Consider the following 72,089-nt stretch of genomic DNA (forward strand, 5'->3'; position numbering starts at 1 on the left):
GTACTATTATGTGTTGTCATATTTGATGTTGTAGCTGTTGCTTAGACTTGTTCACACACTGGGATGTATTGTCAACACTGAAACTGCCTGTCAGTGGAGTTTTTTCAGGACACACCTCACCTGTGAGAGTGAAGGAGTGTGTGTGTGTGTGTGTGTGTGTGTGTGTGTGTGTGTGTGTGTGTGTGTGTGTGTGTGTGTGTGTGTGTGTGTGTGTGTGTGTGTGTGTGTGTGTGTGTGTGTGTGTGTGTGTGTGTGTGTGTGTGTGTGTGTGTGTGTGTGTGTGTGTGTGTGTGTGTGTGTGTGTCCTGCAGGAGTCTCAGTGTGTAAGACAAGTTCAGGCAGAGTAAAGGTGTGTCTCGCGGCAGTCAGGAGGGGGAGGCAGCCTCTCCGCCACTCAAGTGGAAACTCAATGGAACTTTACCTGAAGTTATATCTTCTTCCGTGAGGCTTCTCCAGTCTGTTTCCGTGTGGAGTGCTGAGGTCCGACTGATCCAGGTACAGCTCTGCAGTCCAGCCTCTTTCTGTCTCTCGGGACCAGAAAACGACTCTGCTGGATCCGGAAACCTGAGCTCGTGCACATGTCGCTCATGAAATCTTGAGGAATCTGACTGTTTGCCATGGAGAGAGTCTAAACCCGCAGGTCGAACAGGTAAATACTGGCGTTTTCAACTGTTGTGTTCAGGGTGCAGCGGTGAGCAAAGGTCTACAGGGCTCGGTGCCATGTCATTAATTTAGACTGTCAGCAGTATAACATGAGTATAATTCAGGTCTACTTCCTCATAATCTGTCCAGTGATAACAGTAAAGTAGCCTTTATGTTCATCTGTAGTAGCTATTAAGGAAGCCTTTTTGTGCAAAAACAAAAACAAAACAATGGACACAAACTTCGCGACGACAAAAATGCAAAAGTTAGGCTATGCCAGTAAGTTCAAATACTGAGCTAAAAGTATTCGTTTTATAGTTGATATGATTATACTCCATAAAGGCTGTTGTTTTAACCATTTCTAAGTACAAATTATAAGATAGCCCACTAAATCATATCAGACTTTGATTTACACATAATCTCAAGTAAGAGTAATTGTTTGCTTATTTTACTTACTCTAGATATTACCCTATATTTCATACGTTTTTACCAAAATCTCGTCCCACCAAAAATATGGATAGAAAAATAGGAAAACAAATATTTAAATGTTTACGGTAAAGACAAAATGTATGTATTATACCTTAACATTGTAACTTACATTTTCATGAAAATGTAGTCATAAATCCACCTTTTTTGTGACTAATTACTTTAAGAATTGAGTCAAAACTACACAATTGTGACTATAGGCTTTTTAGGTGAACAAGGTCGCATTCACACTCGTATCGCCTCGTATAGTCCGGTTGAATCGAACCCTGGTGCGTTTACCCGCTTGGTGCGGTTCGTTTGGGTTTATGGGAACGCAGCCGGAGACCTCTGAAGTGAACTAAACAACCTGACTCTGGTCCGCCTAAAAGTGGTGATCTCGGACCGCTTGCAAGTGAACGCAGTCCGCACCAAAACATGAAGCGTAGGATTTACGAGTAACAAGAACGCAGATGTCTTCCAAATCTTTAGCGAAAGAGTCTTTCAAGACATCCGCGGTTTTTTAGTTAAAGAGTGAAGCAGAATGAAGTGTTGAACAGTGTTGTGTAAAGTAAAAAATGCTCCGTCAGCTACATAATATTAAGAACACCTGTCGTAGGTGAAACGCCCTTCCTTACTGCAGAACGTCTCTCATTATATGTAATGTTTTTTAACGGACGTTGTCTGATTATGGCAGTCGGCAGTAAGTCGGACCCACTTCAGGTGAGGGTTGGCCGACTCCGCCAAGGCTGCGCTTCGTCACCAATCCTGTTTGTAACATGGATCGGATTTCGAGGCGTAGTCGTGGGGGAGGGGGTCTGCAGTTCGGTGGACTAAGGATTGCACCACTGCTTTTTGCAGATGATGTGGTTCTGATGGCTTCATCGGTCTGCGACCTTCAGCACTCACTGGATCGGTTCGCAACCGAGTGTGAAGCGGCTGGGATGAGGATCAGCACCTCCAAATCTGAGGCCATGGTTCTCAGCAGGAAACCGATGGACTGTCCACTCCAAGTAGGGAATGAGTCCTTACCCCAAGTGAAGGAGTTCAAGTATCTCGGGGTCTTGTTCTCGAGTGAGGGAACAATGGAGCGTGAGATGGGTCGGAGAATCGGAGCAGCGGGAGCGGTACTGCAGTCGCTTTACCACACCGTTGTGACGAAAAGGGAGCTGAGCCAGAAGGCTCATTCCCATGCATCAAGGTTATTTTCATGTATGTAATTGTTTTTGCTGGACAGTGTAGAGTCTTGTTGTGATGAGAGGGATACAGGTATTTCATTAAAAAAACGTGCTCCCTGGAGAATAGCTACAGAATTGATATCACAATTTAATCGGAGCTGATCACAAGTTGTCATAGATGATCCAGTCATCTCGATGAGCGTTCGGGCTGTGAATAAACAACTTATGTTTTACTTTTAGGCTGTCTGAAGGTATGGACAGCTATCAAAGCTACTATACATCACATTAAGAACGATGAACAAATGAAAGTCGGACACAAATATATAATTTAAATGATTTATTGAAGTTTGCAATGTTTTGAACAGGCATCCACACAGTCACCTACTTTTTAATGTTCGATACCTCCCTGTAAGCGTCACGACATCGGCCTCTCACCCACAACCTCACATACGAGTACTGAATGTGCAGCAAAGTGATCTTAGGAAGGCAGATATAGCAAAAGATGAACGTAAACGACAAACGAGGCGATCAACATGTTTCTTTCCTGGTTGGTCAACAATGGGTCCTCAATGTACACGCCCCGGATTCCTATGACGAAAATAATAGAATGTCGCCAGTTGTCATGACTCAACTTATACTGCAACACCGGGATTTGCGTTTTTACCATGGTTTTTACCCACCTTAATGTCTGACCAATGGTTGAACAGCATTTCCGTGCACATGACTTGTGTTTAAAGTTTATAGTTCGTTCACACCTGCCTTGTATATTCCGGTTGAATCGAACCCTGGTGCGTTTAGCCGCTTGGTGCGGTTCATTTGGGTCGGTGTGAACAAAGTCCCAGACCTCTTAAGTGAACTAAACAACCGGACTCTGGTCCGCTAAAATAGGTAGTCTCGGAGCGCTTGCTTGCGAACTCTGGAGCGGTTCATTGCTGGTGTGAACGCAGTCCGCACCAAAACATAGGAAGTGCAGTATTTACGTGTCACAAGAACGCGGATATCTTCAACGAAGCGGAGGGATCTAGATCGGTCACATGGCCACATTCTCAACAAAGTAATGACATGACTCCCAATATTAATTGAAATGCTTTTGTGGATTTAGAAAATGATTTTATCGATTTGAAAAATAGTCTGTTGTTACTGTTTGAACTAACGTAGCAACGGCAGGAACTGCTTCGATAGCGTTTTTGAGGAGCTTTTTGATTACAGATTTGAAAACATCGTTGCTTGCTTTAAAAGTAGCACAATTCATTATGTCAAACCTTGGAAAGTATCTAGATATCCCTGCCCTAATGCCAAAGTAACTGGCAACTGAATATGTGTCGCCATCTAATGTCTATGTCTGGACCGCTGCGTATACAAGGAGGGTTTCTGCCCGTTACTTCTCCGCTGTTTTCTTGTCGCTCTTGTCTTGTCAGTACCAATAATGACGTTCAAGAACGGCCTCAAGTGTATGATTGCGATTCTATTACACAAACTATCATTGTAATCAACAATATCGTAAAATAATTTCATAATGTGGGCTAATTTGCTCCCAAACCTACGCTTTTTGCTTGAGTTAATCTCCGTCAGAAAGTAGTTCCTATAAAGTAGTTCCCATGGTAACGATAGCCGATCAAACACTCCTGCTACCCCGCTTACAGTTATTGATATAATTATAGTAAATAATATATCATTAACCAATTTATTGAAAACAATTTATTGAAAACAATTCTTGAATTAGGCTATTTAAATATCTGAGTAATCACTGTGTGGGATTAGCGGAGCAAATCAAATCAGGCTGTCCATGGTGCTGAAACATTTTGGGTTCAGAATGAAGGTGGATGTTCATGCTGCCATTAAAAGTGCAATTCTTGAAACAGCTCTCCATGAACTCCATGCCAGACTTTTTTGCAGGTGGTGTTGTGGTGTTCACGGGTAGGACTACGTTATAGGAAGAGCTTTCCTCCAGTGGCCGTTTCATGGCGTGTACCGGACCGGCAAAAAGCGTGTTGCTCCACATCTTTCTGTTGTCTGGAGATGGAGCCCAGTAGCTGCGAAGCGATGACTCGTTTTTATGTCCGCTAATGGACATGATTTCTCTGGCCTCCAACCCTGTCTCCGACAGCCGCTGTATGCATTCATCAATACTGAGGTCCCCGAACAAATCAAGTAGTTTCGGTAGGCTAGTGGCGTGTGTAGGCCACTGGATACTTTGTGATTAGGCACGTTCTATTTAATCGTTGTTTGATCATGGAATCAAACACGCCTATTGACCAATCAGAGAGCTTGCTCAAACCTATGTGTTATAGAATATATAATCATATGCCGGGCCGCTAGTGTCTGTTGATCTCCAGATTAACAGCAGCATGAGAATAACCTGCCGAAAGTGCCGATGCTCCATGGTGGAGGCTCCGCTAGAAATTGCCGGGATTTGCGTTTTCACCCCCTTAATGTCTGACCAATGGTTGAACAGCATTTCCAAGCACATGACTTGTGTTTAAAGTTTATAGTCCGTTTGAGTTTTGCCCGTGTGAACGCAAACCGAACCTTCTGAAAAATGAAACAATGTAACAAACTGTGGTCTAGTGCTCACCAGAGAGCGGACTATTAGGTGTGAATGCACCCTTACCCGTTTGCACGCAAACCGAACCTTCTGAAAAATGAAACAATGTAACAAACTGTCGTCTGGAGCGCACCAGAGAAGCGGACTATTACCTGTACGTGTGAATGCGACCTTAAGTCATGCTATAAGACATCTTCATGAACTTTAACATTACATCAAGCATGTAGTAAGTAAATGCAAAACATTCTAACCGACAAAGCCAATGGTGATATTAAAATATTTGTCGGTCTCTCATGCATTACAGTAATTTATTATTATTTATTTTAAACTGTATTTTTATTCATTTTACATTTGTGTGAGAATGTCAATTCAGAATTTAAAGGAAAATTGAATCCAAGGTGAGCTGCCATTTAGTGAACAGACACACCCTGCTTTATTAACTCACGTTGCTTCACTGCAGCTCTTCTAAAACTCATATCTGGCCAATCCTTTTCTTGCACAGCCACCATGCGCAGGTTCAGCTCCGAGGGGAACCTCCTGGATTTGGACTTCCTCCCCTGGAGGAGGGTGGCCCTGAATAACCAGGATGTTCAGAGGAACCGGGACTCTGGCACCTACACCCCTCACACAGAGGAGGACGATCTGAGCGGGGGCTCCACCCTCCTGACCCCCACCATCCTGGAGCCTAAAGGGGGTAACGATGAGGGGGGGGCGAATGAGCTGACCAAGCAGCACAGCGTCAGCGTGGAGACCCTGACTGAGCTGGGGAAGCAGGACAAGAACCACCTGAGTGTGGGCCTCATGGGGGAGGGCTGCAGGGCCTACAGCGACGGCCAGCTGGCCCCCCAAGCCAAGGGCAGCACGGAGAGCATGGAGAGGGACGACATGCCGCCTGGCTCCCCCTCCTCCAGCAACCCCTTCTCCTTCAAAGCCCATCACAGGCACAACCAAAAACACAAGCTAACCTCCGCCAAGCTGCACCTCCGGAGTCTGTTCGGACAGGTGGGGCTTTTTCAGTCTGGAGAGCAACACACATTACAGTTTAGAATCTGGATCTAGAATCAATCTCATTCTAGTTGTCAACGGATCGATCCCCATCACTATTGGGACTCACCATGTGAATGAATTGAAAGAATGGGAAAAAGCCCTTGAGTGCATCTTGAGTTGCATTTTGAATAGTTAAAAGAAAAGTACACTATGATCATTTGCTCACAAGATGATAAACAAACCAAATCATATAGTAGATTAACATATCCTGCTTGTCTTATCCTACATGTTTACAGGCTATTATCTGTCAGTACTGTAGCTCAGTTAGTTAGTTATTTTGTAGAAAAAAGAAATGTGGCAAACACATGTGTGATTCTTACACGTTTTGTTTAGGACACTCTCCACATATTTATGCCTGTTTTAAAATAGTTTAAGCATAAAATGAAACACTGACGTTAAGCTTTAAAGGGTCCCTATTCTGCTTATTTTCAGCTTCATATTAGTATTTTGTGTCTCGACTGTGAAATGCTTTGATGTGAGAGAAACTCTCTAGCCTTTGCAGACCATGCACACACACCTAGATAACACACTACAGGAGAGGGGAAAACCCCAAAGCTTCTGTTAACCACATACCTCATTTCAGGCATCTAACCAAAAACGTTAACAAAGTTTAAAAAAACATTGACTTTGAGACAAGGAAATTGGAATGTCTAAAATGCTAACTCATTCTGGATTTCAGGACTAATTCATGCACCACTCTATTGGGGTTTCAGTGAGTTGAACACAGGGAAGATTTACAGTTAACTTTGTCTTTTCTGTTTCAGAGTCCTCATTCTTCAAACCCAAACCTGTCCAACACAGAGCAGAAAGACAGGTCAGCATACTCTTTATTTTCATTCAACTTCATTTTGAATATTGCTAATTTAGATGGATATCCACATACAATAACACTGCATTAAACTGGCAGAATTTCCTCAGAACACTCAAGATGTTTAAATGCTGTCCTCAGACACATATTGGATGTCTTCAAAATGAAATCCATTTGTTCCTGCGTCAGTATTTATAATAATGTGATCCCCAGTGTGACAGAGCGGAGGTCCCGCCTCCTCTTCATGCGTCAGTGGAGCCAGGTGGGCCACAGTAAGAAGAGGAAGTTCAGTCGAGAGGAGCTGGAGAAATGGGCGGAGTCTCTGAACACCCTGCTGCTCAGCCAAAGTGAGTCCTGCTTTACTCTGAGACTAGAGTTGTATTCAGAACATCACTCATTGATTGATGAAACTAGAGAAATGGGAGGCTGTAATTGTGTGGGAGAGAAGCTCCCTTTGGAGAGGCTTTGGGATTTGAAACCTATATGTCACAATAAAGAAAAGGGAAACTCCCAAAAGCACAATAGGAAGTCTTTAAAATTGTACATTTTCATCTTGATTATTGGAGCCTATGATAGCGATACGGACCAATCACCATCAAGGGAGGATTGAGCTCCATGAAAGACAAGGAAGAGATGTTTCTCTAGCAGATGAGCTGCTGTATTTCCTTGTGCAACCCTGTGCTGCTTAATGATTCTTGAATGTATTGAGAAAGTGGATCAGCACAATAATTACAGAGTATTTTATGTCTAAAGGGCAGCCCAGGGGCCTCATTTATAAACGGTGCGTACGCTCAAAAGATGGCGTACACCAGTTTCTAAGCAATGTTTGCGATTTATAAAAAACAAATGTGATGGGAAAATGTGCGGTCCTCCACGCAAACTCATGTGTACGCACCAAGCACAACAACGGGAGAGACGAGAAACTGCGACACCGTTGGCAGAAGGAAGAATGGAGAGAAATATGTGGAAATAATACCATAAATAAAATGTTACCTCTCATTTATCATATATTATGAATAATTCATTTTCAAACATTGATTAAAGCCAATCTTAAAATGATTTAACAAACGCCTGTTTGAGACTCCTCAGTGCACACAAACATAACTTGGAGAAATAAATAAATACGGATATGTTATTTAAAACCACCTCGAATATGTTGTGTTAATGTTATGAAATGTTTTCTCATAAACTGACGCCGTTTTGCATTTCTATAGGTTGTAGATACGAGCATGGTTTTATATACTATCACGTTTAATTTATGTTTTATGCCGTTTGCTTAGACTTGATAAGTCGCTCATAAAACACAGGAGGTATGGAAACTAAGAACACCATATATTTGGTAGAGTTGGCAGCTGATATAACTCAACACATTAGTTCTATTTCCTTTAAGTGGTGGATAGAGTTGCTGCGGGGGGGGGTTGAGATGCACAGGCTGCAGTGGAGACGCTGCGCGCAGCTGATCGACCGCTGGAACATAAACCACCAAATAAAAAAAAAAACATGAATTGACTCCGCAGGGATCCCCCGATACTTTCTTACAGTTTCTACCTGGGTGTTTCTCAATCTCGAGTATGCTTGCTTGGTAGCACATGTCTTCCGAGCGTCTTGCTTTAGAAGCGAGGCGAGAATCCTTCCTGGCTTTCGGAAAACGAAGAGTGGAACAGGCTAGCAAGTGTGCAGGTCCGTCACATGAGAGGCCCCGCCTTACATTTTCCGCCACAGATTTGGGAAATTGGTCCGTGCGCAAAGCATTGTGGGGATTTGAAGACCGCGGAGTCTACACATGTGCGACATTTCTCCAAAAGAAGTACGCCGGGTTCGCTAGAATTCCAAGTATGCTGGACATTGGAACAGTACTTCGGCGGCACTCGATGACGTAGTATGCTTGAAATAGTGGCTCTGGAGCAGCTTTACTCGAGATTAAGAAACACACACTGCCTGAGGAAGGTTATGTGTATTTTTTTTGTCATTAACTTTTTTGGACCACTTATTTATTTATTTTGGTGACGATCTGACCTCCATGCTGCTATTCTGGTTCAAACTGCATCCACCAAACAATATGATTTATCTCGACCTCCCCAAAATAACCAGAATCTGACACGGTGTGAGATGTGTTTTTTAGCTGTTCTGTCCTCATTTCCTGCGATCTTCTTCATGCAGTCAGTCAGAATGAATATTAATACGGGCCATTTCTTTGACTATTTATAGGCAAATATGGGCGTTACGTGAAGCCCGCAAAAGCTGCGCCGCATTTCGAGTTGATTGTGATTTATAAAGGGAAACAGGCGTAGGACGTGTCGCACGCAAGTCCTACGCCGGTGCGCAGTCTTTTATGAATCGGAAAATATCTTTGCGTATTTATTTGCTTTGTCTTACGTAAGCAACCTTCCCAAGTGAATCCTACGCAAGGCTTTATAAATGAGGCCCCTGGCCTTTGCCAAAGGTCCAGCCAAAGAATAAGCAGGGAGGGTGTTCCTTGGGGAGGGGGAGGGGGTCTGTGGATCCATAGGGTTCCCTTTTTTCTGATGTTAGATGATAGCTCTTCTTCTAAACTTTTTTTGAGCTTCTGACCAGAACACCTACACCCTGTTATTTGGACTGATGGTCAACTTCTGCTTTAAAGACATGTTGGTGCAACTGAAACTCTGTCTCAAGTTCCCCTGCTGTGTCTGAAATCCCAGGCTGCTGCAGGTTGTCGACATCTGAGCTGACGTCACTGGTTACTGTGTGCTGTGCAATAAAGCTTAAAGAACAGCACTTACCTGGACCCTGCTGCCTATTAATAGAACAGTTAGTTAACAGCGGTATAAATCACTCCTGTTATAGTTCCTAAATGTCCCTGCAGCTACAGGATGTTTGAGTTTGGTCTGACGTAAACAGGGATAGTGGTTGCAACATTTGTTATGCCTGCTACACGGGTACATTTCTGAATCACTGCTCTGTGTCCTGATAGTGTTTTTTGTGGTGTGTTCCAGTACTCTATATGTGTCTGATGACACACTCACGTCACCGGGTTGAACAACACCAGGGCGAGTCCTGATTGAACACTCTGATAATACAGATAGCTCCACAGGATATTTTAAATACTTTCCATTTATGTATCTGCTCTGTAGATAACTTTAGCTGAGGGTAGTGCAGGTGTGGTTAGATACCTGAAATAAGATCAAAAGATGAAGAGATTTTAACCTTTTTGTTCTACGTCATACAATACGTCAGTAAATACCTCACTGGTGAAAGTCTGAAGTTTCTTTGTGTCTCTAAAACGGCAGTTGCTAACAGGTGGCAAAAGGAGACATCTGTACGTCATCACACTGAACATTAGCCGCCTTTACCTCAGCATTGGTGATGGGCAGTCTTATGACCGTGTGTAATTTTCTTTTTAGCCTAGTTAGATTTTTACTTCTGGCATTTGCATTTACGCTTCAAATATAAAGAAGCGGTGTTAATATGGGGTGATTAACCTCTTATTTTCTGCAATATACTGATATCCAAAATACCATTGTTTTTTAACGATGGAGCCTTTGCGTTGCTAACTTCTTTTTGCCTACTAAATAACTTCATTCCTGCACCAGTGTATTAACTGAAGGATTAGGCTAATGGATGGTTTGTGAACAATTTCTGTCTGTGTCCTTTATGTTAATGCTTTTCCAGTAAAAAAGCCTAGTATCAATGATGTGCGTACATTTTGTTTGTCTTCTCTTCGGCTTTTTGGGGTTTCTTTCCTGCAGTGGGTCATATAGGGTTTTGTGCATGCATTTAAATGGTCTGCAATATCTCTGTGTTCCCTCAATCACAACAGAGCCAGCCAGCTAGCCAATCAGAGCAGACTGGACTCTGGTTTCAGACAGAGGGTGAAAAGAGGTGCTGCAGCACAGGCAGTATGAGAACAATAAAGAGCTTTTTGAACATTAAAGCATGTCCCAGTAGAGGGAAAACATACTGATATGAACCCGATAATGAGCATAACAGGGCCCCTTTAACGTTAACACCTCCTCTCATCTCTCAGACCATGTCTTTTATTTCAGCATCGATGAACTTATGCTTCAGTAATGTTCTGCTGACTATTTGCCTTTAACTGCACACAGAGCCTGCCTGATGGCTCCTCCCGGCCCTCTGTGTGCCTCCTTATCAGTGCCATGCTAATTTAGAGTGCTGTTCTCTGCAGCTGAAGTGTGTGAGCTGTGGCATACCAAAATGTGGTGTCAGCACTTTGAAACTGTCCTCTGTACAAAGTCATGTTTGAAACCTCAGATTAATAACCAGCCATGAATCAAAGCCTAGGCAGCCTGAGACGAGACAAATAGAAATGAACGGTGCGTGCCAACTTTTTGAAACAAACTTGAGAAACTTCACAGCTGGCAACACTTGTGTGTGTTTGCGTTGTGCTTAGAAGGCCTGCAAGATTGTTGCGTCAGTGTTCTGTGTGTGGGCGTCTGCTTGTAACATGCTTAAAGTGACGTTTGCATGTGTCCCTCCTCCTCCTCCTCTCAGGTGGGGTCTCAGTGTTTGGAGCATTCCTGCGCTCTGAGTTCAGCGAGGAGAACCTGCAGTTTTATCTGGCCTGTGAGCAGTACAAACACTCGTCCAACAACTTCAGCCTGCAGAGGAGGGCCAAGGAGATCTGCAGCACCTACATCCAGCCCGGAGCCCCGCGAGAGGTACACAACTCTCATGTTCAAGCTAGCGTCATGCAGCCAAGGTTTTCAAACCTCTCTGCATCAAACAGGAAATGTAATTCAAGTCCTGTCTCATGTGTGTACCTTTCATGTTTCCCCCTGTGTAGGCGTTTCAGGTTTAACGTCACAGCTTGCATCAATAGCAGCATTCATTAGAGACTGTTTTGCACAAGTAGAGCAAGACTTGCCAGAAAAAACAACCTTTTGGAAACACATTTTTCTACTTTCTTCTTTTTTCTTCTACTAATAGGAAATGACTTAAAGTGAACAACATGTGTGACAAATGTAAAGGTTACACCAAACTGACCTAACGCCCTCAACCTGCGAGCATTTTATGTTATTCCTAACAAGTTGACAATTACCTAAACATTGCAACAGCTCAGGTAGGCTGAGATAAAACTGTTTGTGTACATGATTTCTCGCTGTGAAGACTCTACCTTTCTGTTTTTTTTAGAACCACTTATTTTAGAGGATATTTACTAGTTCTAATGAGTTAAAACATAATCTCACATACATTCAGTTATTCCAATAGTATTCTGAAGAAATTGTAAAGTTCAGCAGTAAAACAATAAAAGTTCCTCATGTCAATTCCTCATGTCAATTTTTTCCCTAATGTAGGTACTGGATTAACTAAATTGATATACTGTAAGAGCAGTGACTTTGAAATGGCTTGCACCAGATCAGTGGTTTAAAAAAAGAGTAAAATATTCGACATCTTTGGCCCATGAAGTGTCCATTTTGTAGACGTTATGTTTTACTATATATACACTGAACAAAAATATATACGCAACACTTTTGTTTTTGCTCCCATTTTTCAAGAGATGAACTCAAAGATCTAAAACATTTTCTATATACACAAAATAACCATTTCTCTCAAATATTGTTCACAAATCTGAAAAAATCTGTGATATTGAGCACTTCTCCTTTGCCGAGATAATCCATCTCACCTCACAGGTGTGGCATATCAAGCTGCTGATTAGACAGCATGATTATTGCACAGGTGTCCCTTAGGCTGGCCACAATAAAAGGCCACTCTGAAACGTGCATTTTTGCTTTATTGGGGGGGTCTGGGGGGGGTCCGAAAACCAGTCAGTATCTGGTGTGAGGGTTAGGGTTAGGGTTAGGGTAATGTTGTGAATCAAGTGGCCCATGGTGGTGGTGGGGTTATGGTATCGGCAGGCATATGTTATGGACGATGAACACAGGCCACTCGATTCACAACATTACCCTAACCCTAACCTTAACCCTAATCCTAACCCTCAAGTAAATGCAATGAAAACATTTGGCCACAGCAAATCATTTATATTAATGTAATTTTTACTTTTGAATACTTCAGTACAAAGGATGTATTGAATAATGTAAGTGGTATATGTGTACAGGTACAGTATAAATCATTAGTCAAAACAGCGCTACATTTGATTGAATTATAAAAGTTATATGTGGTCAAATGAAGAGCCGTTTGGGAGCCGAAAGAGCCGGATCTTCTTGGTGAGCCGAGCCAAATTATCCGGCTCTTTTTAGTCGGAATCCCCATCACTACCCTTTGGTGTTTACTTCCTGTCTTTCTTCTTCTGCTGTTCCCTTTAGTGTTTACTTCCTGTCTGTCTTCTTCTGCTAGTTGCTGTCTTCCAGCTCTCTGTGTCCTTAACCTCTATTCATTCTATTGTTCATTTCTTCTTCTTCTTCTTCTTCTTCTTCTTCTTCTTCTTCTTCTTCTTCTTCTTCTTCTTCTTCTTCTTCTTCTTCTTCTTCGGTGGTGGATGTGTGTTTGAAGAGGGAAGAGGGAATTTCAACTTTAACTCTTTTGTTTCTGTTTCAATCGTTTCTTTAACTGTATGATCTTTCGTTGGGATTTTTTTACCCTTTGCAAGTACGGTTAATTTGTTAATTTAGTGTTTGTCCGTGCCTCGTGGCGGGGATGGCGTCCTCCGGGGCGCCGCCGGTGTCTCTGAGACACGGAGTGCGGCTGGTGGCTCAGGCCGCAAGCACAGTGGAGCAGGTGCTGCTGGCTGTGGGGGATCAGGTCGGTCATGTAAATATCTCCTATGCTTCCCGCATGAACAAAGCGGTCGTGGTCTTTTTGAAAGACCAGAAATATGTGACGGAACTTATCGAGAGCGGATTAATGCTAAACGAGGAATACATTAAAGTTTCACCGCTGGCGACACCGTCCACGCGGATCAATGTGTCTGGCGTTCCTCCGTTCATCCCGAATGAGGCGCTGGAACGGGAGCTGAAGCGGTTTGGTAAGTTTGCCAGTAGTCTCCGCACTGTTGCTCTGGGGTGTAAGGATGAAAAGTTAAAACATGTCCATTCTCTGCGGAGACAGGTTTTCATGTTTCTGAATTGTCCCACTCAGACACTAGATGTGTCCTTCCGGGTGAGGCACGAAGAGGGTTTTTATATGGTTTATGCGAGCTCAGGGAGCGTAAAGTGTTTTGAGTGCGGGGAGTCGGGTCACACACGTGTTGCATGTCCACAGAGACGGCACGCCGCTCCGACGGGTGCGGCTGGGCCCGGGGCCGCCAAGCCGGGGGCCGCCGGGGCAGCCAAGCCGGGGGCGGCCGGGGCCGCTGGGGCGGCCGGGCCGGGAGCCGCTGGGGCAGCCGAGCCGGGGGCTGCTGGAGCGGCCGGGGCCGCTGTGGCGGCCGAGCCCGGGGCGGCCTGGTCCGCGGCAGCTTGACCCGGTGTCGCGGGGGCTGCTGCTGCACCCGCCGGGGCCCCGGTGGCTGCGGAGGAAGTAGGGATGAATATCGTGAGAGATGAAACAGGGACTGTAGAGAGTGTGGTGAGTGTGAGAGGAAAAAATGTGGAAACATGTAAACGGGTGAGAGATGATGTAGCAGGACAGGTGAGGACTGGTGCTGTGGGACAGGTAGAGGCTGTTGGCACACAGAAGGAGCTGCCGTCTGGCTCTGGGCGGAAAAATGAGCTTCAACAGGCTGCAGACAATAATGAGGTGACAGAGATGGACACAGACGGTGAGGGGGATTCTGACTGTGGTTCAGTTGCAGATAGTCTCTCTCAGAACGCAGAGATATATTCTTTGGAAGAGATTAATGTCTTTTTAGACGAGTCTTGTGGCAAGTCAGTGGAAGTGAGAGATTTTTTCCCTGACATTGACAAGTTTCTTCATACAGTGAGAACTCTTCAGAAAGTTGTAGGGTTAGACCTGCTGGATGAAAAGAAACGTTATCGTCTCAGGAGGCATGTAACTGCTATGAAAAAAGATACGCCAGGAAGCAAAAGAGGGAAGAAACTGAAAAGGTCTAAATAATTTCAACATGATCATGCAACACTGGGTGTCTCCTCTCTGCTGTGTGTACCTGTCTGTTCTTTCTCTCTGTCTCCTTCCTCTAATGCAGGCTTTAAGGGTTGCTTCCTTGAACATGAACGGGGGTAGAAGTGCACAGAAAAGAGCTTTAGTGTTAGAAGTCTTTAATCAGAAAAAATTAGATTTGATATTTCTGCAGGAAACGCACAGTGATAGCCTGAATGAGACGGACTGGGGGATGTGGTGGGGGGGTCAGTAGGTACTCAGTCATGGCTCAAACCTTAGTGCTGGAGTAGCTGTTTTATTCTCCCCCTCTCTAAATGTAAAGATTTTATCCAGCACTGAGATAGTGGCAGGTAGAGCCTTGATGGTGAAAGTGGAACTGTTAGAGTTCAGTTTCACCTTTATTAATGTGTATGCACCCAATCAGGGCCCTGCACGTGTATCTGTGTTTCAGTTATTAAAAGACAAGCTAGACACTAGTGTACAGGGGGAGTGTGTTATAATGGGGGGGGACTGGAACGTTTGCACTAATGTCACTTTAGACAGATTAGGACGGGAGCCTCATCCTCAGTCTTCCCTTTTACTGTCACAGGTGATAAGAGAGGCTGACTTAGTGGATGTGTGGAGGATGAAGCATCCCTCCGTTAAACAATACACCTGGATGAGAATGCTAGATGGGGGCGTCAGTGCAGCCAGGCTAGACAGATTTTACATGTCTTCTTCTTTTATTACTCGTGCAGTGAACTGTCACATCCAACCTGTTGGTTTTACAGATCATCAGCTAGTTTCTTTGGATTTGGTTTTATCCAACACAGAGAAACCTAGATCGTTCTGGCAGTTTAATGTTACAATTTTACAAGATTTGATTTTCTGTGAGAATTTTAATTTGTTTTGGATCAACTGGAAATCAAAGAAAGAGTCTTTTCCCTCCCTGAGTCAGTGGTGGGAGGTAGGAAAGGCTCAGATTAGAGTGTTCTGTCAACAGTATACAGCCTACTCCACTGCAAACACTAGGAGAGCTATAGAGCAGTTAGAGAGAGAGATCAGAGAGTTGGAGAGTGTGTCTGCTCGAAATATAGAACAGTCCCTCCTAAAACAACAGCAGCTTAACTGTTTTCTTCAGGAGAAAGCCAAGGGAGCTCTGATTAGAGCCCGTTTTACTTCCATGAGAGACATTGATGCACCAACCACCTTTTTCTTCAACCTGGAGAGGTCTGTGGGCCAAAGGAAGCAGATGGTATGTCTGCGTCTTCCCGATGGACAGGTAACCTCTGAACCTGCTGAGATGAGGAGACATGCAGTGTCCTTCTACACGGACCTGTTCAAAGCCGAAGGTTGTGACGTGGAAGCCGCTGATGAACTTTTTCAGCGTCTTCCACAGCTGAGTCCAGCCGAAAGTGACACCTTGGGCTCTGACATTACGCTGGAGGAACTGACCTCTGCGGTGACACAGATGGCCTCCGGCAAGGCTCCGGGCATAGACGGTTTACCTGCAGACTTTTTAAAACATTTTTGGAGCATTCTAGGACATGATTTGTTGGATGTATTGATGGAGTCCTTTGGGAAAGGGACTCTTCCAGCTTCCTGTAGGCGTGCAGTGATTTCACTGTTGCCTAAGAAAGGAGATCTAACCCTGCTGAAGAATTGGAGACCTGTGGCTCTCTTATGTACGGACTATAAGATACTGTCAAAGGTTTTAGCTAACTGACTGAAGCGTTTTATCGAACTTCTTGTTGGTACTGATCAAACATATTGCATCCCTGGCAGATCAATTGTGGACAATTTGTTTTTGATGAGAGACACTTTTGATGTTTGCAAACTGTACAATATAAATGTTGGTATTATTTCTATTGACCAAGAGAAGGCCTTTGATCGTGTGGATCACACTTTTCTGGCTGCCACATTGCAGGCTTTTGGTGTTGGGGAGCATTTTTTGTCCTGGGTGAAGTGTTTGTACAGTGATGCATGTTGTGTTGTGAAAGTGGGGGGAGGGCTGAGCAGACCTGTACCAGTTAAAAGGGGGATCAGGCAGGGCTGCCCTATCTCAGGCCTATTATATAGTATTGCCATCGAGCCACTTTTGTGCAGGCTTAGAAACCGGCTGAGGGGCCTGAGTCTGCCAGTGTCAGCTCAGGCCCCCCCGGTGGTTGTATCAGCTTATGCTGATGATGTCAGTGTTTTTATCCAGGGTCAGCGAGATATCCAGGAGCTACAGGACAGTTTAGTTTTGTATAGGAAGGCTGCCTCAGTCAAAGTTAACTGGGAGAAGAGTGAGGCAGTTTTGGTAGGTCAGTGGAGTTTAGAAAATAGGCCCAGTCTTCCTGGTAACCTCAGCTGGGGAAACGAGGGTTTAAAGGTCCTGGGAGTTTGGTTGGGGTCTGAGGACATGGTGGCACAGAACTGGGAGGGATTGCTGGGAAAGGTGCGAGCAAAATTAGCTAAATGGAAATGGCTGCTACCCCAGCTGTCCTACAGGGGAAGAGTTCTTGTAGCCAACAATCTGGTTGCCTCATCTTTATGGCACAGACTCCAGGTGTTAACCCCACCGCCGGGCCTCATGAAACAACTGCAGCGGCTCCTCGTGGATTTCTTCTGGTCGGGTCATCACTGGGTGCCAGCATCGGTCCTGTACCTCCCTGTGGCGGAGGGGGGGCAGGGCCTTGTGGACATTACTGCGAGGACTGCTGCTTTTAGACTGTAGGCAGCTCAGCGGCTGCTGTATGGTGCCTCTCCCTGCTGGCTGGCTATGGCCCGGCTGTTGCTCTGGAGGGCAGGGGGCTTTGGTTTTGATAAACACCTGTTTCTGCTGAAGGCCCCTGCGTACAAGATAACTGGACTTGCACCTTTTTACTGCTCAGTCATCAATGCCTGGAAGATTCTGAGTTTTACCAGACCACCCGACCCCCGGCCTGGGATGTGGCTGTTTGAGGAGCCCCTGTTTGACACTGGTTTTCTTTCCGGAACCATTTTCTCTTCAGCCGCCCTAAAAAATGCGTTCATTGAAGCGGGAGTGGTAAAACTTGGCCATTTGACAGGGATCTCCACAGAAAAACTGGCTGAGGTGACGGGCATTCGATCAACTCGAGTTCTGGAGAACCTGGTAGAAGAGGTGTGGCAGTCGCTGTCGCCATCCCACCGGACTTTTGCTCTGGATGCAGATCTGGCCGACCAGTGGAGAAAGGGACATGATTATGTTTTTCCTGCCTTGAGGGTGGGTCCTGCGATGGGGGAATGGAGAGAGGAGGATGGTCTCCTGCTATCACTGGGGACTCTAACACCTGGAATGTTCAGCTCCTGCAATGGGAGCTATAGCAAGAAGCTATATCTTAGCTGCGTAAAGGTGCTAAACCTCAGCTCGCTCGCAGGCGTCAGAGAGTCGAGGTGGACAGATGTGTTTGGTTTGGGCTCTTCCCCTCAGGGCAGCTGGCGGATCCTGTATAAGTCTCCCGTTGAAAAACGGATGGCTGACATCCAATGGAGAATTATACACGGTGCAATAGCCACTAACAAATACAGGGCTCATTTTGACCCAGGCACAAGGGGGGGCTGTCCGTTCTGTTTTATGGCAGAAACATTGGAGCATTTAGTGGTGTCCTGTCCCCGGTTGGCTGGTCTTAAAAAAATGTTACAGGAGTGGGTGGAGGGGTTCGGGGAGGTTTTCTCCATACCACTTTTTGTCCATGGCCCCAAATACATCCTGAAAAAGAAGGAAATCCTACTATTGATCAATTTCTTGTTTGCTAATGCAAAATTAGCAATCTGGAAAAGTAGGAAGAACAAACTTGCTGGAGTAGGGTGGATGGATGCAGTGCTCTGTCTGAGGGGGCTGGTGGCAGCGCGTCTGAGGGTGGAGCATGCATACTATACGCTGATCAATCATCTACAGGGGTTTCTGGATGTGTGGGCTGTTGGGCAGGTTCTGTGCTCACTGGGGGAAAATGACTCTCTAATATTGAAGTTTTAAAGGGTAGGTGAATTTTTTTGTTTTTAAAGTGTGTAAAAGATGATGTTTTGAAATGGGTAAAACGTTTTCAAATGACATTTATTTGGTAGACGTGAAAATCTGTTTATTTATTTGATTTGTGTAATGTTTTTTTGTTTTTTGTTTCGGTGTATAGTTAAAACAAATGGAAATAAAATTTGTTTTAAAAATCAAAATCTTCTTCTTCTTCTTCTTCTTCTTCTTCTTCTTCTTCTTCTTCTTCTTCTTCTTCCTTAACTGGGGACAGTTCAGCCATCATAAATCCAAAGTATTGTGCTCTCCAAAAAATATAAACATTAATATTCAGAAAGTATTTCATGGTGTTTTCAGATGCACATAGTCCCTTATTTAGAGCGTACTTAGCAGCAAACACAATTGGGTATTCAACTAAGCTGTGTAATACGCTAGTGTACTACTTACTTACTGTGTGGTGTTGTTGCAGGTGAACCTGGACAGTAAGACCAGGGACCTGTCCCTCCAGCTGCTGCAGGCTCCGTCCCACGCCTCGCTGTCCCCTGCTCAGAAACGCATCTTCTCCCTCCTGGACCTAGACTGTTATCCCCGCTTCCTCCAGTCCGACATCTACCTCTCCTTACTGCGAGAGGCCGACTAGGAGCACCATGTGGGGACACACCTGGCCTCAGGAGGAGGAACACTGTGGACCATAAATCTGTCTTCATAAGACAGAGCTTCTGTGCAGGAAGTTTGTGTAAAAAGTACACAGTGCAAATTCCCATTGGAGTCAGTGAAATTATATTGTTCACATTGTAATGTCTAGATTCAAAAGTTATATTTCATGTATTTTTGTTTTTTTTAAGCTATGTGAAGCTAAGCTAACCAAGTCGTAGCTCTTTATTAAATAATTGACAAGAGATTGATATCCATAAAAAATGTTTAACCATTCTTATATTTATCCTCTTTTTGGCGCTGAGAATATGAAAACACATACCAGACACTTTAGCTTTCCTCACTTTAAAGGACCTGTCAAACTATGGAGCGAAATCTGGGCCAAAAGTTTCATCTGAAAAAATAAAATGGATTTGAAAGTTTTTAACTTTGTAAAATACTATGACGTATTCTGAAATGAAGGTTGGATATTATTTTGATTGTTTATTCTTTCAGATTCAGGACTTTTCTTTCAGTTTCAAATCTTATTTTTCTAAATCTGAAAGCATAAAATCCGAAACTGAAAAAAAGACTCATCAGAATATAAAAAGGAAAAATATGTATTCAAAATAAATTGCTAAACTGAATCAAAAATAATATTCAACCTGAACATATTTTGAAATACTAAATATCATCTTCAAAATTCAGGATCGAAACTTGAACCTTCAAACACATACATTTTTTCGAATGATCCAAACTTTTGGCCCAGATTGAGCTCCATGTGAAAGCAGGCGGCTCTCATTTTAATGATTAAACTCAGCTAATGTTCCCATGGTCCAGTGAGTGTGAGTCTCTGCTGCTGACAGAAAGGAAAAACACGTTCAGCAAGAACGAGCTCTCTGCTGGAAAAGGTCAACTATGGGACTAACTTATATGACAAAGATGGGAAACCTGAGCAGATCTCCTGTGACAGGTATAATGACGACCGGGAAGTGTTCTGCACTGTTCAAACGAAGACAAACTGTGTAGGCTCACAATAGCCCCAGGAAACACTCAGTAATTTCAGTAGGTTAATGACATTGTTGAGTAATGTTTCTTCAATGGTCGGTCCTGTAAAAAATGTAATAATAATGAGGAAGGACATTTTGTGTGTGGTGATTGTTCAGTCGTACAGGTCAGAGTTGAAAGGATTTAGATTGGCAGGTGGAGTAATGGCGCAGGTTGCTGGGATACGCAGCGTGCCGGAGCAAACATTAGAGGCAGATCAATCACTGTTCAGACATCCACTAACTCTCCTTAGATTCAACGCAATCATCATTGCACAGAGAACTGAGACAACGAAATGCATCAAACCAGAATAGCAGGAGAGCAGAGTGCTCTATAGTTATAGCTGTATATGAATCAATCAATCAATAAAAACTTTATTACAGACTCAGGGTCCAGATCAATGACAAGACATTACATAGATAAAGACATAATATATGTTTAAAACTGAAGTACAGAAGTATATATGCCAAAGTTGGAAGAAGTACTCTGATCTCAAGAAACATTTGAGTTTGTAAAAATAGAAGTAGTTAGAAGTAAAAGTCCTGCATTTAAATTCTTACTTCATTAAAAGCACAAACGTATGTGCATTCCATAATACCAAAATGTAAAGTAATCATTATTTGTTGTGTCCCATTTTCCTATGTTTTCCTATCCTGCCATGAAAGGAAAATAACTTGAGAGTCAGATTAAATCTGTGGTAAAAACGAGCTTTTATCTCCTGAGGCAGCTAGCCAAAGTAACACCTTTTCTCTCCAGACAGCAGTTTGAGACAGTAATCCACGCCTTCATCACCACTCGGCTGGATTACTGTAACTCTCTCTACATGGGGGTCAGTGGGTCCTCCCTCGCTCGTCTGCAGCGGATGCAAAAGGCCGCAGCAAGGCTTTTAACTGGCACACGGAAATATGACCACATTTCCCCCATTTTGGCTTCGCTCCACTGGCTGCCAATACATTTTAGGATTAATTTCACAATCCTTGTGCTTTTAAATCCCTCAGTGGCATGATCCCATATCTTTCTGTGCTGCTACACCCTTACATGTCCAACCGCCCTCTCAGGTCAGCGGATCAGCTGACCTGAATGTGCCCAGAACCAAGTCAAAGATCAGAGGAGGCAGTTGCTTCTCTGTAGCGGCTCCCACACTGTGGAACGATCTGCCCCTGCACATCAGACAGGCTCCCACACTGTGGAACGATCTGCCCCTGCACATCAGACAGGCCTCCACACTGCCTGCTTTTAAATCGCTTCTTAAAACCCACCTCTTCTCCTTAGCGTATTAACATCGTTTGGAGTGTTGCTTTTAAATTGTCTACTGTTTTTACTTGTACTTGTTTTATGTTGTGTGAGCTGAGCTACAGCACTTTGGTCTGGAGGTTTAAAGTGCTCTATAAATAAAGCTGTATTGTAAAGACCTCAGTCTTCCATTTATTTCATTCAGGTTTAGTCATTGCTTCTTGTTTGGTCATGACCTTGCCATTTTACACCAAGTTGAGAATTGAAGTAAAAGTTGTTAAAACTGTGATGCTTATCTGACATCAAATAAAGCAAAATAACAAATAACACAAACATAGACAGCTAATACAGCTGTGCATCACATCACATTCCATTCATGGCATTCTGACTGCTCTCTCCTCTTCCTCGTCTCCTACATTCAGACCTCCTGTTGGCGGGATTAGGACATGAGGAGAGGAGATGAGGAGAGGAATCAAGGACATACAGAAGGAAATGGTTTGCAGGATGCTATGGCAGGCGTTTATCCCAGCTTTCAGACAGATGGATTGACATGAATTCATGCATACATGGAGAATGATTATTATCATCATCTAGCAGAGACCTGGATCAGCACAGGGAGAGCAGGGTTATAATAATTCTGAGGACCAGCAGTAGGTTGCATTTGTAGTTTTATACTGACATAAAATCACATACACAACCTACAGACAAATGTTTTTCATAGAGAACATCTCCATGGGGACAAAGTGTTCCCATGTGTTGGCAGTTCAGGAACATTGACACACTTTGCAATAAATATCGTTTTGAAATGATGTCGTTCAAAGAAAGCATATGAATCAAAGGGCAAACAAAGTATATGAACTCAAAGTAGCACCTCCAACAAAAACAAGGTGCTGGGACATGGAGATGGACCATCAATTTGGATCCACCGCTTTTCCTTTCCTTTTTGATGAAGATGGTTTCTCTCCTCATGAAAGCTCAGCGCAAGTTCAATCAGGAAGACCAAGCTCTTCATTCATATTACACGTAATTTCAATACTCTCTCCTCCCTCATTAAGTGATCGGGGCGTCACTCCCCAGCTAACCAATCACTCCTCTCTCCATTCTCGCAAGCCTATCGTTGCACCCGCTAATCCCTTTAAATCTGCTCTTCCCTCTTGTCAGCTGCAATTTCAGGTGAAAATACGCAAGTGGAAGTACAAACAATACTCCTCCTTCGTAAAGCACTTTAAAGAAAAGGAAAATAAACCTCAAGATGTCTAACTCGGATGATTCCGATCACGAACCTCTCTCGAAGGATCTCGATCCCGGCTCCGACGTACCACTCGAGGTAGCTTCCAATTCCTCGAGCCAACGGCGCACGAGCGCTCGTCTGGCTTCCCGCAGCGGCTCATGTACAGCAGAGGCAGACTTCCTCATCGCTCGTCTCCAGCAGCAGGGCATTTCCTCAGTCCAGGCCTCCCTCTCTCCCAGCTCCGCGAGCTGTCGGACCAAGTCTCCGGCGCCATCCCCCAGACCATGCCAGCAGTTCCAGTCAGCTCTCCCGAAAGATCAGGGCGAGGGCGCGGACGCAGCCGCGGAGGAAAAAGGGCAAGGAAGTCAAGCCCTCCAGGAGCTCGCCCATCCAAAAAAACAACCCCTTCTCAGCACCGCTAATCAGCCTCTAACGGACGGTAGCTTAGCCAGCTCCCTGGAATCCCTGGCTAGCTCCATGCTATCAATCGACGCTCGCCTTCAGTTCATGGAAAATGTTTCTGCCGGAGCTTCAACCTCATCTGCGATTAGGGCAGTGTTTCCTGCCTCCGTGCCGCCGGGTTTTATGCTGGGTCAGGTTTTTCCACATCCACAAGTAGTAGCTCCCTCTCACTCCCTGGATTCTGCCCTTCCAGCTCCTCCTTCAGGTAGGCCTTACATTTCCCAAGCCGCTAACATTTCCTCACGGCTCAGATTAAAAGTTCTCGAAGGGAAGGACATTCATCTCGTCAGCCTCATTCTGCCTCCCCCAGAGTGCGATAAATCCAAGTCTGCAGACCCCCGGCTCCTCAAAGACCTCAACATAGGGCAATTTATGGTAGCTTTTGGTATCTTCCGTGACGTTCTCTGTTCCGTTTACCCCGATAGAAGAATAGAACTAGATGCTTAAAGGGCCATTATTGGTGCAGAATAGACAAGATGAGAAGATTTGTTTTAGTTTTAACGAAAATGTTTGCTCTTACCCTTATTGTACATTTCTACACATTTGCAGTTTCTGCAAGGATGCTCATCCGAAGTCTGTTTGCCCCAGGCGCAGCCGCAGCTTTGCAACTACCTCGCGCCAGAAACCAAGTGGTGGAAAAATGTTTTACACCATCACCCCTCTACTCCCATTAACATCTTAGATTTAGCAGCTGCTTTATCTACTCACCCAGATCCTGTGTTCGTAGACTATCTTCCGTCAGGGCTCTCCCAAGGCTTCAGTGTAGGGGTCCTCTCCTCTCCCACCGTGACTTTCGTCGCAAAAAACTTACAGTCAGCCGCCAAAGAACCCAATATAGTTTCCCAGTTCATTGAGAAAGAACTTAACAAAGGATACATAATCGGTCCATTTAACTCATCCCCTTTCTCAGTGTTCCGGAGAACTCCAATCAGAGTAGCCACACGCAAATACTCGAAGAAGAAAAGGCTGATTTCCGATCTGTCCGCACCCCGCTCTGGCCCGTTCTGCAGCATCAATAGTCTCATTCCTCCAGATCAGTTTTCTCTTCGATAATGCGATCAAGTTAATCAAGTTTGCAGGGCAAGGAGCCCGGCGCTCCAAAGCAGACATCACCGATGCCTTTAAAATCATTCCCATCCATCTGTCTCAGTGGAACATGAGACAGAGTCGCCCTTGCATTTTTAATTCCTTTTTCGTAGCTCTCTGCTGGCTTCACGCTGAACGGGCCCTACATCCTCGCATGCGAAGCTTCACCTCATCTCCTGCTTCTCCAGCGCCTCATCTCTACGTAACGCAAGGCGTCAAGTGCAGGCTGGCAAGAAGACAATTTGCAACAAATTCACGAGAAGTTCCGACATATGTTAATTTCACTTGTTTGTTTGCATTCTTTTTGTTTTATACAATTGTATGTTATTATGACATCATAACTGCAATAGATGTACAGTATGTTGTTTTACAGTTATGCCTATTGTAAATTAAGATTATATACATATATATAGATAGATAGATAGATGGGGATATTAAGCCTACATTCTTTGGTGTGACTGTACCTGCAGTTCCTCCCTGACTTCCATCACTTTCTCTCTCTCTCTTTCTCTCTGCCTGTACTGTCTCTTCCTTACCAAAGCTGAACTTCGACTGACGTAGTCTTTTCATTATATCTGAGTCAGTGTAAAAAGAAAACAATACATTGTTATATCTTCAATGTTTTACTCAAATTGAAATGAAAGAAAAGCATTACAACGTTTGTTAAAAGGTAATCCTTCTGACATTGAATGAATGTAATTAACTTTAGCTCTCTAGCAAGTTTATTCAAGCAATTTAAACCAAAGTATAGCCTATAGCTGCAATATAAGTTAGTGTGCATGTTGTCGGACGTCCACTGACTAATGTAGAGCGTTCACACAGGATCTGCTGGTCATATGATGTCCTGATGAACAGAAACACAAGCAGCCAGCTGGACTCAGATCTCTAGATACTTCATTACTCCTTCGCTGCTCCGGTTCAAGTCCGGGCTGCTGTGGTGGTTTGTTGATGTATGTCGTCTTCTTCTGTTTGCTTCTTCTTCTTCTTCTTCTCTTGCTTTTGGCGGATTGCAAACAACTTAAAAGGTGCATACCGCCACCTACTGTACATGAGTATGCATCATCACATCATTCCAACTCATTAACCTATGTTCTAATCAAAATAAAAATAAATTAATAAAACCATTAAATAAATAAAACAAAACAAAACAAATCTATGTTCTTTCCTGACCTAATGTTAAATTATTTTTCCTACCCCAGTTTCACTCAAAAATGTAAACAGTGCCTTTCTGGTAGCTTTTACTCCCTCTCCTTTTGTTCCCAAAACACCAACCACACTCCACTCCGTCTCTGCCTCTAAGACTTTAGCCTTTAATTGTTCTCTTTCCGCTTTATAGATGTCACAATGTAACAAGATATGTTCTACATCTTCTTTTACTGCACAGTTCCCACACTTGTTACTGTCACTTTTCCCCATGATATACAGCGTACTGTTCAAAGCCGTGTGATTTATTCGGAGTCTAGCCATCATGATTTCCTCCCTTCTGTTTCTTTCTTTATGAATATTAATTGTAATTGTCTTTTGTACTTTGTGATAGTCTTTGCCTTTCTGGTCTTTCTCCCACCTTTTCTACCAGATCTCCCTCCCTTTCTTCTTAATGACTGCTTTTCCTTCTCCTTTACTAAGTTGAACTGGTAGTGTTATTTGCTTTTTTTTAGTGCAGTTTTTGCTAATCTATCAGCACACTCGTTCCCTTTCACCCCCTCATGTGCAGGCACCCAGCAGAACTGCAGATCTATGCCGCTTCTGTGCAGTCTTAACAGGCTATGATTCAGTTCTATGAGAATGTCTTCTCTAGTAGTTGTTGTTGATTGTATGCTTTGTAATATGGACAATGAATCTGTACATATAACCACCCTATCTGGTCTGACCTCTTCAACCCACTGCAATCCTATTATTACAGCAAGCATTTCTGCTGTATACACTGATAATTGATCAGATGTTCTTTTTAAAATAGATATTTTAAAGTCTGGGATGTATATGCCAACTCCAACACGCTCTTCCTTGTTCTTAGAGCCATCTGTATAAATGTGTAGGTAATTGTAGTACTTTTCGTTCAGATACATACTTGTTTTAATTCCCACTTCATTTATTTGCCACTCTTTTTTCCTTTCTATGATATTCATATCTATGTTAGCTTCTGGGAACAGCCATGGGGGAACACTGCTAAATGGAGTTGCTTTGGCAAACGTGATATTCTCCACTCCATATGCCCTCGTTCTTTCCTTACTCGTCCAGCCAAACCCACGTCCCTGGAATTTTGCATATTCCCAGCAATCCTGTAATATTCTGTTTGAAATATTTTCTTCTCCACTACCTTGTAGTCTGACCCAGTATGACAGAGCAAGTTTCTCTCTTCTGATCTCCAGAGGTGTCTCTCCTGCTTCTATCAGAACTGCATTAATAGGGGATGACTTTATTGCTCCAATACACAGCCGCAATGCTTTATATTGTATTCTATCCATTTTTAAAAGCGATGTTTTTGCTGCTGCTCCATATACTATACAACCGTAGTCTATTGTGGACCTCATAATTGATCTGTAAATGTCTATTAATGCTTGTTTATCTGCGCCCCAGTTGCATCCAGCTACAGCTCGCAATAAATTTAATACTTTTTTGCATTTTGTTTCCACTTGATTAATATGCATTTTCCATGTGTATTTGCTATCAAACCACAGTCCTAGGTATTTGAACTCATTTACCTTTGTCATTGGACGCTCATATAGTGTTAGCTGTTGGCCATCAATCTTGCGTTTGTTTGTAAATACAATGTAGCATGACTTGCTTTCTGACATTTTGAATCCCCAGTTATATGACCACCTCTCCACTTTTGTAATCGCTCTAGCTATATTCTCCATTACGTATGGGGCATTTCTTCCCCTCATCCAAATAGCCCCATCATCTGCGTACAGAGCCGATTGTATGCATGTGTCTAAGCTTGTAAATATATCATTAATCATGATGTTAAATAATATTGGACTGACTGCACTCCCTTGGGGAATACCATTTTCTATTTCAAAATAGTTGGAAATATCTCCTCCAACCTTTACTCTAAATGTCCTGTCTGTTAAAAAGGCCCTTACCCAATTGTACATTCTCCCTCCAATACCCATTCTACCCAATTTGATCAGTAGCCCATCCCTCCACATAGAGTCATACGCCTTTTCAATGTCAAAGTACACTATTGCCATTATCTCTTTCATTTTCAATGTTTTTTCCACATCGTTACTCACTCTTACTAGCGCAGCTATTGTGGAACGCCCTTTACGAAATCCGCTCTGAAAACTACTCAGCAGCCCTTTCTGTTCCAGTACATGTCAGAGCCTACGGACAATGATCTTTTCCATCCATTTACATAGGTGTGATGTAAGAGCTATTGGTCTGTAGTTACTAGGGTTAGCTGTATCTTTCCCTGGCTTATTGAATGATAGCACGATTGCTGTTTTCCACACACTTGGCATATCTCCTTCTCTCCAGATTTTATTGAAAAGACTCAACACCATTTTCATAGTTTCCATAGGTAATTGTCTAAACATAGCATAGCATAGCTGGTCTTGTCCTGGGGCTGTATATCCTGTACCTTGTAAGGCTATTTTGAGTTCTGACATTGTAAATTCCACGTCCAGAGCTGACCTATTATCCTGTCTCTTCTCCTTCACGTTTCCATTCTCTGCTAGTAACTGCTGTTTTTGCTGCCTATGAATATCACTGAGATGCTCCCCACTATGTACTGCTGCAAGTGTCCTTCCTAACATATCTGCCTTCTCTTTATCTGTCACTGCCAGCCTCTCCCCATCCACCAAGGCTGGAATTTTAATGGATTTCCTTTTCCCACTCATCCGCTTAAACATGGACCAGACACATAGCCGTGGGAACATGTTTCAAATGGGGGGTGCTGTGGGGATGACACCAGGGCCGGTTTTGACCAATTTGCTGCCCTATAGGCAAGATTTTAGCTGGCAATGAAAAACCTCTACAAAAGACACTACAAACAGAGAAACATATTGACATGGTGGACAGCTTATATAAAAAGGCTTCAAATGTATACTATTTAGTATTGCATGAACATTGAACATGTTTTAATTGGAGGGTGGACTTCACATCCTCTTGGGGGGTCCGGGGGTGCCCCCCCGGGAAGATTGTTTTTAACATTTTAAAGTAAAATGCTTCAATCTGGTGCACTTTGAGCACCCAATTACTAGAGACTGATCTAGGGGATACAACTCTAAACACCCATATGAAAAAGATCGGTTTTCATTTTAATAATAAAATAAGTATGTGAACATAACCGATAACCTACCATAGCCAATAACAAATAAATGTAGGCTAACTTGTTTTATTTTTGTGGTTCATTTATATCTTATCAGTTAACATTTATTTATTTATGCATATTTTTAAATCTCTCCAGTTTTAAACGATATTTTTGGTTTACTGTCCTATAGTATACATTGGAATGATTTCAAACCTGTTTTTATTTATCCTAATAATTATAAAGGAGTGCCTTGGAAATATTTGTTTACATAAATTGTGATCAAAACGTTTGAGACCCACTGAGATAACTTAGACTAAAGTGAACTAAACACTCAGAGTCCTTTACCTCACTGTGCCTCTCAGTCTGACAGGACAGAACTCTCCCTCCACATTATTGTAGAAAGAGCTTCTTATATCCGTTAGCGCAGCAGAAGCTAACAACATTCCCCGCCGGTACAAGTGCACCCCCTCTCTCTATCTATCTCTCTCTCACGCTGGCTGTGAGCTGCGGGCGCCTGATAAGCCAACATCCCCCACTTTCATCACTTAAAGCGCCCATCGTACGGGGCAAATGGAAAATGTAACCGGGTGAAAAGGGTGTTATCTTTACTTGATTATGAATGTTGTTACGTCAAGGCTGAAAATTCATTTTTTTTTTTTATTATATTTGTATTTAATCTTGTGGAAGTGCAGATCCCCTGTCCTCCACCAGGGGGTGCTGCAGCACCCTCAGCACCCCTACTTCCCACGGCCCTGACCAGACATCACCTAATTTAACTCCTCTGCCAATGGTAGAACAAAATTCTCTCCATGTTCTCTTTTTTGTATATGTAATTGTCCTTCAAGCAGATGCCCTTTTCCTTTGAAACTCTATAACATTATTTTGCGTCATGTTTTTCTTTAATTCTCTAAATGCATTATTTCGCACTTTAATAGCCCTGCTGCATTCCTCATTCCACCATGGCACCACTTTCTTCCTACCCTTGATTGTTGTTTTGGGTATACTGTTCTCTGCTGCATTCAGTATATGTTGCGTTATTTGGCTTGTAATGACCTCTATGCTTCCCTCTGATGTTAGCAGGTGTACCGACTCCTCACACCATATCCTACATTTACCCCAATCAGCTTTAGCAAAGCACCACCTGGTTATTACACCTCCTTCCTGCATATATACATTAGTATTCATTTTAGTAAGCACTGGATAATGGTCACTTCCTACAGTGGAGCTATTCAAAACAAACCATTCGCATGTATGAACCAAACAGTTTGACACTAATGTCAGATCCAGGCATGAGACTTTCCCCCTGTGTACATCTAATCTTGTGCCATGTCCATCATTAAGGCATACTAGTGTTCTTTCCTCCAGCATTTCTTCCACTATATTTCCGTTACTATCTGTATGGTTGCTGCCCCATAGACTGTTGTGTGCATTGAAATCACCACACCAAACTTCCTTCCTATGTTTATTGCCTGCTATTTCTTTAAATATATCAGAGGTTAGGTTTTTACATGGGTTGTATAAATTGATTATCCTAATGTTATCTTGTTTCCTAGGGTTGCAAATGTCCACTATAATACACTCTATATCATCAGGAGATTGCACCTCCCTATATACCACACCATCTTTGAGAAACGTGGCACACCCTCCACCATTTTGACTATTAGCTCTATCATGCCTTATACAGCTAAATCCTGGAATGACAAAGTCTAATTGAGGTCGTAACCAGGTTTCTTGCACACATATTACCTCAGGGACCACCTCTAGCTCATATATATATTTCTTGAATTCTTGACCATTAGCTATGAGGCTTCTTGCGTTCCACTGTAATATGTGCAGAACCATGATTAAGGATCTAACCTCATCCTGATTTTCATTTTCCCAAGCTCCATTTATAGCTAACATTGCATGTATCTGATCTGCTTTAATATCTTTCATGTCTAGGAATTTTCCAGCTGCCTCCACAATGGCTTTGATTCTATCACTTTTCTTTTTTAACTGTAATGCAACATTTACAGTATGGCATATGAATACCACAAAATTCACCTTTTTCACTCCTAGAACATCATCATCCTCTTTACTCTTGGTGGCGCTGTGGGGTTGGATTTGAAGATTACTTTTTGGTGTGTTCCTGCCATTTTGTAATGTAATGCTCTGCTCCATTACACTAGGGGTCTTATTGATTGTTATTGTTCCCCTTACTTTCTTCATTGCTTCTGCGTATGAAACTTTGTTTGTAATCTTAACCCTCTGCACCTCTCTGGCCTCTCTCTGCACTTCACATCCTCCAAACGCAGCACTGTGATCTCCTCCGCAGTTACAACATTTAACCTTTGCATCCTTTTCACATTTTCCATACTCATGTTTTCCTCCGCATCTCGCACACCTTAGCTGCCCTTTACACTGCTGCGCTGTGTGCCCCATTCGTTGACATGCGTAACACCTGAGAGGTTTGGGAATGTACTCCCTAACAGTGAAGCTCAAATATCCCATTTGTACTGCCTTAGGTAATGTTCTCTCAAACTGAATGAGAACTGATAATGTTTCTTTGAATGTGCCATCCCGTTTGCTTTTAAGCCTTGTGACTTCCACTACTTTACCTCCTTTTAATTCACTTTTAATATCTTCCACTGACATGTCCAATGGTACTCCTGAAATTACTCCTCTCAGTTTTGCCATTGCTCCTGGTACATGAGCCTTCATTTTCTCCCCATTCAGTGAGTTCATTCCCAGAATCTTTTCCTGCTGCTGTTTGTTATTGGCATGTATCAAAACCCGCTTGTTGTTCATGAATTTAGCAAACTTAATTTTTCCAATCTCTTTTTCAATTGCTTTGGTAAGTTTAATCAGGTGGTAATGCCCACCATCCTGATTGAATTCTATTACAACTTTCCACTCGTGTTCTAGTTCTTTATCCAACATTGCTTGGCTGACACTTTGACTGATTTTTGATTTTTTGCTTTGCTTGTCGGCTTCACCCGACCAATCCGACCACCTTCTAGCTCTTTCTGAACTATCTCTTTCTTTCAGAGATATTTTCTTCCTCGCAGCTTCGGATATCATCCACTCCATATCGTCTCTTTGGCTACCATCTGAGCTGGTTGACATGATGAAGCACTCAATGTACAGTTTATGCAAATCCGCCAAAAAATAACAGTCCAATGCTACCGTTTCTGTATGTATCCGAGTTTTCCGATTCTCTCTGAGCTTTCTGTCACGCGTCTCCGACTTCACTTCCACTTCCGGGTCTGCTGCACTCAACCTCCCAGTCAAATCAACCTCCGTCTTGTCCGTCCTTCTGTTTGCTTTAATCAAGGCTACGTAGTTATGCAGCGCCCCCATCGGCAGTAAATGGAAGTACTACAAAGAACCCCGTTTAGTGCAATTATTTCACATGTTTTGTATACACAGCTCGAAAAATATTATCGAGGTCCGGACCTCGGTGACATCAATGGTAGATACGGCCATGGTCCAGGGTAAAGGCAAATCTAGTTTAGACTTGTCGCATCATGTAAGGTAAATACATGCCCACATTCAGCGCCGCACTACTATCATATCACGCATGGATATATATATAAAAATAAAACCTCTTAATAACGTGCACTGCACATGCTTCGTTTTGGGGGGAATCTCGCAGGGTAAGCGAGTCGCAGTCTCAAGCCCACTCTCTTCAGTAGCGACTCTTCCCTGCACGAGATCATCCGCCATAGCGGCACGCTCAGATTTCCACTTTTGCTTACACATTTATTTCACACTCGCTGGATCTAACACTAGCGTTCCTCCATCATTCTCACTTCAGATGATAGAAGACAGTCTTAATCACTCAATCAGCTTATCAGCATCTATGACTCATCCCGGCGTACTAAACTGCTAATTAAGCTAGACCTATATCATGGTCCATGTTTCAGTATTTAACTAAGTGTATGTCATTTTCTGCGTGCATCCTGCACTTCATTCATATTCTTGGTTTCATGCTCACATGGCTTGCTGATAAGCCAGGTTATGATATTCATGCATCACTGTACTCAACAGCTCTCGTGCATTACATTGTCTACATCTCCCTCTTCGCCCAGACATTGGCTCGTGCTGGCAATCCAAGATCTCTCCAGCTTACCTATGGTAAATATGCATATAACTGGTGGTGGTGTCCTGATAGCATATCAGGGCGTTCGTTCAAGATAGGTGCAGCCACCTTTGCCGCCAATCAAGGCATTTCTTCCTCATCCCTGCAAACCCTTAACTCTGGGATTTACGCATATAACTAGTGGTGGTTTCATAGCACATGTCTCTCATCATGATTCTGGACTTTAATTGCATGTCTATTTAAGTTTATGGGCTCGTATCCCCGGGAAATAATGTTCGTGTCACATGTTTGTATTTCAAGTCACGGGCCTATGCCCCCCTGCTCTGCAGGCACTAATTTCTGGTCTGTGTTTATGTTAAACCCTGCATCGTCAGGCCATCGTGTAGAGTCTACACGATGGCCTGACGATGCAGGGTTTAACATCACCGACACGATGGTCTACACCGATGTTAAACCCTGCATCGTCAGGCTGTTCGACCATCGTTTCTGTGTGACCATCGTGTCTGTGTAGACCATCGTGTCTACGTCATGGAGATCCCTGCATCGTCAGGCCGTTCGACCATTGTGTCGGCGTAGTCAAGCCCTGCGTAGCCAGGCAGGCGACCCTCGGGTCGTTTTCATATAAGCCCGGCAGTGATTTCGGCCATCAGCATCTTACGATGTACTAGTAAGCCCGGCAGTGATTCCGGCAGCTTGCTTGATCCACGCGTTAATCTCTCATTTCATCCATAGATCACCGCAGTCAGCTCGCAAGGTAAGAAACTCATTACATCTCAGTATATTATACTTCACTTCTTTTGGGGGATTTCATCGGAGCGGTTCTTCCCCCTCCTGAATGATTATCCTGCAAACTGGGGCCTAATCGCCAAACACCATTCCATTCACCTGTTATTATTCTGGCAATCATTATTACATTCATATTATGTGTCCGGTAATACATATGTATTTCATACATCAATGTCTCTCCTGATTGAAATGGGATTGTCTCTATAAAAACCACCAAAAATAATGCAGGAACACAAAGACTATAGTGGTTAAGAGTCCATTCTTGTTTGTTTCCTATCCTCTGTGGTTTCATCACCATTTGGTACATTCCAGTAAACGTAGTCAAGTCCTCTGGGGGAACTGCCTCTGCAACACAGAGTTTTTTATTGAAAAAATTATGTCTTGAATTATGTTATTATTATATTAATGTAATGTAATTCATCACTGAATTTGGTTAAGTTTCTTTGAACGGCAGAACTGTTTCTGTTTAGCACCAAAGTCCCTAAAGATCTGGATCCTGCTCAGCAGACGGACCCCACTCAAACAAATAAGTCCACAAAGAAGTATGGGCAGAATACATGAATGTTAAACTTATCCAGAAGTTCAAATGTATACCCGGCAAAAAAAGAATATTTGCACTGCCAGTTCAGATTCATGTGTTATGAAACCCCAAAGTGCCAGCTTTTGTAGTTCCATGGCTGTGTGCCTGTACAGTAATATGGAAACCCTTGGGCCTGGCTGATTCAAGCTACTTAGCCAGCCCACTAAAGTGTTCACAAACTCACTTTAATTCACTCCGAATGTAAACCTGCCACTGGCAAAAACAACTTGTGTCATGTCCAAGAAACTTATTGTGAAAGTTTATTCTTTATGTTAGAGTTGTCATGTCCCTTTGTCTTGTGCTTTATGTCTATACCCTTAATTATTTCTTCCTCTCATTTCAGGCCTCCACGCTCCCCGCCCCTTTTCTGTCTCCTGCGTCCTTGATTATTTTCCCCGCCCTGATTGTTTCCAACTGTGTCCCCTTTACCTGTGTATATATTGTGTTAGCTCCCTCCTGTTAATTGTCAGTTCGTTGTCTCTCGAAGACCACGTATCGGCTTACCTCACGGATCTTTTCACGGACCTTTCACGGACCTATGCTATAGATCGCATTATAGTTTTCCTCGAAAGAGTGGTTTTGTTTTCCTTGTTTTATTACTGTGCAAATTCCAGTAAAGTCTTTATTTTGAAACGCTATCTGAGTCTGAGTTTTGAGTCGTGCAATTGAGTTCATGCCTCAGTGTTCTCCCCTTGACAGTACGAACTGACCATCAAAATGAACTCAGCCGACTCAGATCAGATTAAGAACGCTATCCGTTCTCAGGGCCAACGTCTTGGGCAACAAGAGGAGCGTATGGCCACCATGCAGCAGGGAGTGCAGGATCTAACCAGCAGCCAGGGGGAACTACAAACATCGTTGACGACCCAAGTTAATCTACTGGCAGCAGAGGTTCAGCGTGTGCTCACTCACCTGCAGGCTGTTTCTCCTCCTACGACTCCTCCGGTCCCAGCGGTGACCGGATTCGATCCCAACCGGGTTACTGAGCCGCACAGTGCTTCCATGCGTCTGGCTCCACCCGAAAGGTACTCCGGGGACTCAGAAGGCTGCCGGCCGTTCATCGTGCAGTGTGAGTTACACTATCACCACCAACCGGCTGCTTTTCCCACGGACATTTCCAAAGTGGCTTTTATGATCTCTCATCTCTCCGGCCGAGCAGCAGCGTGGGCCACGGCAGAATGGTCCCGAGGCTCGCCTATCTGCGGGTCTCTGGAAAACTTCATAGACACTATGAGGAAGACCTTCGATCAAACCACGCCGGGCAGGGAAGCAGCTCGGGCTCTGATCAAGCTGCGACAACATCAGCGGAGTGTGGCTGACTACGCCATCGAGTTCCGGACTAAGGCAGCCGACAGCGGCTGGAACTCCGCTGCATTGTTTGACGCTTTCGTCAGCGGTCTCTCGGATTCTTTACAAGACCAGCTGGCGCCTCTCGATCTGCCCGCTGATTTGGACTCTGTCATATCCATGGCCTTACGTATAGACAATCGTTTGACGGAGAGGAGAAGGAATAAATCCAAGGATGCGGTTGATCCACCTCTCCAGAGGAGACGCTCGCCGCTGGATATTACTTCTTCTTGGAGGCCCCGTCACCCCTCACCACCTGCGTTCCGGACAACAGCGCCCCCTGGCTCCGTGGAGGAGCCAATGCAGTTGGGCCGCGCCAAGCTGTCGCTGGCAGAACGTCAGCGTCGATTCAAGGAAGGTCTGTGTTTCTACTGCGGGCAGCGCGGACACCCACAAGCGGCTTGTCCGGTAAAAGAGGAGGCTCACCAATGAAGAGGAGTACGTTGGTGAGCCGGATCTCTTCCTCTGACTTTCCTCCTCGCACCCTGACCCGGATCCAGGTAAAAATCAGAGACAATGTAGTTACTCATGGTGTTCTCATTGACTCAGGGGCGGACGAAAGTCTTATGGATTGGGGTTTAGTTAAAAAATGGGACATAAAAACTAAACCTCTACCCCAGCCTCTTGAAGCGAGTGCTCTCGATGGGCGGCTGTTGTTTAAAGTGACTCACCAAACGGAGCCTTTAGAAGTAAGATGTAATGATAACCACCATGAGACAATGTCTTTTCACTTATTTAACTCAGCCCAACATCCACTCATTTTGGGTTTTCCCTGGTTGAAACTTCATAACCCTCACATAGATTGGCAATCTGGGAGGGTGGAGGGGTGGGGAAAGAATTGCATTGATCTCTGTTTTAAGCAGGTAGCAGAGATTGACAGGGGATGTAACACTGGGAGTGTTAGGCAGGATACAGTCCCAAAAATATATCTTCCGGATGTACTTTCAGTTCCTTCCTGCTACCACGACCTTAGTGAAGTTTTTAGTAAGTCCAAAGCTCTGGCTCTTCCTCCTCACCGCTCCTATGACTGTGCTATTGACTTGATTGCCGGGTCTCCCATTCCTAAGGGTCGACTTTATGCAATTTCAGGACCTGAGAAAGAGGCCATGAAGGACTATATTGATGCCTCCCTCAAGACAGGGCTTATTCGTCATTCCTCATCCCCAGCAGGGGCAGGTTTTTTTTTCGTGGGCAAAAAGGATGGGTCTCTTAGGCCCTGTATCGACTACTCACCTCTCAATGACATTACGGTTAAAAACCGGTACCCCCTCCCTCTCATCTCGTCCGCTTTCGAGCAGCTTCAGGAAGCCAAGGTTTTCACCAAATTAGACCTGCGGAACGCCTATCATTTGGTCAGGATCAGGGAGGGCGATGAATGGAAGACGGGTTTTAACACCCCTTCAGGACATTATGAATACCTGGTCATGCCGTTTGGATTGTCAAACGCTCCTGCAGTCTTCCAGGCTATGATCAACGACGTGTTGAGGGAGTTTCTGAACCGTTTCGTTTTTGTTTATCTGGACGACATTCTGATCTACTCCCCTGACCTTCACACCCACAAACAACATGTCCGCCTGGTTCTACAGAAACTGCTCCAAAATAAGTTGTTTGTCAAAGCTGAAAAGTGTGAATTTCATGTGGAAACAGTCACTTTTTTGGGCTTCATCATTTCCCCAGGTCAGGTCATGATGGACCCAGAGAAGGTTAGCGCAGTAGCCTGTTGGCCTACCCCTGACTCTCGCAAAAAAGTGCAGCAGTTTTTAGGCTTTGCTAATTTTTACAGACGTTTTGTGCGGAGCTTCAGCGCTATTGCAGCCCCTCTTCATGTCCTCACGTCCCCTCAGGTGCCTTTTGTGTGGTCTCCTCAGGCTGAGGAGGCTTTTTCTCGGCTGAAAAAGATGTTCACCACTGCCCCCATACTTACCATGCCGGATCCCACTCGCCAGTTCGTGGTGGAAGTGGATGCCTCCAACGAGGGGGTGGGAGCGGTCCTCTCCCAGCAACAACAGAAGGACAACAAACTTCACCCCTGCGCCTTCCTGTCCAGGAAGCTCTCCCCGGCAGAGAGAAATTATGACGTGGGAAACCGTGAGTTGCTGGCCGTGAAGTTAGCGTTGGAAGAGTGGAGGCATTGGTTGGAGGGAGCCGAGCATCCTTTTGTGGTCTGGACCGATCACAAGAACCTGGAGTACATCAGAAAGGCCAAAAGACTGAACTCCCGCCAGGCTAGGTGGACCTTGTTTTTCAACCGTTTTGACTTTGTTCTTTCCTACAGGCCGGGGTCTCAGAATGTCAAGCCTGACGCTCTGTCCCGTCTGTTTGACCCTGTGCCTGCAGCCAAGGAGCCGGAACCCATCATCCCATTGAACCGGGTGGTAGGAGCGCTGACTTGGCCAGTAGAAAAGGAGGTAATACGTGCCAATGCTGGAGCTCCTGCACCAAGGGGTTGCCCGCCTAACCGGATTTTTGTTCAGGAGGCCGAGCGACCACAGGTGATCCACTGGGCTCACACTTCGCTGCTCACCTGCCACCCCGGAGTCAAGAGAACTATGTTCATTGTTAAACAACGTTTCTGGTGGACATCCATGGAGAAGGAGGTGAAGGAGTATGTGGAGGCGTGCCCTATCTGCGCTCGAAACAAGACCTCTTCCAGGTCGCGAATAGGGTTATTACAACCACTCCCTATTCCCAACAGGCCCTGGTCAGAGATCTCCATGGACTTCGTCACTGGCCTGCCCCTCTCTAGAGGTAAAACCACAGTTCTCACGGTAGTGGACAGATTTTCCAAAATGACACATTTCATTGCTCTGCCAAAGATGCCCTCAGCTAAGGAAACGGCGGAGGTCATGATGCAGAATGTGTTTCGGCTTCATGGTTTCCCTAAGGATATTGTCTCCGACCGGGGCCCCCAGTTTGTGTCACGCTTCTGGAAGGAGTTCTGCAGCCTCATCGGTGCCACGGTCAGTCTCTCGTCTGGATATCATCCGGAGTCTAACGGCCAGACAGAGCGCCTAAATCAAGAACTGGAGACCTGCCTGCGCTGCCTGGTGTCCCAGAATCCATCCTCCTGGAGCGAGCACCTCACCTGGGTTGAGTATGCACACAACATCCTCCCTACTTCTGCCACGGGCCTGTCCCCGTTTCACTGTGTTTATGGCTACCAGCCGCCACTGTTCCCAGCCACGGAGAGGGAGGTCACGGTCCCGTCTGCCCACGCTCTGGTCAGGCGTTGTCGGCGCGTGTGGGCTGCGGCTAGGAAGATACTCTGCAGGAATTCACAACTGGTTAAGAGAGCAGCAGACCGAAAACGCCGACCAGCCCCTGTATACCAGCCAGGCCAAAAAGTCTGGCTCTCTACACGAGACCTTCCCCTCCACGTACTCTCCCGAAAACTGGCTCCCCGGTTTGTGGGTCCTTTTCCCATCACCAAGGTCATAAACCCAGTCTCAGTGAGACTACGGCTTCCCAGGGCCATGAAGGTACATCCCACCTTCCATGTAGGGAAATTAAAACCATTGAAGGAGAGCGCTATGGTTCCCACCGTCAAACCCCCCCCGCCCCCCCGGATGATCGATGGAGGTCCGGTTTACACGGTCAAGTCACTATTGGCTAGTCGGAAAAGGGGTAGAGGGCGACAGTTACTGGTTGACTGGAAGGGTTATGGTCCTGAGGAGCGGCAATGGATTCCTTCCCGCTTCATCGTGGACAAAAGCCTCATTGAGGATTTTGACCGCCTCAACTCAGAGGAGCCTGGGCCGTCAGGAGCCGTCCCTAGAAGGGGGGGTACTGTCATGTCCAAGAAACTTATTGTGAAAGTTTATTCTTTATGTTAGAGTTGTCATGTCCCTTTGTCTTGTGCTTTATGTCTATACCCTTAATTATTTCTTCCTCTCATTTCAGGCCTCCACGCTCCCCGCCCCTTTTCTGTCTCCTGCGTCCTTGATTATTTTCCCCGCCCTGATTGTTTCCAACTGTGTCCCCTTTACCTGTGTATATATTGTGTTAGCTCCCTCCTGTTAATTGTCAGTTCGTTGTCTCTCGAAGACCACGTATCGGCTTACCTCACGGATCTTTTCACGGACCTTTCACGGACCTATGCTATAGATCGCATTATAGTTTTCCTCGAAAGAGTGGTTTTGTTTTCCTTGTTTTATTACTGTGCAAATTCCAGTAAAGTCTTTATTTTGAAACGCTATCTGAGTCTGAGTTTTGAGTCGTGCAATTGAGTTCATGCCTCAGTGTTCTCCCCTTGACAACTTGTAGCTCAAGACTAGGACTTGGGATCAATATAGTATATCTTAAAGGACCCATGTCATGGCCATTTCCACTGATCATAATTCCATTGTTGAGGTATACTAAAATAGAAAAATACTGTGCAATTTTCCAAACTCACATTGGTTTCGCATACAGCATCTCTGTAAAGTATGTGTATTCAGCAGTATTCACTTTCTCCACTAAACTGCTCCCCATCTGCACACTGCCGTGGCATTTTACGTTTCTAAGGTAAGCGGACATGAAACTATTCAGCAAAACTATAAATAATAATCTAAGTTATTGAGTTTTTAGCATAATACTTCATAATCTTAAAATCCCTTAACCTTTGTATGCAATTGTGCTAAATTCAACACTGGAATCAAGCAAATATTAAAATGTTTGCATGACATTAGTTATTTATATTTTGATATCACTTAACTATACGTTTAATACATTTAAGTCAAGCTAAGCAGGGAGATGTGATGGTAGCTAGTGCTCTTACCTGTGAGGTCTCCTCCAAACAGCATAATAACCAGACTGTATCATTACAACTAAGTACCAGTTCTAGATCCTTGACTTTAGACAAATAATTCAAAAGACAACATGTATTTAAAGACCAATCTTTATTTGAATGTGCCTCTTAACCTAATATATTAGTTATAAAGTAATAGTATTGACAATCTAAAAAAATTGAGCAACTCAACAGTCAACTTTATGTTTCTTATTGTCTAAAGCAGAGGTGCCCAGTACGTCGACCGCGGTCGACCGGGGGCAATTCTGGTAGATCGCGAGTCATTCATAAATTAAAAAAAATCCAGCTCCGTTAAAATAGACAAAACAGGTTTTGATCCCTCCTCCCTTGGCCTCCCTGCCACTTAATTCAGGAGTTGACTTGATTGACAGAAAAAGCGACCTATTGCTTTCCAGTCTGTTAACCCAGAATGCAAAGCGATACAAAATCAGTCAAGTGCCGGGAGAGACAAACAACAAAATGAGTGCGGGAACGAGCAAAAAGCTAAAGACATACCACTTCCACACAGAATGGGAGGGAGAATCTTTTTTTGTGATGTCACATTCAAAGGTTATTTGCCTTATTTGTAAAGCAAGCGTCGCTCTGCCAAAGAAAGGTAACGTGGAGAGGCATTATCGGAGTGTACAAGGCATATGACAGCGACTTCCCTCCGAGTAGCGAGTTGAGAAAGGTCATGTATTATTGCTACACAAACATTATCTCTTAGTCTTAGTGTCGCCAACTCGTTTCTAACATGCAAAAAGACAAACAAATGCGTCTATGGTCGGTGTATTTTCTATCTTTCCAATCCAGAAGAGATCTCTCTCTCCCCCGTCTGTTTGCAAGGGGGCGGGGCAGTTTACACACACGCATCTGCTACATGCAGCAACACACGGAGGAGATGGTGGAGAGAAGCGCTCCAAGGTGTGGTTACATGTTACCCGTCTTGAGGTGGACAATGCTCGTCACCAAAAGTGTTTAGAATGTAAGGGCGGTAACACGAGCAATTTGTCTAAACATTTAGCAAAAGTGCACCACATTCAGACGGAGGAATGCACCGGGTTCGACTGTCTTTCTAGTAGCTCTGTAGCCCCATCCACGAGTAACGTTTCCACGTCAGGTGTTATGTATGCTAGCAGCAACACACGGGGTTAACTACATTATACAAACATGGGTTAATGATTAGAGGTAACTGAGTTATTTATTTTGTTAAAGTTTCAGCTATTCTGTTTACAGTTCTGTCATCAGATTATTTAATAAGATTTGTTAAAACATTGTTGTTTCTTTTGATGTGAAATATTATTTATTTAATTCAAATAAAAAGCAATGTTAATTTTGTTCACAATTTGTTAAGTTAATTTAATAATATATGTATTTTTGAATCAAGTATTCATCTTTATTGTCTTCATTGTTAGTTTCCACATGCCTAAAACAACCTCAAACTAAATCTAAAAGTTGACGGCTAAATAAGAGCGTTTGAGAAATTGTGCAAGGCACACAGTGGTAGTCCGAATATTCGATTAATCGTTTCATTATTCTATAGATTAATCGATAATCAAATTAGTCGTTTGTTGCAGCCCTATTGTAGTTATCCCATGTAAAAATAAAACGTGTTATTCAGCAACCCTTGCAATTTGGGATTTTATTTTTGGTTGGTAGACCTCGGTTAGCTGGTCATTTAAAAAGTAGCTCACCAGCCAAAAAAGTGTGGGCACCCCTGGTCTAAAGCATTTGTTATTTTCATTTTCCCCCTCTCATATTCAGTGTGGACGGATTGAGACTGCGTGGTGTCCAGAGAGCTGCAGAGACTTCAGGGAGAAACCTCCGTGTGATGGACGTCCTGTCTGTTGGTTTGGAGAGGACTGAGGGTCTTTCCTCTGCGAGCAGGACCAGGCCTGATGGAGGAGCCCAGGCAAAGCTGATCCCAACTGCACAGGCCTAGTCTGTCACTTTATTTGACTAAATGTGTTTACTTATACATTTAATAGGTTTACACCTTCTGTCCATATGTGCGTTTTATTTAAAACATTTGATTAACTTTGGGTTCACATTTCAATAAATTGTATTTGTATTTGCACTCCTTTCGTCCATTATTCTTACTGAAAATGTTAGATTACACATTCACATCTGACTGAAGATTGGCCCCATTTATTTGTGATGTTGCAAACTCTGCGGTACAAGGCACAAGTGATGTGAAGCTCATAAAGTGAGGCAAATACAAATAATCAGCTGATGGAGTGTAGATGTGGAAATAGGTGCATTCGATCAGCTGACTGTGTTTTCACAATAAAATTAGTTTCTTAGTGAATGTCGTGTACTGGTCTTAACATCTCATAACGTCAGCTTTTAATGTTCCTCTTGGATGTTCTGCTTAACCCTCAGAGAAGGAGAACATTTCGTGTCTTTCAGGCATGTCCTTTCCTAACAAAAATTACAGGAAACATAAAACGTTTTATTGCAGAACAAGTGTGTTATTTATGAAAGCAGTGTGTTTGTGTGTTTAGGGGCTGTAGATATAATTATTTTGTAATTGTAATGTTTTTTTTTTATTTCAACAGTGAGCTACAAAGACAATCAGATTATGAATGAACAGTATGAAGTTCATCAACATTGAAATATATGTTATTATCAAAATAATATTTAACTGTTATCAAAACGTAGTGCAACTGTAGAAGCTTGCTCTGTTGTCTCACTGAAAGAATAACTTTTACCACGTTTTTTTTACAGACAATATTGAGAGATAAATAGTAGCAGTTCTCACTATGTGCTAAATATATTTGCCTTCAATACATTAAATTAGAAAGCTGACAAAATCATATTGCTTGTTAACATCTAAATGTAACATTTTGCATGGAAAAAACCCTCAACTTAACTGATGTGTAGGTGTGAAGTCAACTTGGAGAATCCACAGGAGAGCAAAGGGTTAAAAAGTTGGGCTGATTGACAGAGTGGCAGCTGTCTGTAATCATTCCCTAATCAGCGTCGCTGCACCTTTAAAAGCACCGCACCTGAAGGGAGAGTGGTAATCAAAGCTGGAGAGGGACAAACTAAAGAGCGTCCGTCCAGCAGCAGCAACGAACCAGCAGAAGAAACGAGAAAGAAGCAGAACTGGTGCAGCCATAAAAAGCTGGAGAGGCGGCCGGTGAGAGACGAACTGTGTGTTTATAGAAGAGTTTACAACTTGCCGTAGAATGTATAGAATGTACGTTCTAGTTCAGTGTCATTTGTTTGTTTGATGTCCTCAAACTAAAGCAGCATGATTGTTAAGTTAAAAACGAATGTGATTTGTTTATTGAGAGATGTAGATTGATAAAAACGGTTTGAATGCTGCTAAAAATTCAGTCTATTATATTAGCATTTTTAATGAGACTGCATAAGTTAAAAACTGTTTAAAAGCATAATTCATAAAAATACACTAAAAGGAAAAACAATATTCACAAGTGGTAAAAAATATATGTAAAGCATGTATTTTTGCATTTATTATTTAATGTACATTGTATTTACAGTAATTATTTTCATTTAAGGTTTTTTTCACCTTACAACCTTGCTACATATGCTGTACTGCAAAAACTAAAGTAAAGAAGAACTCAAAAGAAAACAAAGTTGTGGTCATTGTATGAGTGAAACCCAGTGAAAACCTCCTATGGAATGTACCATCCCTTTCAAGCTGGGAAACTGCGAAAATACCCAAGGGCTTGACAGTGAAAAAACCGGGGCTGTAAGCTGGAACAGTGAAAACAGTGACCTGTGAAAATATAAAATACCACACTGCAAACAGTCAGTGGACCCAAATCCAACATGGCTGATCAAACAGTCAGGAAAACAGTTGAGCAGCTCAAAAATGAGCGGATATCAATTTGGTAATGCAATTAATAAAAACAACAAGGTTTGGGTTCGTTCTTCAGATATGACTGACGTTAACGTGTAAGCTCAATAATGAACTCCAGCTCAACCAACCATATTGTAATATCTAAGCAATCATCTTGAAATATGACATTAATAATTGTAATATACCCACATCTTATTGTGAGGTTGATTTCACATACACAATTTCGACCTTAGCTTGTCTACATACTTGAACATAGCCAATTTAAATTAACCTTAGCGATGCATACAGTTCCTACCTACATAATAAAATATCTCTAAGTTACAAGGATGACCTTATTTTATCAACCTCAAACAGAAGACGTTTGTTCTACAGTATTATCCCACTTAACGCTTAACACTTGTCTATTTCGTTTTAACCTTTTTTATATACAGTGAAGTCTATGATTTTAACTTGTAGGCTACGATTAGCATCGTTAGCACCGATGTAGCTACCACTCGCTTACACGCTAACCCTTAACATTCATTACGTAGCTGATTAAAATCATTAACACATAAATAAAGCAATAAAATGTAACTTACCGCAAAACCGCATTCATGCACCGTCTGTTTTAACCGCAGAGTGAGTCACAATAGTCTGATATATAAGCATGAAGAACAAACAACCACGGCCGGGGTCAAGTAGTGTTTCCTGGATCAACTGAACAGGCAGAGTGCCTTTAGCTTCACGGAGCAGAGAGACAAGAAGCTAACAGCAGCAGTCACTTCACAGAGCCGTCACTCAATGTGACCACGCCCTAGTTTATGCAAAAACTTTAACACCTAATATAAATAAAAGGGTCGTGTTAGAAAAAAATTCACTCACAGATCTATAATCATGAAGGTGGAATCTAACTATATCGATAATAAAATGTATGGAGCCAGGGGTAGAAACATGTTTTTTTCTGCTGTAAAATTGGGCATTTTAACATGGGGGTCTATGGAAATTGCTCCTTTCTGCAGCCATCGCCTATCGGCCAATATATGAACTGCAGTGTGTGGCACTTCCGTATCGGCATCCCGGCTATTCCCCAGAGTTTGCCACTTGGTAAGCACGTACCCGGAAGAATCAAATGGATGATGACTTTCACCAACGAGGCGTTTTGGGGAGGTATTTTCTGTGTTAGAGTTTTACTCGCTACAGGGTGTACTTTAAGGGTTTTGACTCTGCACACCGTTTACATGGAGAAAAACCTTCATAAAACACAAGGGGATGGGTAATAACTGGAAAAGCATGACATGGGACTTTTAAGATGATCGATGGCTACTGCCATATTTGCAAAATTTGCCTCTGAACCTTTATAAATGCATGTTTCAGGCTTATCAATGAACAACAGGAGGGGTCACAGACTTAAGACCAGCTGTTAAATAAAGCTCTTCTGACCTTAGCTGTCATGTGGGTATTAATGCTGCCCATTATGGGCACAAGCTATTTTCACCCATTTATTTCGGATAGACCCGTTCCATAATTCCCAAACCCTACATTCCTGAGACATAATGTTTCATGACAAATGTAGGAAAACATCTCGTAGCTTGAAAAATGACAAATAATTAAGCAAAAATAATTAAACAAAATGCCTCTTGAGGGCATGAAGTGACAAAAACGTTAAACATTCCTCCATTAAACCCCATTGTAATTTCAGGCAGATATTTCCTCATGGTAGCAGCCGCACACCTTTAGTTAAACTGCCAAAAAGGCCACATTATTAACCGGAAACTACACAAAAATTACACTTCAGATACTCAACTTCCTTGACATGCTTCACGTTTTGAAATTTCACAGATATCTGTTACGGTTCTTCCACAAAACGTTCACATGTAAGAGGTTTATCTCATTCAGAACAATGGAAACCTTTGATCTCTGGACGCCTCGTTAGCTCAAATACAAACACCTGTGTAATGGAACACGATGATGTCATCACTCCAACTGACATGCTCAGAGCAGCAGACTTCAGATAGCAGTGAAAGTACTCCAAACAGCACCAAAACTTCACAGGTTTGGTAACGATACAGCCATCAACGCATCTAAGCGTATTATGGGGTGTCGTCAAATGCCGTTGCCATGGCGACAGATCATTCGCCATCAAGTTAGTTCAGAGGTTTGCAGTTCAAATATTCTGCTGCTTTTCCAAGCCTTTTTACTTTCTTTTCTTCTCTCATCACACATTCAAGCCCCCAGTGTTCATGTCTAATTTCAATCTAAATTCTTCACTTTCTTCTTACACATTACATTTCAGCATAGCAGTTTAGCGTCAGCTTTTCAGCATAAAGCATTCCCACTAGCAATTTCTTCAGGAATTGCATTCTCTAGTTATGTGTTATTGTTGAGTAAATGGAGAATTGCACAGGGGAAAATAACGTATCTAGCAGCGTCCCTAGCAACCACCTTGGTAACAATGAAAACGTTGAATGGACACAATTTCCTGAAGTAATCTTCGTAATAACTAGCAAACTAAAGATCATGTACATCCACTGCACACATAATCTGACATAACAACTCATATTTCTCGCATCAAATGACATCAAAACACATTTTAATGGCCAAACTAAACTTAAAATAGGCATTTTCCACAGAGAATAAAACGAATGTCGGCCATGTTTTTTTTTCTGCAGGGAGAAATTTGGAGATCACGTGACTGTGGGCCTTTCTCACTTCGGTTAAATGGATTCCTTGCGTCCCTCACTTGCACCGTTTCCCTGCGACTAGTCCCTCCCACCAGGGAAGCATGGAGAGAGGCAAGGAAACCACGAGAAGCAGGGAAATTAGTTTTAAGAGCAATGGGACGTCCTTTCCTCCGGAGCGTCACGTGAAGCGACGTCCGTTTGTGATGACGCTGCACAGCTGATCATCTGACAGCAGCCAACTCTGTCCCCGTTGTTTCCACAGACACCCCGCCTCTGTGTTAGTACACATTTACTGACACAAACATTTGTATCATCTGTTGTAGACCCAAATAAATAAAAATAAAATAAGAACTAATTCTCAAAAAAGATAAACGCCATTCTTAAAATGTATAAACGAACAATAGTTTGATTAATCTTAGGCTTGTTTGAGACAAGCGAGACCTGCGCAGACCTTCGCAATTTCAATCAACGTCTTGCTAGTGCGTTGCATGATGGTTAGTAATTTTGTCCGACTTGCTCTGGATGCTCGCCTACATGAGACGTTGAAATCTCGTGGGACAAAGACGCCCGCAGCCTTGAGAGCGAGGCGCGGAGAGGCGGCGCACTTCCTCTCCACGGGCTGCGGAAGCGAAATGCTTGATGGGAAACGACTCGCTGGTATCTCGAGCTGAGCGCTCATTGGTGGTTTTTACCACGTGCTGGTGATGAAACTCTCCAATTGGCTCGGCAAAAGTTTGTTGTTGTTTTGTGTCAGTTTTACCTCGCCACTTCCATTCACATTTTTCATCATTGTTCCACAATGTTTATCATCATGAAATTAATATGTATATATTTTTATACTATACTTGGACTACTTACCGTTTTCATACTTTATATATCTTAGCATATTCATACACACTGTTAATACTGCTCACAGGCTGCTGTGTGTATCTAGTGCAGGGGTCGGCAACCCCTGGCACGCGTGCCAGCATTGGCACGCGGCACCGTAACCAGTGGCACACTAGGAATAAGTGGAATAAGTGTGCAAAATATTGAAATTGTATTTTCCGATCCTGAACGAGACCGCCGCCAGAGCGCGTCTCCCCGTTACCTGCAGAAGGAAGCCATGCATTGTTAGAAATTAAAATCAATGTTTTAATGGAGAAATGTATTTTAAACATGCCGTCAGTTTTAATGCTCTTTTATACTGAAAAACCAGAAATTCTTATGCACAAGCAGTTAAGCTTTTATTCTGAAAATCCTTCATCTACGGTTAGCATTTAGCATGTGGCTAATATACGATTTCCTGAATAGGTGAATTTAGTAGCGAAATGATATGGAGTGGTGCAAACCGAAGCCTACTGATTTAACACTACAACTATAGATGTTGAGATACTACCATGCTGAATATTAAATGAAGGTACAGTTTATTTGAATACATTATTGTTTACAGACGAGAGTAGCATGTGACAACATCCTGAATGACCGGAAACCAAACGAGCCGAGAAGTATTGTTTAGAGTATTGATTACAGCGTTTAGAATGTGTTAAATGAAAAGTGATGAAAGAGAATATGAGGAGAAAAGGCGTGTTAAGCATATATTGAATGTGAAAAGAACCAATCCTCTGTTTAAATGCAATAACGGACATTGGAGACGAGGCGAGCCGGCTGGCGGGGAGGAGCCAGCAGAGGATATATAACAGCACCGGAGGAGAGATCCAGGCTCTTCTCTTCCCTATCGAGGAGCGGATCACAGCTGTTTGTCTGACTGAACAATATCATGCTTGTGACCAACCCGCGCCTTTTTTAATTAAAGTACCTAATTGAACTTTCACAGAGACTCCATTTAGTCTCCTTTTAAAGCTTCTCTCCTGGTCGGGAGAATAACGAACACAGTTAACAATCTGGTGAATTCCCTGACGTGATCCCGCTGACCGAGGAGAGAAAACCAACCGGCTGTTTCCTGGAGACGCTTGCAGCCATTCAACACACAAGAGCTCAAATCAATCGGTAAGAAGATGCCTGTTATGACAAAGATTCTTCACTAGTTAAACTAGGCAAAGTTAGATTAGTGTGTTTGACGGCAGCCGGCTGATCCTGAAAATAGCTGTGCATTTTAATGTTAAAACAACCCAAATTGATAAAATAATCACTCTAAAACCACGAGGCGTTGTTTTGTCACAAGCAGGGTGAGTTCACACTTTCTTTTGTTCCATTAACCCTGCATGCTATTAACCACGTGTGGGTGTTGAATTTTAAATATATAGTGTGTGGACATTGTACTTCGGATAGGTGCCTTGCTGCTTTCACATAGGTGTCTCTTGTTACGTTAATAGTTAGTTAGCCTATGACGTAAGGGTATATAGCCCATTTGACGATTTTTGTTAAGATCTGGAGACATAGCGAATCGGTTAAGGGCCGAGTAAGTGAAAACCAGCGGGGCATAGTGAATCAACTCAGGGTTAAGACCGAAGTCAGTGCTTTAAAGAAAGTCCTTTTCAAGAAAGGCTTGGTTAAGGTCTAAGCCTTTATCAGTGGTTAAAACTGTTCTGTTTAAAAAAATATATTGCGGGTGGGTTACGGTAATCGGAATTACAACAGCAGTGCAGTAATAAGACGACGGTCTATTATCAGTGGCTGATAGGTCTCCATATTGGTCCCGGTTTGGCGTGTCCAAATAGCAACAGTTAACCATAGTCGACTATAAAGTCAAATATTACGTGAACAGGTTTATAGCTAGTGCGTAAGGGTTCCTAACTTTAAGTGATGATATCAATAAGATAAAGCCCATAGTCGACTATAAAGTCAAATATTACGTGAACAGGTTTATAGCTAGTGCGTAAGGGTCCCTAACTTTAAGTGATGATATCAATAAGATAAAGCCCATTTTTTCATAGTAAACTAGATAGAAATGTTGTTATTTTAAACTAAGCGTTGTTTTGGCTTGGATTTCAGGGTTTATAATACCACACCAGTGGTTTACTTTGTTACGGTTCGTTTAAAGATCACCTCGCCATTGTTTAAACTCCCACCTGAGAGCCGCATGGACAAATCTCTTTGTCTACAGGTCAGAGTGCGAAATAATCGGGTGCCATCTTGTTTACACCCCACATGTGGAAAAACAAAGACAGGGCAATCGCCATTTCGTGAAATGCAAATTCAATTTGCTCCTTTTGCTTTGAATTTGCATTTACACAGAGCATCCACCAATTAGAAGTAGCAGAGTAGAACATTTAGCAGACTATTTTTGTAATTATGAGAAGGATACAGATTACAAGTGATGTTGTTCCCCCACACAGAAAACGATTGTGTCCACACAACTAGTGAGGTCAAGAAGACGGGCTTCCACCCAAAATATGCAAGGGGCGGCGATACACCTGACGTGAAGCTGTCCAGACCTGAAAACAGAAACTCGATTCTGCTGTGGTGAAGTCTGGCTACAAAGGGAGGTGTCCGATAGGGTCGCTTGTCTCAAACCAGTGAAGAAGTCATCAAGAACCCAGCAGAACTAGAGAGTGACTGTTAGTGGGAGAACTGTGACGGAGCGACAGAGACTGGCCCAACATTTTCCAGCCAGTACATAGATAGACCCCGTCAGAAGACCGGGGCTGTGTTTAAAGGGGAACTTCATAGTGTAGTGCCAGCCTGTCCTCCTACAAAAAACGACCAAATAGGTCGATTGTTTAAGCAGTGTTGATCACGATATTACGACCCATAGCCACGTAGCTTTCCCATTATTCATTTCTAGCAGCAGTTTATTACAACCTTTTGTCACGTTTTGTCACGATCGTAATCCCGTGAACTTTAACCTTGCGCATCAATAAAAGTGCGACGAGCCAAGAAGATGAAGATGAAGAAGAAGATGAAGAAGAAGAAGGATTGTTAAAGAGCGTCAGAGCTTTACAAGTGGTAAATCTGATTTCTGTATTTCATTTGATTTGTTTACGCTTTTAATTAATCCTGTCGTTTTTCTACTAAGCATGTTTAACCACGATATTTCAGTTTTACGTTTTAGGGCTGGCCCGTGGCATAGGCAGTATAGGCGAATGCATGTTGTTAGCAATAGCATGGCTGTAAAGGTTAGCGCTTAGCGCTTAGCTTATATGCGCTAACGGATATGTATTGCAATATAAGAAGGTTCGTCTACAACAAGTTGTAGGGAGAGTTTTCTCCTTCGCACAAAAGGAGCTAAAATCTTGCCTAAAAACAAAACCCTTGGTAGCACGTGACATAACACATAACAATGGCAAAAGTATGTATATTCAGCTAACCAGACCAGGACATGATATGAACGTAAACAATGCGAAAGGAAATGGCACTTTAATAATAATAATAATAATAGTTGACATTTACATGGCGCTTTTTATAATGCACACACTTTTTCTTTCTTCGAAATGTCACCTAACATGTTGCATTAATGATAGTTAGGGTAAGTTCAAAACTTGAATATCATCAGGTCATAGTTGTTTTACTACTTTAAACATTCGCTAATTCAACTTAAGTTTTGTGAAAGCATCACATCTAGTTAAAAAGAGAAATATATTTCCCTGTAATTACTGATTTACCTGGGACTTGATTGATTTTGGTGCCTGTAGTTTTATTTTGGCGAATGCTTATTTATGAAGCAACAATTAAATTACATGGTAGCACAGCTAATCTGAGTTCATCTGTTTGGTTTTTTTCAGGTCATCTATCAATTCAATTATATGAAGTAGCCTATTATCATAAAAAAATCAACGGTTCTTTTCAGAGCCATATTCCTCTTCCTACTCTCTTTCACCCCTCTCGTTTTCTTGTCTTTTGTTTTGTTTTTCTCCCTCCCTGTATGTCAGTTCATCCTTTGTTTGTTGTTGCCCTTTTTATCCTCACTTAAAAATGGCATCCAAGCAACTGAATGAATGGCTAGAGATAGGGAATGCCCTCGCAGATGAGTTGGCAAATAAGGCAAGTACAACATTATCCAAAAATGTATTATAACATTTACTCAAATGATAACAGACACACACATTACAAAGATGTGTGTGCAACAATTAAGGGAAATATATAATCTCTTTTATATATTTATATATTAAGATACCAAAGAAACCAAAGAAACCGAAGATACAGAAGATACCAAAGAAAATAACGCAAGGATCAAATGTTTCCTGGAGGAAGAGGGACCTGGATGGGAACATTATAGCCCAACATTGGAATAAGAATCGATCTGGTCTGTAAAATATAATCTAGTTCTAGTGTTTCATTAAGTTTTAATGTCGTTGGTCGGTCCTCAATAATGTTTCCCATAAATTCGTACTTTGTTTTATGCAGTTAAACCTTCCAGCTCTCAGAAGTCCCCAGAGGTCGAGGAGACACATGAGATTCCTCTACAGGTCCCAAGTCTTGGTATGCACAATGAATTCTTAAATTATCCTTCAACTTGAAATGTAGGTAATTGTTTGTAGTATGTAATAGCTTTGTTCATGATACATTGTAAAGTGAAAAGCCATGTATGGAATATCTTTTTTAAATTAAACTAAATTCCATGATTTGTTTTATATTTTGTTATTTTAGATCAACATCTTCAGACACTGAGAAACCTGTTGGGTTCTCTCACTGTCCCTGCATCATCAGAAGAAACACCCACTGCATCAACATGGACCCAAAGACAGTTGAAACGTGAACAAAAATTCAGAGCTGCAATGCCAGAGCTCCTTAATTTGAAATTGGCTGCAGAGATTGTCACTACACGTTCCTGTCTCCAATGCAAAACTGCTGATGCTGTGGTCCGGTGCTTGGACTGTGTTCCACCAGGAACTCCCTTTCTTTGTCCGGCATGTGACCCTATTATCCATGGTAAACATGTCTTCCATGACAGGGAAGCCATGTTTGATGGGTTTTACAGACCTATTCCTCCCACATCCTTAGTGGTTGTGGATGAAAGTGGCCAATATGGACTCTGTGAACAAGGTGGGTTCAAATAAGGTATTACATATTCCCTTACCATGGTTTCCTAATGTGCACTACATATACAGCGGCATCATTTTCACCATGTCGGAAGTTTGCTTTAACAGTTAAAATGTCTCAATTTGTATTGATTACATTTCCTAACATGTCCTAACATGCATATGAATCTCTGAAATTGTCTTTGCTGCAGTGTGTCTGCTTCCAATTCCTCCGCCATCCCAAATCTGCTTCTGTGGTCCAAGCCAAGATTTCACCATCATCCCAGGAAAGCAGACCGTGTTGGTGACTATCAATGGTTTGTTGCCACCAGAAGACGATCAAGCAGAAATACAGGATTACTATTATACTTTTGTCCTACATTGCATAGATAGCTGTCAAATTGCACATTTATATTTTTTCTCAGGTCCATACAACGTTCGTCTGCCTTCTGTGTGCTGCCCAATTTGTTCCGCCAAATGGTCCCCGAGCATAGGTGACTTGCTGGGATACAAATACTGGCCAGCAACCGACAGCTGCAAAATTATTTTTAACTTTGATGTGTTCACATCATTCGAGCAAATGAAATTGGCCAGCCCAGCATTATCCCAGCAAGTATTTATAAAAATGCTTGAACATCGATCGTTTTCCACAGGAAGGGTAAGAATAAAATGTGGTTTTCAAGATTTTTGAATACCAAACTTTTAATTAACCAAATGAATACCATTCTTTTTTCCAGACAGGCAGAATCTGTAGCGATATCTTCCACAGAGTCTTTCGGGAGTTTGCCTTCTGTAATTACAGACAAGAAGATCTATGCCTGGTGGAGCCCTTTAAATGCCCAGCATGCACACCTGACATGCTGGCTATTGCTGTAGATGGCAATAGAAAGCATTATCGCTTCAAGAAGTCCAGAGGGTCAGTGAAATCATATTCTCATTTTAGTTGTTGTTTTATTGACTAAGCTGAATGTCTTTGCTGAAATGTCTAACTTTCCCCAACTCTGCAATTTCTTTTTCCAAAGTTTGTAGACCATCAGAAAACAATAGTTGGTTTGAAATTACACATAATTATATAAATCCAATTCATAAACATTATTATATATGACGCCTGTAAAGTTAACTCAACTTTAAAATGTTAAATGGTTGACGTTAGTTGGATATGTTGGAGCTAAGAACCAGTTTTGGATATAATCGCTTCATGAAAAATGTATTAAATTGCCCAGGAACCTTTTTCTATGCCTTCCTCTGCCCTATTCCATGCCCATCAATATAAAGGATGTACTTTTATTTTTACCTTTTTACAAGAAGTCAGTAAACTTTTCACTAATGTTAAATAATGGTGGCAAAAGACTTTACACAGAATTACAGATCAAATTCACAAAGACCTTTTCCACATTTATGAAAATGTTATGGCAAAAGCAAATTGGCCACATTAAATAGAGGACACAATCAAACTTATGTATGTATGATAATGTTGCTTACAATGTCTTTCTCGAATTTCGCAGGACAGATGAACCGTCTCTATTTGATGGACTGTTCATTGCCCAGGACAGTAAAGTGTCTGCCTTTGTCGACAAAATCAGGAGCCAGATGACGATTGTAAGAATCTATTCAATCCCTTAACCCTTTATTTATTTTTCTTAGCACAGGGTTAAATGTAACAGATTGTGTCTATTTCAGAAAAGTGGTCGTGATGTTTGTGGACCGGCAACATTCACAGCTTGCAGAGAAACCTCACACAAGTCCAGGGCCAAGGTGGATGAGGAAGGACTGCAAATAGCTGTGTGCAGACATGGCATCTTACTACAAGGCCTAAATCACTACCGTGGTGAAATATATGCCTACCCAATGTTCCTGCAGAAGGAGCTGGCTGAAGTTGCGAATGCAACATTCTTTTGTATGGATGTTGCCTGCAGGTAGTTATAACTATTGCAAAATTGGAAGTGTTTGTGGGAAACGTGTTATCTATTTAATTCTTGCACATCCAGTAGATGTAAAGCAAAAAAAACATTCATTTGGATAAATGCTGATGTTGGTTACAAGGATTGTACTGGTAATTTTAAGGACCTGGTTTATCTTTTTACTATTATGCCATCATGCAACTGGAAAAGCTAATTGATTTTGTCATTACAGGTACTGGCCTTATTTGGAGAAGATGGCAGCAAAGTTGCCTGAGCTCCAACCACTTACAGAGATGAAACCTTTTCTCTCTGTAATGCACGCCAAGGCCCACACAGGCAAATGCGAGGTACAGTATGCAAGTTAAACATTTGTGTCACTAGATTCAAATGTTTTAGAAATTGTAGTGCACATAAGAATATCATGTAGTATATTCTATTCAAGCCTGTGGAATAATTGTAATAGTTACAAATGTTGACAAAATTGTTACAAAAGAGACTGTCACAAGGATAGGCTTCCAAAACCCATTATGTTTATTTTAGTAAATATATCCGCACTGTAGAAATAATGAATGAATAGAGCTTCAAATAACTGCAGTTGTGACATTGTAGTTCAAAGCATAATTCAATATCAGAACATTTTAACTTTCTGAAATTGCTCCTGACACTGATGATAACTAAAGATGTACAGTACAAGAAATTATAATATTGAACTAAATAGCTAGATCTCATTGTTTATGATTCTGAGCAGGTGAAGTGGGGTGGCAGAAGCCAGGAAGGTGCTGGAAATACTGTCGGCGAGGAAGTGGAACAGGTTAACAGCTTCCTCTCAAGGGCAGCTCTGACAACAAAATACATGACCAAATCAGGTTGGTAGAGGAAAACAAATAGTTTTAAGTAGTGCCACATTGTAAAGCTCATGAATTTTCATGTTTTTGTGTTTACAGCTAGAGCAGATATGATAACCGTGCTGGCTATTCAATGGAACCACAGGAAGGTGGAGAATCTCCACAAGACACTCTCAAAGAGATTTGTCAAAGTAAGACGTCCATGCTGCATTTCAAAATGTATATTAAGACTATCCGAGTTTGTTGTTGTAGTAATTTAACACCATCCTTAGCTATATGTTGTTGAATTGAATGTATTCTGCAATCATTTCATTATGATGGTGCTGCCATGGCACACTGTTCTGCCAAGAGAGTCTCTGTTCTGTTTGTTTTTAATAAAGCACTATAGGTTGATTCATCTGAATTTCTGGATAATAATAATAATAATAATAATAATAATGTTAATCCTGCTTGATCTTGAAAAAAAAGGGAAACTAAGGTGATACTTGCCAACCTTGAAGAGAAGGTGTTTAGCATTTCATGTTGTTGTCTGGTCAGTTAATGTGCATAAAGGAATTCAGTAAAAAACAACCTTCTCAACCAACTGGAACGCATATTCACTTTTTCCTTTTAAACATTCTAACCAGACTACACAGAGAGCACAAACTGAAGTGGACAATCTTGAGAGTCTCAAGCAAGAGCTGAACATCTCCCTGGAGGACACGGAGCAGTGGGTGTTGGAGGTCAAGCAATGGGCAGCCACTGGTATGTTATATGATCACTGTGGTATAGATTTGGTTCCATATTTCCAAACATTTGGCTTCATGTTTTATGATTACACCTTGTTGTTTCTGTTTTCAAGAGAAACATGGAGCCCAGAGTAGCCAAGAGGAGCTCCAGAGAGAAATAGATGAAATTATTTATTCCCTCCGAAGAAAGAAACACGACCTCTATCGACAAAATGGTATTTATTATTACGTTATCTAGAAACAATATTTGTTTCTTGTTGTTGTTGTTTGTATTATTAATATTAGTTTATTTGTATTTTGTTTTACTTTACAGACAGCAACCAAACAAGGCAACGCAAACGGAGAAGACTGACAGAGCTCAAGAAGAAACTCAGAGAGAGGATACTGCAGTACAACACCATTGATGCCTGTTCAGAGAAAATTGACACAGAAGCAGCATGCGGTCTGTCTGAGGATGTCATTCTGCCCTGGGAGGCGCAAGGAGATGGTAAGAAACAACTTGTTTTTGTTTGCCCTAGATATTCCATAAATTCAGTTGAAGTACTAGAATACAATCACCAATGTAACACAGAGCTATCAACATAGGTGTCACAAATCATCATGATCACAACAAATCATTTTAAAATAATTATATTGAAAGGTCTGTATGATGTTGCCCTATCAAGTCTTAATAGTCTAGTCTCACTGGGACAGGCATATCTATGGAAACAGTAAAACCCTTCCTGACCACCCTGAACTGCATACTAATGTTGAATCTCAAGACATACTGAATGTAATTCTGCCAACATAGACAGAATTGAAAAAATTCAGCAAGCGGCGAGGTTGAATTTTTTTTTACCAGATTTTAAGGTTTTGGTCAATTTAATTAAAAAAGATTGAATACAAACTGATATTATTTGTTTTATTAGCCTTACCATTGTGGTTGTTATATTTTGTGTTTTTTCCATTATAGTGGTGAACCTGCGCACAAAGAGGCGACTTTTTGACCAGGTTATGCTGGTCAGGCGTATGGAAGAGGAGAAAGTCATCATTGTGAAGGAGATGACCCAGCATTGTCAAAATCTGAGGCAGGCACTGGACAAACTGGACCGCCTCCTTCATCAGACAAAAGACGACATCAGAAACCAAAGTATGTTCCACAAATACCGATTTATAACATTTGCCACTGCCCCCCTCCCAGTGTCAAATGTCTATCACTGAATAGCATCTGTAATGATTGCATTTTTTCTGAATCACAAATCTTTTTAGCTAATATACAGCCTCGGAGTTAAACATTCAAATTGCTTATATGGAACCAACATCAATGCTAACTAAAAGTTGCCTTACATAGACTGTCATTTTGTCTTTTTATTTTAGTTTCTCCAAGCGATATAACAGAAGAGGGATACAGGGGACTGCACTGCTGTATTTTACACCATCAATATCTTCTGGAGCAGAAACTGAGCAGAGTCACCAGCACCTACAGCTGTATTGACTCGTCTTTTCTCATGATGGAGGAAGACATTGAAGACGGTAATGAGGACGACGAACAGGACGGTGATGAGGACGGTGGTGAGGACAACGAACAAGACGGTGATGAGGACGGTGATGAGGACAACGAACAAGACGGTGATGAGGACGGTGATGAGGACAACGAACAAGACGGTGATGAGGACGGTGATGAGGAAAACTAACAGGACGGTGATAAGGACAACAAACAGGACAACGAACAGGACTTAACAAGTCTATTGTGTTGTATGCATGTCAACGTATTAAAACGAGTATTACGATTGAATGGCTTGTTTATTACCTTTTTTTTTATATGATCCTGCTTTGCATTTACTATGTCTGGTATTCAAGTAAATGCCATTAGCAGTTATCAGTCACCTTCAGATCCGAGTTACCTCGAGGGCCAGAGGTTCCCCACCCCTGGTATAAGGTTTTGGTGATCACCCTTATTATCATCATGTCATTTAATCATGATCTGTTTAATTAGCCAATGCTTACATCCAAAGAATGTGTCTAGACTTTACTCCTACAGACACACACTAACAATACAAATTGAGCTAAGTAATACACTCACGAGCCACTTAATTAGGTACACCTTGCTAGGATGGGTTGGACCCCCATCTGCTTTCAGAACTGCGTTAAGTCTTCATGGCATAGATTAAACAAGGTACTGGAAGCATTCCTCAGAGATTTCACTCAATATTGACCAGATCGCATCACACAGTTGCTGCAGATTTGTCGGCTGCACATCCATGACGCAAATCTCTCGTTCACCATATCCCAATGGTGCACTGTAGGATTTGGATCTGATGACTGTGGACTGTGACATTTGAGTAAAATTCATTGTCATGTTCAAGAAACCAGTTGGAGAATATTTGAGCTTTGTGACACGGTGAGTTATCCTGCTGGAAGTAGCCATCAGAAGATTGGTACACTGTTGTCATAAAGGCATGGACATGGTCAGCACAACCCGGTATCACGGCAAGACGTGAACATGTGACGATTTACCATGATGGGAGACGTGAAGCTGTCACGATTTCGTCCCTTCAAACGTGACAATTACACAGTATTGTTAACGTGGCCCAACCAGTGGAGATATACCCGGAAATGCCAAGCAAATGCTACCCCGACGGTCGGTTGTTATTATTATCAATATTAATATAATAATGATTTCATTTGTAATAGTCACACTCAATTTCGCCAATTTTCTGTTGCCCCAGCTGGTCGGCACCTCTTTTAGCAGATACAAAGGCTATATTCATTTATTAAATCGATGTGTGTGGATGTGGAATTAACGGACGTGACGTTGCACGATTGCGTTACCAGGCAACAGCTTCGGTTCATGTTAATTTATAAACTCTTCAACTCGAACCGTAGTTATATTTTAAAACATTTTAGAAAGCCTCATGAAATATTTTAATGTACATTTTAATTTAAATGTGAAGGAATGTGTGTATAACAAAATACATCCGTCAAAAACAATACCGGAAACAGACGTAGGCAAGATCCTCGGTTATGGCTAGAAAGGATCCTTCTATTGTAAATATGACGTCACGTTCTCGTTGTAACTCTCGTTGTAATCGGAGCGGCTCGGAAACACATCTACAGCAGTAACATGATGCAACATACACATTAATGCAGCAGCAATATTAATAGAGAAACATCAGACATAATAGTAAAACACTGCAAGGGAACATTTTATTGCACCAGGAGCTATCTTGGGACTTTTACTGCGACAACGTTGACTTGCCTGTGAATAAAAAATAAACCATAGTGTTGGTGATCTACAGTGTTGTCATTCTTCTTTGAACACTGAAGGATTATTTGAATTATTTGAAGGATTAAAGTAACGGGGTATGACAGGAAAGTAAAATCTGGTATATTCATTTTGGTGTCACCTTATATATGTTCATGTGTGTTAAATTTGAAGGGACAAAGTATCTTTTCCTCTCCCAATATATTGAGGTGAATTCTGTGTGTTTAGAGAAGGATGGGAGCAGGAGATCTCCATATTTGGGAATAGTGCCAGACGCTGGAATGCTTCCCTCGTAAAAGAAGGATGGGTGCGTGGCACAATCTTGTAGCAGATGTGTATGTGTTTTCATTGAAGTAAATATAAATGCTACATGATTACTGGTCAACTATACCTCTGTTCTTATTCTTTCATGTGTGGGTACTAAATGGCTACAAACATTGTGGAGAAATTAGCTTAAACATCTTTCATTACTCTATATGAAATGGAAGCAGTTTTTTATGACAGGGACGAGAGAGGTGGGGGAGGGACGCATTCCAGGAGTTTCAGCATGTCAATTGTCAGGGGAATCGACTTGTTTTCAATAGAGGTGTGTGGTTAGTTACTTTGTGTTAATAATAGCAGTATGTGTAAAGGAAGCTGGAAATATACAATGTGAAACCTTTTATTTGAAGTAAAGATGTGAACAATAGCTCAAACAAATGGAAGGGCCATAGGTAAGCCTGAGAAGTTTGACTATGTGAAAAGCATCTCTAATACTGCTTAAGAGCATAGGTAATGTGTTCCTCGTTGTTATTGATATGAAAGTAATTAACATGTATTACGTATATTTAGCCAACTATAACAACATATCTTAAAACATACTTTTAACTTGTGTGTGGCAGTCAGGAGGGGGGAAGATGGACTCAGGGACCAAGGGCCATAAAGGAGATGTGTGTGTGCTGGCTGCAAGATGTGAAATAAGATAAGGAAACTTGTTGTTTAGAGCAGGTTCGTACCAGACACCAAAAGGTGTCTGGTCTTCGTCAAACTGAATGAGACTTTTTGTTTCCGGGTTTCTTCTGCTGTGTCACACTGATTGGGTGCGACAGGCCATGTGTTCGTCTCTGCCAATAAGATGACCTCTGGGGGAAAGCACGTACACCTCCTCCTCCTGTGTTTTAGTATGAAAGACTGTGTTTTCCTTTGGTTCGCGCTCTTGTTTTTCACCAGCCGTTCCTGAGACCTGTCTCACACGTGGGGTAGAACCTGAGCCCGGAGTACTCTGCAGAGTGCTTCGTGATTTCTTTGTATTTTGTATCGTTACTGTATATCATTAAAAGCAGGATTATTGTTTAACTTGTATTCTGGTGTTTCTTAATCCCTCTCTTCTCCCGAATTCACCCAGCTTGTCAAACGACACGCGGAGACGAGGTTGGTTTGCAACATCCTCCAAATCTCCAACAAATGGTGAACCCGACGTTTCTGAGTGGGGTGTTTTCGGGGAAGAGACCACCAGCGGCAAGCGGACGGAATAGTCCAGGGCTAAACATCTCGGCCTCTTCTGACAACTACAAACAGAGCTCTGTACAATAGGCTACCAGGTGAGCAAACACGATTTAATTCGAAACCTGTGATTTGACCATATTCCAAATTTTAGGGTTGTCAGACGAAGTTTACAGTGTTTTTTTTATAGTAACAATGCAAATGCGTGTTTTAGTTGTTAAAACCGAATATTGAGTTTCGGCAGGCCAGAAGGGTATTAAAGTCCCTGGCTTGGAAGTGGAGGTATAAGAGTCCCCACAGTTAAAATCGGATATCAAGTTCCGACAGGCCAGAAGGGTATTAAAGTCCCTGGCTTGGAAGTGGTGGTATTGAGTCCCCACAGTTAGACTGTCTAAGAGTAGTCAGTTGGTTGTATTAAGTCTCCATATAAGACTGACCCAAAATAACGAATCCACAGCTCGACGGGGCTGGAGATGAGTTATTTGTTATAAGTGATCCAAAGGAGAGTAACGCAAACTTCAGAAAGTCATTCTGAAGTGACCGGGCCTCACTATATCCTTTGGTGTGTTGTGAATATTTACTGGTAACAAGGACAGTAAGTCAGATCAATAGATATGAAGTCTGTGAATATTTACTGGTAACAGAAACAGCCTAAGTCAGATGAATAGATACGAAGTCATAATGAAAGGAGAATTTCAACGGGAGGAGCGTGAGTTAAGAGCTTACGAGGACAGTGGGTTCAAGCAGAAAAATTGAATAAAAGGATAGCAGAAGTGTTAATTGTTGAAAGAAGCCCCCCTTTTCCAAAGGAGAGGCTGAGAGCTACAGCAGGGGAGAGAGAAGGGGTGTCAGTATTTGTCTGTGAGAGTTCCCCCACCCTTTTTCCTCTCGAGAGCAGCAGCAGCAGCCCGGAGTGTGTCTGCTTGCTTTTTTCTCTAGTGATCTGAAGTTGGAGTGAAATACATAGAAAATTAACAGATCAAGGTGTGATTTGAAGTGGAAGATATATTGAAATAAATAAGAAACAATGGTTTGCTGCTATTTAAATATAGTCTTTGAGAACTGATTGATACCGTTGCATTGCGTTGTGAATTTCATGGTATTTGTCATTAACAAAGGATTGTACTTAATTATATTCCAAGGGGAAAATTATATTAAATACAGGAACAAAAGAGTAGAAAGTAAAGAGAAGATTTTTGTGAGTTCGTCAGAGGGAATCTGTTAATGTTTAAGCATGACAGAGGTCCTGCACGAGGTTTTACTCCAGCCATCTCACACGGTTACACAAAGGGGTGATTTATGAGAAACTTGTGGTCAGGAGAAATGAGATGTTTTGGAGAGTAGACAGAGAGAGAGAGAGAAAAGTAAGGTTGTTGCTAAAATATAGAGAGTAAAAGTTATATAAAGTTAACTACTATTCGGGAGAATGTCATATTGTTGAATGAGTAACCTAAAATAAGTGAAGATGGTGAAATAGTTTGATTAAGGATACAACCGGTAACTACTGATTAAATACACAGTGATGGTGTACATGAACATTGAGAGTAGATTAAGTTGTTTTGTTCTTCATGCTTTTCATCAGAAGTCATTTGAATTGTTATTATTTTTAAGTCGTGTTGTTTTGTGTTATATTTCTAGACTATAATGTACCCACATGCATGTGGTTTCTTTGTCCCAGTTCATTTTAAAGTCAGCCGCCTCATGGCTAAATCTATTTGACCCCATGAGGTCAAGAGTCATTCTGTTAGACCACCATCTTGTGAAAGACAAATCATTGTTCTTTTGTCACATTTTGAATTAGAAAAGAGTTCATTTTGCTAGATCAATTTATCTATAAATGTTGTAGTGGGAGTTTTGTGTTTGATAACATTTTTAGGAACGACAACACCAGGAGATGAGTAAACTCAAGAATCCGTGGAGTGTAAATACATTGACAAAAACACATTTTTATACTCTAACTTTTTGCACATCATAGACAAGGTATTTAGACAATATAAATAAATATTCACCAAAAGTAATAAGTAAAATGGAAAGTAGACATGGGCCTACACTTGAGTCAAAGTATATTACTGTGATCTGATCAGTGTGCTCTGCAGGTTTACTATTGTTCTAAGTAACAGTGGGATTTAAAATATTGGAGAAAGTATGGAGATGTTCTTTCGTAGTGTGTGAAATATGTGATGCTTGAAACAGGTATTTCAATTTATGGAAGAAAATGGTTTCCTGAAAGAATCAGGTTGGGTGGATATGTAACAATGGATGAAACAATTTATAGAGGGAGTTTTTGTAATATCATTAGTAGACATTAATGGTGTTGTTTAGATGGCATTTAGCAACTAAGACAGATAGTATGATTAAAAAGAGACAGAGTGGAAAGGGTTGGATTGATTCAATCTCAGTGTGCTAGATTTCTTATGGATAATGCGTCCCGGGACCTGGACTCCCCCTCTGAGTTAGAAAGGCTACGACCCCGTCCCTCCAAACTAGACAAAAGACCCAACCCAAAAGGAGGCTCCTCCTTCTCCATCAAACAGACAGAGAACCGGAGCTGAACCGTCTCCACCTGAGGCATCCAGAACCAAACCGCTTGCTGACATACAGAAATACTCTCATCAGTCCCTCAGACAGGGCATGAAGCTGAGCCACGAGATTTGGCACAGGAGCAGAGTGGGGGACATGAGAGCAGAATCCGCCCTCCATGAAGCAGCAGAGAGACTGTAAAGGGGAGATGGAATGCAAAGCAGTGCAAGAACAGTGGCATGATGTGGGCTGCAGATGTGACTGGGCCAAAGGCTGCCTAAAAGAGTTACAGCGGATGGATTCAAGAGCTGATGGACTGAAGAGAAGACAGAATCAGAGGAGTTGGCATGGTCGATTTGAAGTGAGGAGGTCGGGGTCACGGCTTGAGACAACCAGGGGAGGAGAAAAGGAAAACGGGAATGAGTGAGTTTACACATAAACACACTTATTCACAAAACGCACATAGAAGACACCACATTTAAAGAACTTGAATTGACTTGATAAATAAGTAAAGATAAAAAGAGGTATTAACCATGAATTAATCGATTGGTAAATTCAAAATAGCAGTAAAGAGGAAACTATTAATGTAAAATGAGAAAATCATCCTAAAAACACACTGAGGGTTAAAGGGGGAGACACGAGGGAAATATGCACTACACTTTAAGCAGGGGGTGTTTTGGAGTAGCACAGTGTAGAACCATATTCTTCAATCTTTCCATCATATTAATAAATTATTCTTCAAGAGATTTTTATTCATGTGTGAATAAAGCAGTGATCTCATTTGTTACAATATTGATTTCACCATTGTGGCATAGTTATTACCATAGGAGGGCTTTAGGATGGAAACTGTTTTTAATCCTTGATAGAGTAAAGGGTGATGGTTGCATGTTCGGACACCCAAGGTTCCACACACTGCTAAAGAGTTTAACATTGTTTTTAAGTAGACCGGAATTGAAGATAAATGAGTATAATGAGCTATGAAATGCAGAGCTACACAGATCCTAGTGATGTTTTGACTTAAGATAATAGTTATGTACACAAGTTTCTGAATTAGATTTATTAGACATTTTAATACTACTTAGTTGTAAATAAATTGCAGTAGTAGTAGTACTATTATGAAGTGAGTTTGTACCAAGTTGCGGGAAATGTGGGAAGCAGCCGTCCCGATGACAAGTTAGAGATATCTGACTTAAGGTGGTAATCGTGAATTGATAAATGATGGCGCTCCATATATGACTGATTTTTGTAGACAAAGGATACTGGCCTATGCTGAAATATCAAAGTCTCTGCAGAGCACGACACATGGCCAATGAAAATGAGACCGAATGACCTTTGACCCTGACTGACAGTGTGACTTGAGAAAAGCACTATCAATGACTGACTCTGGGGCTGACCAAACTTGACTTTACAACCTGACAGTGTGGGTGTGAATGAATTTCTGCATGTGATCAGTGTAACTGCATGATTCTAAAACAATAACTAACCGAGCATGTCTTTGGACTAATACATTATTCTGGAGCTCCATGGGAAACACAGGTTTCCTACGATTTCACACATTTGGAAAAATGCACATGTGACCCGTTTCTAATTCCCACAGGAGTTGGCGGTTTGCAAATGTAAAACTCAAACTAAAATCTAAAGATTCTGTTTCTTTTAGGACTGCCAGCTGGAAATGAACACTTATTTTCCCTGGAGTGTTTACTGTGAAAAATGATGGATGTACTTTTGTGAATGATGTTTGGTATTTTCTTATAACCACTGGTTACCTGAAGGTTTTCTTCCCATACAGGATTTTATTACACATGTTTACATGTGTAAAAAGGGGGAGTGTGGGATATTTTCATTTAGGGACTGGAAGAAACCTGCCGCCCCAACTCAGATGTTCAATCTGACCATTGATTGACAGTTTTAGATTTAACCTGCTCCCTATCTGGGGATAAGATAATGTTTGATTAATGTTGACATGTTTCTAATATTGATTGAGTTATAACAGGTAACACAGATGCAGAATCAGTGGCCGAGGGGCTACTGAGAGAGGTAATTCCAGAATGAGAATGAGAAGGTGAACTGTGATAATGAAAACAATTTTGTAATATTTCAACAGGTATTAAAGTAACTGAGGTTTGAAATGTAGAAAGAACATATTACAGCTAAGTTAAAACATAGTAATGTAATGAGATAGAATTTAATTTAGACAACATCTTGTAACTAGCCTGGTAAAGAAGTAAAAGCCATAGACTGTTTAGATCATTATGGGGATGTACATTTAATTTAAAGTCATAATAGAAAGACATTTGATGACAGTATGTTGAATTTCTGTATTCATTTTTCAGCTTGATAATATCCAAGCAGTGACAGGTAGAAGCAGTCTCGCCTGGAAATTATTCACTTTGTCAGTATCATGATTTTAGTTGTTTTTAATCCATAACATTAGTGTGTTTCTTTACCAGAAACATTAGCAGTTCATAGTATATTTAGATTTTAAATGGGATCTCAAGGATTTCATTTATAATAACACAGATGCTTGTCAGGAATTCAGAGCTATTGAGATATGTTATTTAGTTCACCTGAAGATGTTGGGGTTTATTTTGTTGACACAGGCCAAGTATTAGAATTCTGAAGCGGCCTACCAACGGTGGGTCAAACACCTGAGGGCCCAGAAGCACTGAGCGTAGACTTGAGGGGTGGGTATCAGATTTCTCCACACAGGTTGCTGACGCCAAAAGGGGGACCCGAGGAGCAGGAGGCCGACACAGCGGAGTTCGTCTGGCTGAAGGTCGTCAGGCCTACGTGACTCAACCCCAGGTTCTCCGGCCTCTACAGAGTGACCCAGAGGACATCTCATGCCGTCCGCCGAGGAGCAAAGGGGGACATCTGGTACTACTGGAGCCAGTGTGCGGCGAGGAACACTGCGGCTAGGACCTTGGAGGACATCAGGATGGACCTGGCTATCGTCAACGCGGACATCCCTACAGCAGACGACTTGGAAGCAGGCATCAGCGGACTGGAGGAGAAGGACCTCGCGGACATCCCTACAGCAGACGACTTGGAAGCTGGCATCAGCGGGCTGGGGGACTTCTCGAGGCAGCAGAGGAGTCTACTTCTCTCTGATCAGATTCATCAGTTCCACCTTTGAAGGAAAGGCCGCATCTCCCCCTCCCTATCAGCTGCCCTTGTTGCCGTATTCCGCTGAGGGGGGGGCCCTGATGATTCAACAACACGCAAGGATGCTGCTGTCTGGCACTCAGGCTCTCACTCTGATAGTTTCTTCACTGTCATTGGAGGTTGTTTTCTGTTTTCAAAGGTTTAATGAAGGGGGACAGACACAGTATCAAAGAATGACAGTAGTTTGTTTCAAATGTCTTATGTGTGTTGGTCTCGTTAATGCGAGACCAAAAAGGGGGAATTGAAGGATTATTTGAATTATTTGAAGGATTAAAGTAACGGGGTATGACAGGAAAGTAAAATCTGGTATATTCATTTTGGTGTCACCTTATATATGTTCATGTGTGTTAAATTTGAAGGGACAAAGTATCTTTTCCTCTCCCAATATATTGAGGTGAATTCTGTGTGTTTAGAGAAGGATGGGAGCAGGAGATCTCCATATTTGGGAATAGTGCCAGACGCTGGAATGCTTCCCTCGTAAAAGAAGGATGGGTGCGTGGCACAATCTTGTAGCAGATGTGTATGTGTTTTCATTGAAGTAAATATAAATGCTACATGATTACTGGTCAACTATACCTCTGTTCTTATTCTTTCATGTGTGGGTACTAAATGGCTACAAACATTGTGGAGAAATTAGCTTAAACATCTTTCATTACTCTATATGAAATGGAAGCAGTTTTTTATGACAGGGACGAGAGAGGTGGGGGAGGGACGCATTCCAGGAGTTTCAGCATGTCAATTGTCAGGGGAATCGACTTGTTTTCAATAGAGGTGTGTGGTTAGTTACTTTGTGTTAATAATAGCAGTATGTGTAAAGGAAGCTGGAAATATACAATGTGAAACCTTTTATTTGAAGTAAAGATGTGAACAATAGCTCAAACAAATGGAAGGGCCATAGGTAAGCCTGAGAAGTTTGACTATTTGAAAAGCATCTCTAATACTGCTTAAGAGCATAGGTAATGTGTTCCTCGTTGTTATTGATATGAAAGTAATTAACATGTATTACGTATATTTAGCCAACTATAACAACATATCTTAAAACATACTTTTAACTTGTGTGTGGCAGTCAGGAGGGGGGAAGATGGACTCAGGGACCAAGGGCCATAAAGGAGATGTGTGTGTGCTGGCTGCAAGATGTGAAATAAGATAAGGAAACTTGTTGTTTAGAGCAGGTTCGTACCAGACACCAAAAGGTGTCTGGTCTTCGTCAAACTGAATGAGACTTTTTGTTTCCGGGTTTCTTCTGCTGTGTCACACTGATTGGGTGCGACAGGCCATGTGTTCGTCTCTGCCAATAAGATGACCTCTGGGGGAAAGCACGTACACCTCCTCCTCCTGTGTTTTAGTATGAAAGACTGTGTTTTCCTTTGGTTCGCGCTCTTGTTTTTCACCAGCCGTTCCTGAGACCTGTCTCACACGTGGGGTAGAACCTGAGCCCGGAGTACTCTGCAGAGTGCTTCGTGATTTCTTTGTATTTTGTATCGTTACTGTATATCATTAAAAGCAGGATTATTGTTTAACTTGTATTCTGGTGTTTCTTAATCCCTCTCTTCTCCCGAATTCACCCAGCTTGTCAAACGACACGCGGAGACGAGGTTGGTTTGCAACATCCTCCAAATCTCCAACAACACCAGCAAGACCGCTTTTCAACGATCACACTCCCTGTCATTGACATAATTAATAGATAGTTTAGCTTCTCACCATCATTTGCTGTGGCCAACTGATGTTAACGATCCTAACTGAAAGGCTGCCTGCCAAACGTAAACATTCAGCCACGTGACATTCAGCCGAACTCTCGCGAGAGTTTTACACAAGACGGATCCTTTCTAGCCATAACCAAGATCCTCAGCTCGGTGATTCATGGTTTAGCCGCAATGCACGTTGGGAAATGGTGTTTATGCGATGTGAAATCCGAAAACATTTAAAAAAAAAATAATAATACTTTATTCCGAGTTTGCTTGCTTTTCTCTTTGGAGCTAATCACATAACGGCATTGTAATACATGGTTCGGCTGCATTACATATTACATATCTGCCGTAGTTATCTATTTATAGAGCCCTGATGAGAAGACTTCTATACAAACAGGAAGAACTGCCGCCAAAACTGAAAACGTGACGTGGATCACAAATATATCAGCCATTTAACAACATCTTAGATTTATTTTCACACAATATGTCTCCTTGCAATATCAACAGTAATTCGGCTGACTTTTATATTGGATCCAATTGGTAGATAGGCAGTATTTACACCATAACGGTGCACAGCTGATAAACGGGCACCTAGTGGTTAAAGCATGTTATTGAATTTTATTATTATTATTAACTAACAGAATAAGAGACCTGACAGGTGATGGTCAGACGTTGACCTGGCTGCACAGTCACAGAAGCTGGCTGTGTCAACTGTTCACACTTCACACCTGTACAAATACAAAAAAAAGTTATATGACAGATTATCCTGTTAAACAGCGGTATAATAAGTGTTGACTCACTTCCAGCTGCCAGCAGCAGCAGCAGCAGCAGAGAGAACATGATGATGATGACTCTCATTTCATTTAATTTCAAACCTTTATTTATACAGGTGTATCCCATTGAGATGATTGATTTCTTTTTCAAGGGAGACCTGCTCAAGTAGGTTCCACACGAAACATAAAAACATAAACAGAACAACAAAAGGACATCATACAGCACCATTTACATAACTATCCACATAAACAGGTACCAATAGCTTCCGATTGAGTAGCATCCAACCGAGCTTTAAAAACATTTAGTGGCACCAGATTGCTCAGTTTCCATTTAATTTGCAGACTATTCCAAGACAGAGGAGCTGCGCATCTAAAAGCTGTCTTCCCTAAGACAGTCCTAGCAGTTGGCACATTTAATAAAACCACAGCATTCGATCTCAGGCAGTAGCCACTTACAATTTTCCGTGAGATCAGGGAGCAGATATAAGATGGAAGTTTCCCTAACATGGCTTTGTATATAAAAATGTACCAGTGACTGAGCCTCCGTACAGTTAGTGAAAGCAAACCAGCCCTTGCATACAGGGTACAGTGATGGGTTAATGCTTTACAGTTTGTCACAAATCTCAGTGCACTGTGATACGCAGCATCTAACTTGACCAGGCAATTGGCAGGTGCATTCATATAGATCAAATCACCATAGTCCAGCACAGGTCAAAAGGTCACAGTGACTAGCCTTTTCCTGGCCTCAAGCAGAGAAACAGGACTTGTTCCTGTAGAAGAAACCTAGCCTAACCCTCAGCTTTTTAAGCAGGTTATTGACATGAAGTTTAGAAATGTGAGACAATCATCAAGCCAGATACCAAGGACTCTGAGAAGACGTGAGCTCCTGATCCCCTTTAATCTCCACTGACAGTCTCTTGTGAAGGCCTAACTGTATCACAATGGATATTACTGAGTTTGCATAGAACCAAACGTGTTCATGTGTGAATGTGAACATTAATAGAATATCACCTCCCATCTTCAGAGCAATCTGACTATTATAACATTAGCGTTAAGAAAGCTTAATTAAATATCTGCCACAACATAAGTAACTGGATCAAAGTAACAGTACAGTCCGCGGCATCACATCATAATGTATCATATATCTCCTTATCTGAGTCAGCTGAGCCGTATCTGGCCGTGCAACACTTACAGTGTCACATACTGTATGCAGAAGTATTATTTTAAGCAACACATTACGAAACACTCGAGTCAAATGTAATTAAAGTCAGATCGTGTCTTAGACGGGGCATATCATAAACCTGTTAATGTACGCATTCAAACACTTTTTCTTTTACCAGCTGTGTTCACCTTGCAGGTGCAGCTATGTGGCTTTTATCCTGGATAAAGTGTTTGAGTCATGGATGTTTAAAGTCTTCATATTTGTCTAATTATATAGTTGACTTTTTATTCAGGAAGTATACGCGCTGCGCTGTCAGTACGCTTCTCCATGTTTGTGATTGGTCGAATGCTCCAAATACTACCCCTTTTATGTGAACGCGCACCTAACTAGATAGGCACGGCTGGCTTGAGCGATCCACTTGATAACCCGTGTCGTAGTGCCGTTTAGCGAGAGGGCGTATGTTTTGGATTAGGCCAACCGGCTAACTCAAACATATCCAGGTTAGGTTGAACCAGTTTCGTGGTATACCCCCCAGGTCTTGTCCTGACTGAGCACAGGCACCTGTAGCCTTGGCTACTGTGCTCTCAGTGTTTTGTCTCCCTGTTCCTGCCTATTGGCGTCAGCTGATAGAGGTGTTGGTTTTATCTTGTTATGCACAATGTTGATTCTTCTCTCAGAACTAGCTAAATATGGGTCTGGGGTAGAGATCTTCAGAATTGGTTTGGCATCTTTTGTGTCAATTCGTGGCACACAACATGTCTTGTGAATAAACCATCAGTTTGCCATCAAAGTTCCTGCTCTCCTCGTGTCTCTCTGACTCCTGTTTCCATTGCTTCAGAAGTTTCCATCGCATATGAAAGATTTTCACATGTTTGTAAATTATTTTGGTTTCAGTGTGTGTGTTTCACATGGGTGAACAGTATATTTATATGTTATGGAATGAAATACAATGTCAGATTAGGGGAAAGTTAGGGGAGTGCATGTTAATGTGTCTGGAGGTGGCGTGTTCCAAAAGTGTTTGGGTTTGTCTGCCGTGTGTGGGCTGCGTTCCATTTCAAATTGCCGCCCGTACAATGTATGCACCAGTCTGTGATATGCCGATGTGCAGGCCCGCCCCTCCATACACGCCGATCACACAGACTGCGTCTGCCTCTCGCCCTCATCTTGTGGAGGGAGCCTCATCTGATGCGCAAATGCGGCGCAATTGAGCGCGCCACAGTTTCTGCTGCGAGGCTCCACTAGCTGTAATCGGCTTGGTGTGTCCAGGGTTTACACACCACCCCCCCGTCGACGCTCGCGAGGGCCTCATCACATCACAGCCCTGCCGATGTGATATAATGTATAGGACCTTTTTCCTCATGGGTGTCATTCACAACAGACCAATCATGACAGTTTTAGAGAATGAGTTTGTATGGATACACTTAAAACATATTTGTATTTGTCTTGGCTTCAGCTCACTGATAACATAAGAACACAAATAGGCACAACACTTACATAGATGTTTTTTTATATGTATTTTATTACTCCAAAATAGAAAAAAAAAAGTCAGCCATATTTAACTGGAAAAGTTTTCCTTTGGCTCCCAGGAATGTTTCCACTTCGCCCCACTGTAAAACAGAAACAGTCAATCAATCAATCAATCAATGTTTATTTATATAGCCCAATATCACAAATGTTACATTTGTCTCAATGGACTTCACAGTTTGTACAGAATATCAGTATGACAATACTGACACAGCAAAAAGTATTACTTTTTGGAATATGTAGTTCTACAGTATGTTGACAATGCTATTTCAAATGAGAAGATATACTAAGTCACTCAAAAATATCATGATGAAAGTGCAGTATAATGTATATATTTATATATAACACGTACATCATATATAATACAAGGTACATTTTTTATTTCAAAGTCAATGTTTCATTTGACCAATTCTTTGAATTTGCTGTCTTATCAATGCCCAAACATACAGCACTAAACTTAGACAACTGCCTGCAAGACTGCACACAGAAATAATACTACTTATTACTACTAACTATACTTATAGTATAATTGTTAAGAACAAATGTAACAAGTCAGTAATTACAAAAGAGATCAA

General features: G+C 42.2%; 2 protein-coding genes across 4 annotated transcripts; both read left to right on the top strand.

Moving 5' to 3' along the window:
• Positions 1 to 251: 251 nt before the first annotated feature.
• Positions 252 to 21,681, top strand: LOC307023162 (uncharacterized protein). Of its 2 annotated transcripts, none has more exons than XM_079656247.1 (6): positions 252 to 649; positions 5,330 to 5,829; positions 6,639 to 6,688; positions 6,896 to 7,029; positions 11,174 to 11,340; positions 19,060 to 21,681. In XM_079656247.1, the coding sequence occupies exons 2-6, from the start codon at positions 5,335 to 5,337 to the stop codon at positions 19,228 to 19,230; spliced, it is 1,017 nt and encodes a 338-aa protein (XP_079512373.1). In that variant the 5' UTR covers positions 252 to 649; positions 5,330 to 5,334; the 3' UTR covers positions 19,231 to 21,681. The 2 variants fall into 2 exon arrangements, with proteins under 2 accessions (XP_079512373.1, XP_079512372.1); XM_079656246.1 differs by lacking the exon at positions 252 to 649 and adding an exon at positions 2,004 to 2,305.
• Positions 21,682 to 50,187: 28,506 nt separating this feature from the next.
• LOC307022426 (uncharacterized protein) lies at positions 50,188 to 57,730 on the top strand. 2 transcript variants are annotated; one of them, XM_079655238.1, is made up of 18 exons: positions 50,188 to 50,470; positions 51,394 to 51,505; positions 51,635 to 51,767; positions 51,869 to 51,943; positions 52,112 to 52,507; positions 52,695 to 52,799; positions 52,908 to 53,140; positions 53,220 to 53,398; positions 53,988 to 54,081; positions 54,163 to 54,398; positions 54,616 to 54,730; positions 55,132 to 55,249; positions 55,328 to 55,419; positions 55,855 to 55,972; positions 56,070 to 56,171; positions 56,270 to 56,443; positions 56,909 to 57,085; positions 57,287 to 57,425. In XM_079655238.1, the coding sequence occupies exons 2-18, from the start codon at positions 51,437 to 51,439 to the stop codon at positions 57,310 to 57,312; spliced, it is 2,442 nt and encodes an 813-aa protein (XP_079511364.1). In that variant the 5' UTR covers positions 50,188 to 50,470; positions 51,394 to 51,436; the 3' UTR covers positions 57,313 to 57,425. The 2 variants fall into 2 exon arrangements, with proteins under 2 accessions (XP_079511364.1, XP_079511363.1); XM_079655237.1 differs by having other exon boundaries at positions 50,193 to 50,470; positions 57,313 to 57,730.
• The last annotated feature ends 14,359 nt before the right edge of the window (positions 57,731 to 72,089 follow it).

The sequence above is a fragment of the Notothenia rossii genome, assembly GCF_949606895.1.
Source record: "Notothenia rossii genome assembly, chromosome: 10".
Lineage (NCBI taxonomy): Eukaryota > Metazoa > Chordata > Actinopteri > Perciformes > Nototheniidae > Notothenia > Notothenia rossii.

Coding starts and splice junctions, on each gene's coding strand:
- LOC307023162 (XM_079656246.1), top strand. Junction 5,830..6,638: donor TCCGGAGTCTGTTCGGACAG/GTGGGGCTTTTT, acceptor TTTCTGTTTCAG/AGTCCTCATTCTTCAAACCC. Junction 6,689..6,895: donor AACACAGAGCAGAAAGACAG/GTCAGCATACTC, acceptor TGTGATCCCCAG/TGTGACAGAGCGGAGGTCCC.
- LOC307022426 (XM_079655237.1), top strand. CDS start 51,437: ATGGCATCCAAGCAACTGAATGAATGGCTAGAGATAGGGAATGCCCTC. Junction 54,082..54,162: donor TCAGGAGCCAGATGACGATT/GTAAGAATCTAT, acceptor TGTCTATTTCAG/AAAAGTGGTCGTGATGTTTG. Junction 56,172..56,269: donor CGACCTCTATCGACAAAATG/GTATTTATTATT, acceptor TTTACTTTACAG/ACAGCAACCAAACAAGGCAA.